Consider the following 72089-nt stretch of genomic DNA (forward strand, 5'->3'; position numbering starts at 1 on the left):
TTTCTTGGTGCGTGGGACCGGAAGTAGGTATGCTGTGGAGGAGCGTAGTGGTCTGTTGGGAGTGTATAGGCTTAGTGATTGTTTTAGGAACTGTGGTCCCGTATTATTGATTGCCTTGTATGTGATACACAGTGCTTTGAATTTGGTCCGGCTTCTGATGGGCAACCAGTGAAGTTGGCAGATGGTGGGTGAGATGGATTGGAACTTGGGGATACCTGCTAAGATTCTGGCTGCCGAGTTTTGGACCAACTGTAGCTTATTGACGAATTTCTGTTGTGCATTCAGTAGGAGTGCGTTACAGTAGTCTATTTTTGAGAGTATTAATGTGAACATCAGGGTTTTGCCAGCGGCTTGTGGGAGGAAAGGCAATAGTTTCTATATATTTTTTAAGGTGTACAAAGAGGAAGAGACGACCGCATTGGCGTGGTGAATAAACGAGAGTTTATCATCAAACAGGATCCCCAGGTTTCTGACTTTCGTGACGGGTTCTGGTGGGGGACCTAGCTCGTTAGGCCACCAGGTGGGTGACCAGCCTGGGGTGAGGGATCCGAAGGTCATTACCTCCGTCTTGTTAGAGTTTAGTTTTAAGCAGTTGCTCATCATCCAGGAGCTGATGGCTAGCATTCCCTCCTGGAATCTCGCCGCAACTGTTTCACCATCATTGTGAACTGCTAACACCAATTGGGTGTCATCAGCATATGAAGTTAGCCTCATCCCATGTGTTTTAATAATCCTGGCCAAGTCCGACACATAGATGTTAAATAAGGTCGGACTTAGTGAGGATCCTTGGGGCACACCACATGGGAGCGTGAACACTGGGGAGTAGAAGTTGCCTATTTTTACTGAGTGAGTACGATCAGCGAGAAATGAGGCCAGAATGGCCCTTGCAATGTGGTTGATGCCAAGGGAAGAGACACGGTCGATACGAGTGGCATAATCGACAGTGTCAAAGACAGCGGACAAGTCCAATAGTATGAGGACTGCCGCGCCGCCTTGATCCAAGATCATCCTGATCTCGTCTGTTGCCTTGATGAGAGCCGTTTCGGTTCCGTGGCCCTTCCTGAACCCAAATTGAGTGTCCTCCAGTAGGTGGTTGTGATCGATAAACTCCGATAATTGCCAATTCATTATTTCTTCGAAAATTTTCGATGGAAAAGGAAGGCAGGCAATAGGTCTGTAGTTTTCAGAGGCTGAGGGGTAGGGGGTAGTTTTTTTAAGCAGAGGTTTTATAATAGCTTTTTTCAAAACTGAGGGATAGCTGCCTGTGTGAAACAATGAGTTACAGTTGTTGGTGAGAGAAGAGGTTATGGATTGAGGGATGAGTTTTAGGATGGAGTTTGAGACTGTTCCCATGAGGCACAGGTTCAAGACTGATTTGCATGTGGTCAGGTCTAAACTGGGGGTGGCAAGGTGAGCAAAAGAATGATGGATTTAACCCAGATCTTTTGAATGGGGGTGTATGTTTTGATTTGTTCAGCATTCCGTCTATCAATTGTGTGTCTTTTGCTTTCTCGCCCTAAGTGCACCAGGTATGGCAGACCTGGGTCCCGGGCTCACTGTGCCACTGGATTCAAGCTATTCTGGGTGATGAGGGGTGAAATCTCAAAACCAGTCCTAGGATGCTTGTTTCCACTCCAGGGAGGACCTGGCTTGGCAGTTGGGGCTGGACAGTTCCCATGAGGCACAGGGTCAAGACAGATTTGCATATGGCCAGGTCTAAACTGGGGCAGTATGGTGAGCAAAAGAATGATGGATTTAGCCCAGATCTCTTGACTGGGATTAAATGTTTTGACTTGTTCAGCATTCCGTGCACACCTTAAGTGCACCGGGTATGTCCTGACATGGGTCACAGGCTCACTGTGCCACTGGATTCAAGCTATCCTGGCTGATGAGGGGTGAAACCCCGAAACCGGTCCTGGATGCTTGTTTCCGGTCCAGAGAATACCTGGCTTGGCAGTTTGGGCTGGACTGTTCCCATGAGTCACATGGTCAACACTGATTTGCATATGACCAGGTCTAAACTGGGGCGGTATGGTGAGCAAAAGAATGATGCATTTAACAAAGATCTCTTGACTGGGGGTGAATAATTTGATTTGTTCAGCATTCCGTCCATCAATTGTTTGTCTTTAGCTTTCAATATCTATGCAGGCATGCCCCAGACATAGTTTTACTACAGGAGACACACCTCAAGGGCAACACTTGCAAAGCACTAAATAGATACTGTTATAAACTCCTTTCACATGCAGGGTTCACGTCAGGGTCTAGAGGAGTAGGTATGTTAGGCTGGACTGCCCTCCCCTTTGAGCCTAGGCAGGTTTGGCATGACCAGATCGGTAAATATGTGGCCTTAACGGGTAGATGGGAGGGTAGGGTCCTAAACATATGTTCTGTGTACTTGCCACCTAGGCTACAGGCAGTCATTCTGCCTCTGCTAAGTGCACTATTACTTGACCTCCCGACGGGTACATTGATTATGGGGTTGGTGGGGGACTTGAACGCTACAATGGAGCGTGAGAGGGATCGGATGTAAAACTCAAATAAAGGACCTGGTGTGGAGCCTCAGGAAGCCTTCACGTAGGTTCTCGGACTGGTGGATCTAAGGAGAGAAAACACCCCAGGGGCCAGGCAGCATACATTCTATTTAGCACCACATGGGGGTTGCTCCCGTTTGGACTGCCTGATGACGAACTATACTGATGCTCAGAAGTTTAGGGGAGCGACCCATGAAGCTAGAGGGATATTGGACGACTCCACTGGTTTCGCATTGGACTACAGCTAATCACTTCGAATCTGACCTTCAATGGTCTATTCTGGAGAAAGTACGAAGCATACCTGGCAAGGATAGTACTGTCTTGAGGAAAAAGAGGGAAGTTTTTGGGATATTTCTTCTTAACTCTGTAAATATGGGTCTTAATGAGCATTGCACATGGGAGAACGCGATAATATGAACTTCGCCCCTGTACATGTTCCCGGGATGGTTTTGCATCTTCCTTCCATCTTAGGACTGTTTTCCTTTTGCAACCACCATCCTTGAGAATTGAGAACTCGTGATGTTTTCTCACTGTAGAATAGCAGGACGATGTACTTTCGTCACCACGAAAGGGTGCGCCTTACCTGTATTTGAACCATGATCGCGCTCCTTGAGAGTTGTTCGTTTGAGGCTAATCTGTTGCTGTCTGGATCATCGTTGCGAGTGTCCTTCATCTTTATTTCTCGTATCTACATTGTGTTTTTTTATTGTTTTATGAATTCTGTTTGTTGATTTCTGTAGATTGTTATTATTTTTATCTACCAGTGGAAAATGTTTATTGACTGCAGTTTTGGTCAGTATATTGTGTACGGGGATTGGTCTTATATTGATGTCCCCTTACTACCTGACAGGCGTGTTCTTTTTAGCCCGGGCAATCCGGTCCATCTGTTCGTTTTTGCCCAACCTTTTGGCGCCTCCCATCCCATCTTTTGATTGGATTACTAGTGTGCCTAGAGGACATTTAAATCCGTGCGTGGTGGACGTCGGTCATTTCCGGTCGAGAAATTGGCCCACCACGAGGCGTTTGTGAGGATCGTGCTGACCTCTTTTGCAGGTATGTTTGAGGTCCTAATTCGAACTGTTGGCGCTTAAGAGCCTTAGTTATTGCTTGCGTTTCCGGTTGGCCCCGATGGTTCCGTTTCTGCTGAGCCGACCGGTGTAAAGCTTGCTTATTTAAAATACCTCTGCCGGTGCGGAGCACAGTTTAGCTTTAAAGCGTTTCCGTAGTGTAGTTTGGGGTTCCTCGTTTTTGCATGTCAAATAGGCTAAGCCACCCTGCCGCTATTGAGGGAGTTTAGTTTAAAACCGACTCTTGTGTTTTGTTTTTACCAGGAACGGACAGCTTCTTGAAACCACGAGTTTGTCTCTCTTGGAAGTATGCGTAAACTCGTATGCAGCTGTTTTTAAGTAAACAGGTAATGCGTGCTTTATTATTCTCTCCGCCAACTGGGACATTTCTTGTTCTAAATTCTAGTTTTACTCTCTCCCAGATGTGGGGGTTGGCCTCTGTTTTTTTGAGTGCCTTGTAACTAACGAGTGCGATCTAATGACAGAATGCGGGATTTCGAACTTACGTCGGAGAATTGCCGCGATTAAGGATTGCGTTTCCTTCCTTCTTTTCTCCCCCTTTTTCGAACATTGAACTTAGATTTCCAAAACTTCAGGTTTCTTCTCTATCGGGGAACGTTCAATAATATCGATGCCCCCGAGCGCGGATTATATCTGCCCACTCAGGAGAGGGTGTGTGAATTCGCCGTTTGGTGAGTATTTGTGAGAGAAGACTCTAATTGCACCCCTTTACCTCATGCAGATTCTAAATAACTTCTTAATAACTGACCTGTGGCCTCACTATTTGGATTTCATGCAGTGTGGCTCCTGTATCCTGGGTGCCGTTGAATGTGACCTATAAACCCCATATCGTGAATTTTGGTGAAAAGAAACCGAATGTTTCGTGTAGAAGCTTCACTTATGTGTTGTCTCCGCTAAAATTAAGTAAGTAATTGCTTTAAAAACCTCTTGCAGTTACTTCTGGGTAAAAAATTCTGCTCAGCTATTAAGGGACTTCAATTTTTCTAACTATGATCTACAGAATTCTAAAAATAAGGGAAACTGTGTGGCGTAGAACCCCAAGATAAGTGAGGGGGTCCTGCTGGCCGTCTGTGTCTCATTGATGTACGATTAATGAATGTGAACTTTAATGTATTTGTTGTACTGTGCTATTGTTCGTTCTACCTAGGGATTCCTGTTCTTTTTCATTTTGCTATTTATGTGCATTATCAGTTAAAGACTATCTTGCAGTTGTTTGAGCTCACTGTGGTACACGCCAGAGGAAAGGTGTTTAGTATTCTATGAAAATCTTTCGTAATTAATTGTACCACCTTGGATATAGATATTTACTTATGTTTTTGTAATATAACATGTTTGTTTACCTTTTACAAGAACTTTGGATATCCTTACTAATATAATAAAGAGAGAGCCCAAACCTTTGAGGCGGGTAATCTCAGGAACCACAGCACCAATCACAACACCCAATACAGCGTTGGAAAGGGCAGTTGCAGCAGAAGGACATAGGCTATGAAGACGCCCACCATATACATTTAAAAGGAAAACGAACCGTGCCAGCAAAGTAGTCCTTTGTTGGCGTGTCTGCGTTGTGCTGTGGGTGTGACAAACCCTGGGGGCGTGTGGTACGTTCCACCCTTCATGCCATGTCTCATATCGTGTGCTAATCTCACCCTGCTCCCTTTAAAAACCCATGCACCCCATATTCATAACCCACCCTTACTCCTTAAAATACCCAACACCCGTAAACACTAACCCATCTTAACCCTATAAATATACCCTGTACCCCAAAACCCAAACCTAGCCCTGAACCCTAAAAATACCACTGTACCCCAAAACCCAAACCTACCCCTGAACCCTAAAATACCCCTGTACCCCAAAACCCAAACCTAGCCCTGAACCCTTAAAATACCCCTGTACCCCAAAACCCAAACCTACCCCTGAATCCTAAAAATACCCCTGTACCCCAAAACCCAAACCTAGCCCTGAACCCTAAAAATAACCCTGTACCCCAAAACCCAAACCTACCCCTGAACCCTAAAATACCCCTGTACCCCAAAACCCAAACCTAGCCCTGAACCCTAAAAATACCCATGTACCCCAAAACCCAAACCTAGCCCTGAACCCTTAAAATACCCCTGTACCCCCAAACCCAAACCTACCCCTGAACCCTAAAAATACAGCTATACCCCAAAACCCAAACCTACCCCTGAACCCTAAAAATACCCCTGTACCCCAAAACCCAAACCTAGCCCTGAACCCTAAAAATACCCCTGAACCCTAAAAATACCCCTGTACCCCAAAACCCAAACCTAGCCCTGAACCCTTAAAATACCCCTGTACCCCCAAACCCAAACCTACCCCTGAATTCTATATACCGCTATACCCCAAAACCCAAACCTAGCTCAGAACCCTAAAAATACCCCTGTACCCCAAAACCCATACCTATCCCTAAACCCTAAAACTACCCCTGTACCCCATAACCCAAAACTATATCTGAACCCTTAAAATACCCAAACACCCCAAAACATATACCTCAGTACCCCAAAACAAATACCACTATACCCATACTTACTTATCCAAACATTTTTAAAAAACATGCATTTACCATTCATGCATTTACAACGAATTTCTTTGTAAATGTATGCGTGGTAAAAGCATATAATATGTAATGCTATGCGTTATAATGGCATTGCAGAGTCATGGTACTTTCGTAATGAAAGTATGCGGAGTGATGGTATGCGGAAAGTAAGTTGCGGAATAATGGGTGTTTACCCTCCCCCGGTAAGTAATTGGTGGCACGGCGGCCCACATCTCCAGCAACATACTCATATTTTTTCACCACAGATTTGAAAAATGCACAAGTCTCTCTCATTGATGGCCAGCACCGACATACACGTTTAGACACACCTCCCGGCACAAGTTCTAGAATTGTGAACTTTAGAGCTGGGGAGCTACGTTCAAACCTCGGCATCAGCTCAACATCCTGTGATTCCAGGCAAATCACTTTGTCTCCCCGTGCCTACCACAAATTAATGTGTTCTTCTGTAATGTAAATTGTGTTCATGCCATGTTGTCGAGTTCATGCTATATAATATTGCAAGGAAAAATAAAGTAGGGAAACTCGAGTTCACACACTACTGAACGCGCACTCTTAAGTGCATCAGCAGTGCACTGTGAATCGGAGCGTTTCACAGGCCTATCACGGGTAACAAATTCTATCAAAACAAAATCCTACAAAACAATATACTACTGACCGGCAGCAATTCATACCCGGACAACGTCGGGACGGGCTGCTAGTCTATATCTATATCTATACTACTATTATAAAGAGAGAACTGTGTCCTTTGAGCCAGGTAAACTCGAAAAGTACACCACCAATCACAACACCCAATACAGCGTTGGAAAGGGGTGGTCCAGGAGATGGACATAGGCTATATATATGGACACCATATACATTAAAAAGGGGGGGCGCCCTCAGTGGTAAAGTAGTCCCTTGTGGGCGTTAGGCATTAACATATGAAAAGATGTGGGCGTTAACATTGTCAGAGGGGCAAGATGTGGGCGTTAACATTGTTCACGATGCGAGGAGATGTGGGCGTTAGATGTGGGCGTTAACATTTAGAGGTGCAAGATGTGGGCGTTAACATTGTCAGAGGGGCAAGATGTGGGCGTTAAGATGGTGCTAAACCAAACAGTATTACAGCGTAATTGCAGTGCATCGTTAAAAGCCGCAATATTCACTCGCACACACATTCTTCCAACACCATTCACGCTCCATTCAGATTTGCAAAAAGACTAGAACGTGTCCAGCAGGACACTACATGTGGGATCTGTTTCCGCACAAACATGAATCCACTTTGGATATAACTGCGTGTCCTGCCGATATCTGCATCATCACCAAATGAATGGTACATTTGTTGTGTTTTGAGGGTGCAGCAGTAGGCCCTCTTTCGGCTGTCGGTGGGACTGCAGCTTGTGTACGTTATTTCCCATCCACTTCCACAGAGGCGCAAGATCCTGGACCGGGAGCTTGGCCTCAGCAGCCGCACATGCGCCTGAGCTCAGATCAAAGGAGTGGGATCCCTTCGACCCTGGAGCAGGAACAGAGGCCACATCCGAGTCCAATGTTTATGTTTAGAGGTAAGGGGAGGGGGAGGGCTACGAGATCACGCCTTCTCCATTGAGCATGCGTGGGTCTCATAGCCTTTTAATCGTCATACCCACAATCCTTTGGGCTATGTCTGCATACCTAGGATGCATTTACTAGATTTTCACCATTTATTTTCTGTAGACTTTCATTTTCATAAAAGCGCATGTGTTTTATAATAAGTGTATCTGCTTCCTAAACTTGTTTTGTTAGTCGTTCTATTTTTCCAGGGTATATATTTTTCACTTAAGATAAGGAAAGTCTCATTACAGTGAAAATAAGATTGCTGACGTGCATAGGGCTTAACCCCTTCCATGCTGATGACGAGCTGGGCTCGTCATGAGGTAGCCTCCTGCTACGCTTATGACAAGCCCAGCTCGTCACGTAACATGCGCTTTCGCATATCTCAGGGTACGAGCGGAATTCCGCCCGCACGCATGCGGTTAATCACTTGCACCTCGGGTGGCAGTCGGGCGCCTGCGAACCGTTGGGAATTCTTGGAGTACTGTTTGTACCTCTTCGCAAGCAATCCATTTTCACAGTACAATGTAAAATTCAACAATAGCGTCAAACAGTTTCTTGAATGTTGGTGTGTGTATTTGTGCAGCTAGAGTGGGGGATCATAAAGAATTGCATGACTATTTTTGCTTTTGTTTATTGTAAATTAATATGTCTCTTTCATTTTCATCAATATTAGCTCTTTAGTATTTAGCTCTGGGTTTCTCTATTTTGCTCTGGATGAAAGTTTGATGATACATGCCAGTCCCTATAATGAGCGCCAGTGGACCCCACCAGCAACCAGTGCCTCAAATTAAACGCCCCAGTGAGCCCTGGCCTAACCAGGCCATGCATCTTCAACCATGTAATTACTGAAAATCACTCACATAGAGAGAAAGTACTAAGGGGCAGATTTACAAGACCACTGCGCCACTTTTGCGTCATTTTTAACATGGGGAAAACAACGCAAAAGTGGCGCACGGGTCTTGTAAATCTGCCCCTAAAATCCTAGGAGTAATACGCTTAGGGGCAGTGTTGTAATGCCATCATATATCTGTAATGTGTTTACCTTATTTTTCAGTGCTATTACCTTATGTTTCACCATGAGTCACGTGCTTCCACGAGACTCATGGGGCCAGATTCACAGAACTAACTTAAGACAAAATCCTAAACATACTACTTTTGGCATTCACAGAAGTTAGGATTTTGTCTTAAATTAGTTCTGGTAATCGGGCTCGTAGTCATTGCTATTGTTCCTTATGTTCCTTCCGACATTCTCAAGCGTTGCCACCGGGTTGCCGAGAATCCTAGCAACGCCGGACGGTGGTTGGATCCTCGGTGGCTGGATGTCTCCGGTCGTGGGTGCTTTGGACAACAAATAAATCGACAGAAAGAAAACCAGAACTTCTCCTGTTTTCCTTCACAATAGGCAGATTTGCTAATCTTTCACACAAACCAAGGCAGCAAGCAAAGAAGAGGGAGAGAGCAGAAATGTTCCACATTTACAAATATTTGGAGCATTTCTGCTCTCTCCTTGTGCTGGTGTACTGTGTGTAGTGTCCTCTCTCTATCTTCTACATTTGTGAAGGTTCTGTGGAACCTAGAATGCTGTGGTTATGGATGTTCTTCAAGAGACGGTTAATCCTGAGGTAGCTGATGGATGGGGTGTCAATGAACAAACCTCTGAACAACTTCTCTCATCTTTGTATGTTTATTGAGAACTTTTCATTGGCGACGAGGGTCCAAGGAAGAGAAGAAAAGGACACCTCACCATCAACCTAAGTAACATGAAGAGTGTGTGGAAATGAAAGGATTTAATATTAAAGATGAAGAGGAGAGAGAAATAAAATAGGAAAGAAATCTATACTACTATTATAAAGGAAGAACTTTGAACCTTTGAGGCGGGTAAACTCGGGAACCACAGCGCCAATTCACACACCCGATACATCATTGAAATTGTCAGGGTGTGCAGATGGACATAGGCTATATAAATTTAAAAAATATACGTTATTTAAAAAATGTACGAGAAAAAAAAAGTAGTCCCATGGAAGTAGCGCCGGCCGCGACATGCGTGCTGACATCAGGAGCGCAGGGAGGAGCGATGTCCAGGAGCGCGAGGAGGAGCGGCAGACATGAGCGCGGGGAGGAGCGGCGGACAGGCGGGGAGGAGCGGTGAGGAGCGGCGGACAGGCTGGGAGGAGCGGAAAGGAGCGGCAGACAGGCGGGGAGGAGAGGGGAGGAGTGGCGAGGAGCGGCGGACCGGTGAACTCAGGAGCGCGGGGAGGTGGGGCGGATGAGGTAAGGCTCTGGGGGACCCACGGACAATGTCGGGGCGGGCGGGGGCCCTGAGCCAAGGTCGGGACGGGCTGCTACTCCGGGGGACCCACGGACAATGTCGGGGCGGGCGGGGGCCCTTAAGCCTGATTGCTCCCGGACAAGGTCGGGACGGGCTGCTAGCGGGTTATACTTGGACGTATCACTCAGAATTTAGATTTGTCAGATTTTTTAAGGCTACAATTGATGGATTTGTGTGTTTTGAAGAAGGAATTATGGGGTCATTAGGATGTCCGTCCGCCATCCGATTATATTTGGGACCGCCAGCTTATGAGGCGTCCATCCCACATGGCAAATTAGGATGTGACCGCCATTTCCTGGTGCTATGCTTTGCAGCACCCGCTGCAAGCCAAAACAGACATCTCACACATATCCCTGCACTACGTGGCATGCACCATGCGGGGCCTACCACAAGTTGTAGGGATATGTAGGGGGCACCTATGGTGCCTATGTCTGTGGCCCAGGGTTGACCGCCATAGAACTCCCGGTCGAGAGGTATATAGTAATCCCTATGGCGGTTCCTGACAGGCACAGCCGCAAATCTGGGACTCAAGGAAGGGCCAACAGGCGGTCGGATATAGACCACTTGTCGGGACTTTGGCGGTCTGTGTTTCTGACCACCACCCGTCAAAATGCGATTATTATATGGCAGACGGAAATCCCTGGTAAGATGGCTGAAAGACCGCCACCAACAGCCTGGTGGTGGCTGTCCTTCATCCGTCATAATGAGGTCTTGATTTCCGGATTTATGGAATGCTACCTAAAAAAGAAAGAAAAATAGTTCTCTGATTCTTGAATCTTGAAAGTTCCAGGGGTATGAATCTACTGTAGCGATTGGCTGCCCACTCAGGGGATTGCGTCAGGTTTCTTGGAAGCCATGACTCACGACTTGATGCATTGTGCTTGCAATTTTGAAAAAAGTCCCAACTTCTGTGGAAAGGCAGTGGCTGGTTATCAGGGACGGTGTGATGTGCCCAAACCACTATACTTCCTTGATGAGTATTGCCCATTTTAGGGTTGCCATCAAAGCTGCAAGGTGTGGTTTAGGTTTTACCATTTTAATCAGTGTAAATAAAGGAAACATACAATGATATTAACAAATTTATCATCATTTTATGTTTCTGTGCTGTTTTGTGGGCGGGCGGTCGGGCGGGGCTGCTCTGCTCTCAGGGCAGGGGAGGATTGGTTTGCCTACTCCGACGAGAAGATTTACAAGCCCCTTGCAACACTTTTGTGATGCAGAGGTGGCGTAAAAAATGCGGTCACTTACAATGTTACGCATCTAGGGAGATGTGCCACTTTGTAAAGCTCTGCGTCACAGTATACATGCGTCATGTATAATGCATGCAGGGTGGGCGTTCCCACACAGGAAAGCCTTGTAAAAGGGATGCAGTGAAATCTACAAGATTTGACTTCATCACTTCTAGGATGCCACTGCGTCGAAACCTTACGCCTGCTTGATGTAGGCTTAAGGAGTGATGCAGTGTAGTGATAATAGGCCTCAAAAGCATTGATGGAGTTGTGCTGTGCTTGCAACACGACTCCAGCAATGCATGATTTTTGGGCCAACAGATGCGTCAGAATTTCTGACGCATCTGTCAATCCTTGCGCCACAGTGCGCCGTATTATAAATACGGAGAATTCATGGTGGTGCAAGGGTATCATAGGCTGGCACAGGGAAACTGACGCATCTCTACAGATGCTTCAGTTTCTTGTAAATCTGCCCCCAAGTGCGCAGTGACTGTTTGGCCGGCCCTCTGGTGCCGGCCAAAACAGTCATGTGCACTTCACGTGTTCTCAATGCAGGCTGCATTATGGCCTGCATGGAGAACATACCCAGGTTCCCATTCCCCGGCTGAGCGCAGATCCATGGCGCTCAGATCAATTACAACGCTGCATTGCAGCGTTGTGATTGGTCATGGGAGCCTGGGTACTTCTTAGTTCCTGTTCGGTACCAGCGGTGTTGGGACGCAGAGGAGAGACACAGGGGCGACACCCATGACCACCACGCCACCCCAGATTGGTGCCGGCGGCCATTGATAGTATTTAGAACTATTTTTGAAGTATGTTTTTGCACAATTTGAGATTTGCAACTTAGGGTTGGGTTGGACCGATACTGGTCATGTCTTCAGGTTTTGGACAGGTCTCAAAATCTGGCAAAACTGACTACAGGTCCAGTAGGAATAGGAGGCTCTCACAAAGTACAAGGGCGCAGGACCTCCGCTAGGCACCATGCTTTATATGCACCGTGAGTGTAGTACCAGAGGCTGACACTAGGAGCCAGTGGAGTCCCGCACAGAGTACTCTGGTCACTATCAGCCACATGCATCAAGCGATTTTGGAGTCGCAAACGGTGCGAATCGCAAAATTCGGCCGTTTGCGATTCCAAAATCACTTTTTGGGATGCATTAAACAATTGTGTAGAAATCGTAATTTTTTGCGATTTCTAAAAATGCGATTGCATTTAAGGAAGCGATTCCTTAAATGCAATGCATGAATGTTTTAAAAAATGCGAATTCGCAAATAGGGGGAGCAAATTAACACGAGGTTGAACCTCGTGTTAATTTGCGAAATCTTTCAAAAATGCACAAAAATGCATTTTTGAAAGTGTCATGTTACACACACACATGTCCTTTGGACGTGTGTGTGAAACTTGCACTTACAACAACATTTCAAGGGTGCAGGGGAGCACCCTTGAAATGCATTAACAAATTGCGATTCGCAAAATGAAAATCGCAAAATGTTAATGCCTTCCCATTGATTCCTATGGGCCTTTTGGCCCATAGGAATCAATGGGAAGGTTTTCCTTAATTGCGATTTGCAAAATGTGAAACGCAATTAAGGAAAATTAAGAAATCGCAAAACTATTTGCAAATTATTCATGCATTGCCGTTTGCGATTTCTAAATTGCGATTCCCTAATTTTTGCAATTTAGGAATCGCAAACGGGTGCAATGATGCATGTGGCCGTATGAACCAGAAATATCGGTTTTTAATGATTTAAAATTGCCGGTGACTGTGTTTGTTTTCTGTGTAAGTGCTCGTCGTCTAGCGTCAAGAAGCCTTGCATCTCCTGGTGATTCAACAAGGCTCTTGTCAGTCCTTCCTCATAGTACCTTGAACTGCGTTCGAGAAAAATCACGTGTTAAACAATTTAACCACCCAAAGTCTCAGCCTCAGTTTGAATGGAAATATCACTTTCATCACACATAATATTAGACAGCATCGTCACGCCATCCACAATTTTATGACAAGACCGGAGGCTCCTATTATGCTTTCTAACCTTGCATTTATTGCAATAGCAGCCAGAAAGAGAAAAAACTACAGTTCCCAGAGGGCCAGACAACAACTGGGCTATGGGAACGTGAAAAAACGAGAGTAGGATAACCAATCAGCACCAAGTAAATAGATAAGAGGCCATACTGACTGCGCAGCTTCCTCTTCTTGCTGCTCGCAGTCAGATAAGTGCTATTATCTTTTGCTCCCAGTATATATACGAATTGAATTATGTTCATTGTTCTTTGGTATTTTATGTATATCGGCTTTCGCTTTGCTTAGCGTTTCTTTCGCTCCTGCGGCGTGCTCGCATTTCGCGCTTCACGCGCTTCCTTTCCTCCGTTTCGGTGTTCAGTGGGCGAATACATTCCCCCCCCCCTTTTTCTTTACTTTGCCGGTGGTTTCGCCCGGCTTGGTCCCCTCGCGCTGCTCGCGCGCTCTCACCTCCCGCTCCTCAGCGCTTCTGGAAGCCTCTCCTCTGCTCGGCTTCGTGTTTCCTGTTCTGGCGCAGGCGGTCCTTTTTCTCCTTCAGACCCGCCCTGCTCACGCTCACAACACTGCTTGGCTCCTTAACCCTTTCCTGCCACTTTTTTGTTGTTTTGCTTTGGTATAATGGAACGTGACAGTTCCTCTGAAGAAATTCCCTCCAAGGAGGATGGTGGTTCTTTCAAGCAGGACCTAAGCTCTTTTATCACTAATTCTGTAGAACATGCTGTGGAGTTGAATATGAAACGCATGTCAAAGACAATGGAGAACTCAATGCTCAGCCTTATGTCCAAGGTCTTGGCCCAGTCTGCGGGGGATAGCAGAAAACGTAAGGTGGACCACTCTGCTCCTGTGCTATCTCACAAAATATCGTCACTTTTGATGGGCGAGTCCTACTCGCATATGACTGAGGACTTAGTGCCTCCCAGGCCTCCTATCAAGGAGGGGTTTGTTGGTACCGAGGGCAAAAAGAAACAAAAGTCTAAGCACGCAGAGTCACCAGTCAAAAACTGGTTATTTCCACCGTCTTGGACACTGACGATGATATGGCTGATGCAGACGATTTATTTGATGTTTTTGATGTGGCTGACCCCCCTTCCCCCCTCCCAAACTTTCAAAATCCAACACTTTTACATTTGAACCTGTTTTCGACTCAGAGGGCCTCCCCATGTTTGACCCTTCTTCCATTCGTCACCCTAATTCCACGGAATGGTTTCCCTCTCATCATGTGGGCGAATACATTTCGGCCCGTTTACGCCTTCCGTTGGAGACTGCGGTGCGGTCTAGACTTAAGTCCGAGTGCCCTAAACCCTCTTTACCTGAAAAGATCACGCAAGTTCCTTCTATTGACCAGCCTCTTCTGACTTTTTTCTCAAAATTCGGCAAACACCCCCGCAAAGGGGTTGACAAGGCATGGTCCTCTTGTCAGGACAAGGTTCTGGATGTGGTGGGTCCTCTGTCCCGTATTCTGGATATGGCGGAATCTGACCGTCTTGAAGGTGCTGATCTCTCTGCGGAGGACATTTCTATGTGGGCTCAACGAGCTTTTTGTCTATTGGGCAACGCCAATTCAGCAATTACCCATGAACGACGTAAAGGTCTTTTGATTAAGCTGGATCCAAAACTGGCCAACCTTGCTCCTATGGATCCTGGTCCCAAAGCCAATGGCCTTCTCTTTGGTGATAACTTGGTCCGCGACCTCAGCAGATTTGTCTCTACTTTCGCCTCCTTGGATAAGGCGCAACAATCTATCAAAAAAGTTTTTGCTCCTCGTGTTTTTGGACGGGCCAGCCGAGGCAGGGGTCGCTCTTCCGGCCGTCCCTACAATCAAGGCTCCAGAGGCTCCTTCAATAACTCCCAGGACTACAAGCCCAAATTCTACCCACAGCGGGGCCGTGGCTTCAGAGGCAAAGGACAAAAATCCTACCGCAACTCCAACCCCAACCAACAAGGTAAGCCCTTCTTCTTCCCCTCCTGTGGGGGGCCGTCTAAGATTATTTCTTCCAAAATGGCACACCATAAGTTCAGATCCCTGGGTTCTCAACACCATTCAGGGCTATCTCATAGAGTTCTCTTCCCCTCCTCTCCAGACCTCCTTTCCCCCCCTCTAGTCTTTTCCTCCCATATGGCCAACCTAATCTCAAACGAGATTCTTTCTCTGCTCTAAAAACAGGCCATTCAGATTTTTCCCTTCGACTCCTCCGGCTTTCTAAGCTCCATTTTTCTGGTTCAAAAGAAAAACAAGAAACTGCGTCCTGTCATCAACCTCAAGTGGTTCAACCAGTTCGTAATTTACCGCCACTTCAAAATGGAGACTATTCTCCATTTAAGAGACACTCTTCGTCCGAAGGATTGGATGGTTCGTTTGGACCTTCAGGACGCTTATCTCTCTGTTCCTATTCATCAGTCCCAATGGAAGTTTCTTCAGTTTCAGTGGTCCGGAGTGACCTATTGTTTTACCTCTCTCCCCTTTGGTCTTTCTTCTGCTCCATGGTGCTTCACAAAACTCTTGAAGCCAGTGGTCGCCTTACTCCGCTCCCTCGGAATCAGACTTATCATCTATCTAGACGATATTCTGATCATGAATTCCGACAGACTTTCTCTTCTGTCCGATCTTCAAACGACTCGGTCTCTTCTCCTGGACTTGGGTTTTCTAGTCAACACGGAGAAGTCCTCCTTGACTCCGTCCCAGAACATGGAATTTCTTGGGTTCCTTGTGGACTCGGTGGCCGCTTCCCTCCTCCTGCCTCTTTCCAAAGTATCCAGAATCAAAGCGGAAATTGCCTCCGTCCTTCAGTTGTCCCTTCTGTCCCTCAGGTCTCTTGCCAGGATCGTTGGCCTTCTGTCCTCCTCCATCCAGGCCATCTTCCCAGGCCCTCTTCATTATCGCGCTCTCCAGCGCTTAAAAATCAGACATCTTCGTCAGGGCCTCGCCTACGCAGATCTTGTCGCCCTAGACCAAGAGTCCCGCACCGAGCTCCAATGGTGGATAGACCATTTAGATGCGTGGAACGGACGCACTATCTTCGCCACTGCCCCGGATCTGGTATTAGATTCAGATGCAAGCCTGTCGGGTTGGGGCGCCCGATGTGGACCAATCTCGACTGGAGGTACATGGTCCGCAGAGGAGTCCAAGTTGCACATCAACTGTTTAGAGATGCTTGCAGGTTCCTTTGCGATCCAAAGCCTTTCCAAAGATAGAATCAAATGTTCCATCCTTCTCCGCATGGACAATGTTTCTGCGGTTCGCTATATCAACCATCTAGGAGGGACCAGGTCCAAGCCTCTGGCGGATCTAGCGAAAAGTCTGTGGGAATTCTGCCGCTCTCATCATTTCTCCTTAACAGCAGAGTATCTTCCCAGAAATCTCAATTCGGTAGCGGATTGGCACTCCACGATTCCAGCGATTGGAAGCTTTGTCCCTCCGTTTTCCTCTCTCTTTCTCGCAAATGGGGTCCTTTTTCTATAGATCTCTTTGCTTCCCGCCTCAACTGTCAATTACCCCAGTTCTTCAGTTGGCGGCTGGATCCTCTGGCCCTCGCTACAGATGCGTTCCTTCAGGACTGGTCTCTTCACCTCAATTATGCCTTTCCTCCTTTTCTGATGATCAACCGAGTTCTGTCTCAGGTTCGTCGCCAAGCCACTTCTCTGGTTCTGGTTGCCCCCTTTTGGCAGGCGCAAATCTGGTTTCCCTCCTTGTTGGAGATGTCAACAGACTTTCCAATTCTGATTCCTTCCTTAGACGACCTGCTTCTCAATCCCCAGGGCCTTCGCCACAATCTCATTCTGGACAACTCCTTGACTCTGTCGGCCTGGAAAGTTTCCGGCCTCCCCCTCCTCACGTCCTCATTTCGCAAGAAGCTGCTCTCTTCATCAACCAGGCCTGGGCCCCTGGGACTTCCAAAGCATACAAATTTGCCTGGTCTCTTTGGGCAAGCTGGTGTTTGGAAAGGGATATCGATCCCATTTCAGCCCCTCTAAATTTTATCATCGATTTCCTGGCCTCTGAGGCCAGATCTGGTAAGGCCTACCGTACCATCAACCTTTATCGCTCTGCGATTTCCCTCAACCATGCTCAGATCGATGGCAAACCTGTTGGGGCTCATCCCCTGATCTGTCGCCTCCTCAAGGGCGTTCGATGTGCTAAACCTCCGTTGGCTAAGTATAACCATTTATGGGATGTTTCCATTGTTCTTAAACTGTTCATGAATTGGCCTGTTAATTCTAACCTTTCTCTCAAAATGTTATCCGCTAAGTTAACTATGTTGCTTTGTTTAATTTCTATCAAAAGTGTTTCAGATGTTAGAGCTTTGGATGTTTCTTCTAGACAATTTTCTCCCACAGGTGTTCTGTTCCAGATTCGCAGGAGAACAAAAACTAATCTAGATTCAGTTTTCTATCCTTACTTTCCTGATCAACCCCAGCTTTGTGTGGGACAATGTTTAAAAGTGTATGAACAAAAGACCGCTAATCTCAGAGTGTCCTCTTGTTCCCAACTGTTTATTTCCTTCCGTAAACCCCACCTTCCCGTCTCTTCCCCTACCCTCGCCAGGTGGGTTCGTTGGGTTATGTCTCTTGCCGGTATTGACGTCTCCGTTTTCGGAGCGCATTCGGCGCGGGGAGCCATGGCCTCTAAGGCCTTTTGGTCCAGTTCCCGCTTGGAGGACATTCTGAGATCAGCTGATTGGTCCAATGACAGTGTTTTCCGCATGTTCTGTTGTAAACCTATTCATTCTGTTGCTTCTGATGTTATTGATATGCTTTGAACAAGCATAATAGGAGCCTCCGGTCTTGTCATAAAATGTAGATTTTCCTAGTGATTGTGACGGAAAGTCTTAATTTTATTAAAGACACGGAGGCGAGTATTATCCCACCTCTACACTGCTAACTTGTGTTCTCCCTCCCTACAGCGAATCCGGCCTTGCCACCTGCTTCATCTTAAGAGATCTTCCCTCCATCGGCTTCGTGCTTCACCCTTGTGGACTTCCTCGACTCTCCCGGCTCCTCCAGATACCCAAGTTGGACTTTGGCTTTGGTTTCCTGTGATTCAAGAGATATGTTCCTGGACTATGGCTGTTTCTATTGTTCTTTCTATTTTTCCCTTGTTCAATGACTTTATCTGACCAGCTCGTGCTGCGCAGTCAGTATGGCCTCTTATCTAATTTCACGTTCCCATGGCACAGTTGTTGTCTGGCCCTCTGGGAACTGTAGTTTTTTGCTCTTTCTTACCGTGCCTGTCATAATAACTAAGAAAATTTACATTAATTTCCAGCTTAGTCTAACATTGACCATAAAAAGGATCTTCAAAAAATCCTCCAAAAATTATAATCTGTTGATTATCATCGCCACACAAAGTGCAATGAAGCACAACATCCTCCCATAATAATTAATCGTACTAATGCAAACAAGTCACAGCTTTTCCTGTCCCTCGTATTATAAATAACATGAAAATAACGGCGACTAAACAAATACAATGACATGATTGAATGTAATGCTATAGTACCAAAAAATGTGTACACATGAACATATTTTGCTTTTAAAAGCTTAAAAAGGCTGTTTTTACTCGTTTCAATGAAACAGAAGTGATTGTGACTCTGCAGTGGCTTTTGGGTATGCAAATTACCTCAAAAAACAGCTGGTTGTTGTCAGGCAGCCTGCCCTCTAGTATCAGTAGATGGTACTGCGCCAGGTAATTGGCGAACACGTTTACCCCCTCTCCCACCACGTATTCGTTATCTCTCTCTCTCTCTTGGTAATTGGCGAACACGTGGGGAGCGTGACCATTACATTTTTTAGGTTTCACCTGCACAGCGCTTCGCTGTGCTTGTTAGGTTTTGCCTGCATGTGCAAAAGAAATTGCTACGGGGGCACTAATATGTAAATATTTATTTATAAGACAGGGAACATTCAATTGCTCTAGTTCCAGTCATTAGTACTTCTGTAATTTTAACCTAAGTCAATTTGAGGCACACATACAACATGGGACCGATCTAAAGACAAATAAATTGCTCGTAGACATACAAAAATACATGTAATATATACAAACTCTGCTGAAACACTATACATTACCAATATCCCACAATGTTATCTCTTTTGTCTACCTCTAGGTGGATCACCCATTGATTCAAGGTGATCCACTTAGAGGTAGTCAAAAGTATAAAGTGAGGCAAAAGTATCTTTTCTCTAACTCACTTGTGTCACAAATAAATCACTCTTTTTAATTTTTAGCAAAGACTCCTCCACAAATGTGGACGCAGACGCGTTTCAGCCTATGTATTCTTCTTGGCCTCCTCAGGACAAGGGCAATGGAACAACTCTAAATCAATTCATACAAGATATATATGCGTAAATATACAAGTCTCGCCTCTTAATTGTACACAGCACGCTGAAGACGCACTAATAACCACAACACAGTGCACCAGAAAATTGAATGTGTGGATTTTGAAAAAATATTATTAATGAGCTTTTAAATGGGCCCGCTAGCTTATGAGTGGTGGTAGTGTTTTAAAAAAAAAAAAATATTTATAAGGATGGTACCATTCAAAAAACAACAAAGCAACCTTAACCACCGGCTAAACAAAGAAGGAACCAGATTATGCTGTGCTTGTGAAATCTATTGTTTTTAATATAAATCTTAAAAGAGATTTAAATACATCCGGCCCCCCTCACTTTCCTGGATTTTCCTTGGTTCCTGTACTTGGCACTTACTTTTTCTCCATTTCTATTGGCTGTAGCATATTTTCCTGCATTTATCAATGCTTGTTCCTCGTCAGCTTCTCTTATCAGTTTATTGTAGTCGAAATACTGTTAACATCTGCTTTGGTGTAACTATTTTTTCATAGTTTTGCCTTTTCTTTGGCTTGCGTGATGCTTTAAATTAAATTAGTGGATTTATATAGCCCAATTTATCACTCACAGAGATTAAGGGATTTGCTCAGAATCACAGGATGTTGAGCTGCCAAGACTCGAACCAGGAAACAAAGGTCTCGAGTCAGCAGCTCTGGTAGCTGCGCCACATCCTCTCCACTCCAGTGATACGTGTCAGAGAGCTTTTTCCTTCTTTCCTGATGGTGATTGATTAAAAACAGCTTGTTAGTCAGCACATAGGCGAAACCAATGCATTACCAATTCTTGGTTTCTTTTCTCATTTTCAGAATTGCTCTGCCCACGGGCTCATTGGCCCTAGTTATCTTGCCCCCTTGATAGACTTCATTCTCCAGCACAGATGCCCCCTTACCCTACAAGCCCCCTCCCCCTCCACTCCCTGTACTTGCACTTGATTGGTCGTTGACAGCACTTTTGTCAGTTCCAGTCCGGTTTCCAGGAGAGGAGCGGGGTCATGTGACACAAACACTGCCGAGCCTGCTGAATGGGGAGTGAGGGACAGAGAGACTGGAAGCTGCTGCAGGGCACAAACCCACTGAGCTTCTCCTCCCAAGAAACCTTTACCAACTCCAGGACTTCATTCTGTGATCTCGAACTTTCTTCTTCATGGAAGTGTGTGTTCTTCTAGTTGCATTGTTTACCAAAACAAAGCCAGCTCAGAAAGCTCTGAGTAGTGAGTTGGGCATAAGAACCATTAAGTTTCACTTTCACCTCTTCACCCCCTCAGATGCTCTTACACATACATCCAGTTAATATAAGAGATAAAAAGGTTTGACGCTTGATTGAAGTGAGACAAATGAGCGTTACAATAACTCGTTTCTGTATCCGAAAAGTGCACGCTCTATAAAGTGCAAATATTAGAGCTCAGTTGGAAAGCATCAGCCTGCCCCTTTTGAATGTTAACAAGCTTGTTACCAGTGCTTTAAATGAAAATATAGAAGTGCTGCTACTCACTAGCTAGACTACCTGCTTGCTTTGAAAAAGTGCAGGTACTCTCCCATTAAAGGTATTGCAGCAGTGCTGAGAAGTACAGATACTCTCTCATTAAAGGTATTGTAACAGTGCTGAGAAGTGCAGGTACTCCCCCATTAAAGGTATTGTAGCAGTGCTGAGAAGTGCAGGTACTCTTGGATTAAACGTATTGCCACAGTGCTGAGAAGTGCAGATACTCTTTCATTAAAGGTATTGTAGCAGTGCTGAGAAGTGCAGGTACACTCACATTAAAGGTATTGTAGCAGTGCTGAGTAGTGCAGGTACTCTCGCATTAAAGGTATTGTAGCAGTGCTGAGAAGTGCAGGTACTCTCCAATTAAAGGTATCGCAGCAGTGCTAAGAAGTGCAGATACTCTCCCATTAAAGGTTTTGTAGCAGTGCTGAGAAGTGCAGTATCGGATGTATTCTGTATGCACCCATTTCTTTTCCTTATCGGTCTCAGCCAACCCACCTCCCTCACAAGTTTTTGAAGATCCGTCATCGTCGGCCGAGTTTTGTAATATAGTCATGGGGCTCGTAATTTTGTCTCCACAAACTAACAATGACTCCTCCACATTGGCAATCTGCTTCTCAATAGCCCCCATGGCTCCTGAGATAAACTTTAATAACGATGTCTGTGTATGTGTCTGTGGCCTATCTATCCTATGTGAAGTTTTGGGCCTTCCTGATTCACCTACAAGTTTCATCTTCCCCATACTTGGTCTTGTCAATGATTCACTGTGCAAAATATGCACAATATGCAGAATTGTAAAATCTACAAAATGTAATATAATTGCAATCTACAAAACATTCAACTGCTTAAAAATATATTAAAGTGCAATAAAAGCGAAATTTAAATAGTATAACAATTATTAAGCCCATTTAAGCTGCCCGCCGGCTCAACCAGACCACGTTCCTGTAATAATTAGCAAATTGGCAAATATCCAGAAACCTAGGCGCAGTTTTAGGAGCACATACGATACTCCTGCTCTTGTTTGCTCTCCCGAAGCATTAATTGTCTCAGGTGTACTGCCCAGAAAACTGCTCAAACAATAGCCTTCTTGAACTTAGCGTCGCTTGGGCTTGGAATTTGGATACCAGTCCAGCCCAATCCTGCTGAGTCCCTTCAATCGGACTAAAATGGTTGCCTCTGAATAGACATAGTGCGACTTATGAAGGGGAGAGTAGCTTTTATGCAGTGCAGGTTAAATTAATTTCTTTACGGCAGCCTCCTGGAAGTGCTAAGTCCCCTCTTCCAGCTTTCCTCACAAGCGCTGATAAAGGTTTATGTTCAAGAAATATACCCTGAAACAGGGAACCAAGAGGGTTGGCCTAGCCCAGCCTCCTCTGGACTCTTACGGACGCAAACTGGCCCGCCCTTGGCTTGAGATTCGCCTGCGTGCGTCCCGCGCCGCGGGTGTTCATTGGAGCTTTTATGCACGTGTAGTGGCCTCTATCTTCTGGGAAAGATGTCTGCTGGGGGTTGCAGTCCCTAAACCGGCAAAACAAGGTAGCAGGCAGGCAGCAGCAGCAGCTGTTAGGGCGTCCCATGCCAAGGGTGTTCGTTGGCCCTTTTGTGCGCGTTCAGTGGCCTCACCTTCCTGGGAAAGATGTTTGCTGCTTTGTTCACAGCAGCAGCTGTGAACAAAGGCGTGTTCAGCTGTTGAACACGCCTTTGTTCACAGCTGCTGCTGTGAACAAAGGCGTGAGGGAGCTCAAGGGGATTTCAATCCCCTCGGGCTCCATGAAGCCTTTGTTTTATTTGTTAAAACATTCTGCCCTCTAGTGGCAGAATGTTCTAATAGCTATAGAGTCCTTCGTAGCTAGGCTACACCGGCTATTAAAGTTCCCCTCCCTTGTTAAAAATCCTCACCTTCCTCTCGGGCCTTTAATAGCCGGTATAGCCCTCAACGGCAGGCCGAAAGACTATATTACACAGTTCCATGCCTCAAATTGATAGTGATGTGCACCCACCCCACCCAGCATGTAGACCACATATATAGCCTTTAACTACCATGTAAAAAAATGTAGCATCAGTTTCCTTACCTTAAACACTGGAGTTGTTGTGTTGTGGGGATGAAAGAGCAGCAAAGTAGGTTGGGTTCTGTATGGGGCCCTCTCATTCTTTGCCCAAGAATTATATAGAGCGCGTCACACTGCTTTGACCAGATGCTGAAAAGAAAAATATAACATAATTAGTAGTAGTAATGGCAAACAAAAACATAAATTATAAATGTTGTGTGTGTCTCGAGCTAGGCTCGAGCACTTGGCTATCTTGTCTCGTGTCTCCTCGAGACCATCATACTGTGAGCAATGTTCCCTCTAATTATTTTCCTCTGTGTGCGGCAGAGTAAGGTCTGTGTGCGCTGCAGCCAAGGCTATGTGCGCCAAGAACCTGACCGCGTATGTAGACCAGGGCTTTGAGTGTGATGAAAATACTCAGTGATCTTTCAAAGGGGCGTAACCGATGCAATTAAGGGTGTGGCTTAAAAGCAATTACGCAAAAAATATGTGCATCGCATAGTGTGCCACCCAACTGATATTTTGCTGCTTCTGTCATTGCATCCAGATATGTAATACAAGTAACATTACACCTACAAGAAGCCAAGACTATTGGCTTTGTCAATGGTTGTTAAGAAAGAAAAAACATTTTGGAACCATAGTTAGACCTATACAGTGTCATCATATATTGGACTCCCAATTTATATACTATCAACTCACGTCTTTCTGAACAATACCATTGGACCTGTCAGTTTGATGGACCAAAACACTCCAAATTATGTGGTGCTCTGGAAATCATTTCAGGGTTAGAAGGGTGAACTGGATTGGACCCTTCCATAAAATAGGTAATGGAGACAGTATTATTGCCATTTTTCAGCATCCAAATATTGTAAAGGCCTGCCTTTTTACCATTCAGGGCATCCATCAACACCTTAATGATTTTGATGAGAAGATTACAGCTGCCCCACTAGGCTTCCCTTATAAATCTCCAGTACCAATCCTTTTTTGGAAACATGGCCACCAACAATTCTTCAACAAAGAAATCAAAGGACAGAGCTTATCTTTACCTTGTTCAAAACAATTTGCTCTTCTCTCAAGCCTCGGTAAACAAGACTGGCAGCAGGTGGACACTGGGATCCTTGAGAAATCTAGTTGGATGAGGGATAAAGATACAAGGGGTACACAGCAGTGAAAGAAGTCTTGATAAGATTCTAAACATAAGATCTTGGAATATAGCAGGGATCAAAAATAAGATTGTTTACCAGTAATGGCAAATTTATATTTACTCCGTGCAGCTGCTGTTTCTACAAGAAATATGGCACGCACAGAATTTTAATATTGATGGATGTGTCACAATAAATTCCCCAGAAAAACCCTCACTCCATGGGAGGGCCAAGGACAACTTGACAAAATTGATATCCACTACTGCCCCAGTAACTGTAAAGAAAACCTATACAAAATCCCCATTCTTTCAACCTGCTCTTTTGCAGATGGATATGAAGCAAACATTTGTATTGATAAACTTTTATGATAATGTTTTTAATAGTACAAGGTACAGAGTCATGGAAGACCTTGTTGCTGTGCTTGAGAATTCTGTAAAGGATATGAGCCAAATTGTATTTTTGTTTGGATGGGGGATTTTAATATTAATAAATATCAATATTCAGGTTTCGACATTTGTGGTTATGCTGATGACTTCGTAACCAATCAGGATAAATTCCCTCATGATAGACACGGGGAAACATTAAATTAATTGTTGTGGAAAAATAACCTTGAACTATTGGAACAGGAAGGTAGAAAAAGAAATTTGCCCCAATTTACCTATCAAGGAAATTGAAACTCATCTTGCATAGATCACATAATAATGTCAACGAATGGCATGAAGTTGTTTAACACATTTTCTTTGGAACCTGCGGGGCATATTTTCAAGGAACGGCGTTATAATTATTGCCGCATTAGCGGCAGAAAACTGCAGCTAAAGCGGCGATAATGGGCTTGATAGTATGCCCTTGTGAATTCCCATAGAAGCCCGTGTTCTGGTGTGAACATGGTCTTCTATGGGAATTCTCTACGGCATATTATCAAGCTCATTATCGCCGCTTTGGCAGCAGTTTTCTGCCGCTAAAGCGGCGATAATTATAACGCTGTTCCTTGATAATATGCCCCTAGCAGTTTTAGCTGCCAATACGTATTTACATTTGGTTTGAAAATAAAAATACAGGAAAGTGAAACTATACCACAACAAATATTGCTGTAGCAAGAAGCAGTGGAATTAGTCTTAAAAGGACAGGTATCGATGAGGTTTCAGTGGTGGAAAAAGTGATGAAGGATAATTAAGATAACTTTCTTGATTGCACTGATATTGACACCATCCTGGAAATGATTGTGACAGCTGGCTCGAGCATCAAAATCAAGGCAGTGAACAAGAATAGTTCCTAGACCTCCTACAGTTTTGGCAAAGTATGATGTGAAATCAGAGCGCAGGTGCGGCTTTGCTTCGACAGAGTAAGTCTGATCTGCAGTAAAACATTCTTCTCTCAGTCTGACTATGCATAGCCATCTTGAAACGGTAATAGTGCTCATTTAGTGCAGTGCAGAAAACTGTGGAAGTAACGCTAGATTGTCTTTGCTGTGAGTTTACCAACTGGTTCTCTTAATTTTTCAATAAGTAAAAATGTGTTTGTTGCTGGGAGCCAAAGCACGAAACAAAACTATGGCTACGCTCTGTTTACCTGTTTGAACTTTAACTTTCACACTGTAGTCATCTGTCTGTTTCGGGAGCAGAGAGCAGGGAATCGTGTGTGTCAGGAAAAGGCAGCCTGAATGTGATTGGTTACTGATTTCGATTATGCAGATTTTTAAAGCAGTGAGTCACCCAGGATCTACTGAGAATGCTTTATTGCGAAGAATGCATCTGCCTGTGCATCTTTAGATTGTTATTTTGTAGTGTTATACAGCCATATGTTTTTGTTGAAGTTGATGATGCCGAACCTTTTCTAACTGTACGTAGGAAGGGATTTTACTTTATCTATCCATGTGAGCTGCAATTGTTTGTTTAATCCCTTCACTGTCGGGCTATTTCCCTCACTGTACTGGGGGGAGGGTTGGCACTCGTGAAGCTCGTGATGACCTCAGCTTGTCACACAGCACAGTGGTGCTGAGCACGTCACGACCACGCCTGTTTCTTAGAACGCTCAGCACAGCGAGGGAATTAGCCCCATGTGTGAGCGCCGCAGTGGTCATGAAAAGCTCAGCTCGTCATGAGCACCGAAAGAGTTAAAAACTATTCTTTTAGGGATCATTTTTACAGTGCCTAACTGAGGAAATGCATTACAAAAGTGTCTGGTTAACGAGCAAGTGTACAGTGTTGCATTTATGCAGCTGCTGATTCCTATAGATGACCGTTCATCTCTCCTTTACAGGACAGCTGGAGGAAGGAAATACGAAGGGTCACAAGCAGCCCCAGCAATTGAGCGCAATTAAGAAAAGAAAAGCAAAGTCAAACACACTCTGCATTACTTTTCTTACAGTTCACAGCTGCGGGGTTGATTGTGACCCTTTGAGTTAGTATTCACGTTAATTGCACGAATACTAATTCAAAAGACCACATTCAGCCCCACAGCTGTACACTGTAAGAATCGTCATCTCACACAACGAGGAAATGACAGTGTTTTGCACTGCTCGCATTTTAAAAGTGGCGGCGCGAACGGTATTGCGGGAGTGCGCGCTAAATACAGCACACTGCGCGCTTAGGGTGACCTCTGTGCGCGCGCGCTCACACGCGCAGCTTATTGGGAACAGTGACTGTGAGTATGCCTTATTTATGTTTGAATGTTTCTCTATGTTCTGAATGTGCCCTTTAGAGCTTACAATAAATTAGTTGAAAGATGCTGGTCCCTGCGGCTGTCTCTGCACTTCCCTGCTGTATGGGGGTTAAGCTCCAATAAAGCTTTAATTATTCATTACTTGTCTGATGGTTAATGAGACTCAACAATGGCGATGATGGCTGTGGCTTCACCCCTGAAAGAATCCACGCAACAAGGAGATTTACATCCAAAGAAAATTGAAAATGATCGTGCTTTCAGAATGATAGCATTTTAAAAGGGAAGAGGACAATTTTTCTGAAGTAAGTCACGACACCTGCTTTATTATCAATTATTTACAAAAAGGATTGTTTGTAATGTTTATTATCTCAATGAACTCAATTAATTTTTGAAGAAAATAATACCGTTATCCATGAGTTTATATTTTGATGTTGCTAAAAACTTTACAGAGATGTTATTGGCCGCATTTTCAAGTAGCATCTAAGTTTATTATCGGCCGCATCATCGAGTGGCAGCTAAGCTATTTGTTGACCGCATTTTCTAGTGGAAATAGCATTTAACAAAGTATTTGGAGTTAACATCAAAGTAATTTTGGAATCACCTCCGCCCATGCTGTGTGCCTTACAAAATTTTTATGAGCATTTTCTAACGTCAATAAAGCTGTTCATCGGCCGCATTATTCAAGCGGCAACAGCATTCAGTGGAACGTGCTGATGCGCTTGAATAGCATTTAACAAACATTTAGATTTAACACTAAGAGTACCTTTGGAATTACCTCCGCTCATGCTGTGTGTTTAAAGAAATTTTTATGAGCAATTTCAATGTCAACAAAGCTGTTCGTCAGCCGCATTTTTCGAGTGGCAACAGCATTCAGTGGAATGTTCTGACGTACTTGACTCCACCGGCATCTTCTAACCACGTCACAAGGATACCGTCACAAGCACTGCACGTCGCAGCACGTCAATTATGAGGCCACGCTCAGTAACTTTACGTGCCTGCATTTTAGATTGGGATAAAAAAAATCATTCTCCACTAACGTTTACAGGCAAAACTAACGGGCAATCTAAACTTCAAACAAGACACCTCTTTCATATACACGCACTGTTAGTTATGCTTTATTTCCTCTTTGGATATTCGTCAGTGACACGCACACTGAATGTCTGTGTGTTTAAGGAAAGAGATTGTTCTTATGACTCAACACACATTGAGTGTTCATTAAGGTACATTCCATACTCCTTAATATTTTATTGCAACGTGTGGGAACATTTTGCTTATTGACTTTTAGTCATAACAGTGTATTACTTCATTTACAGTTTACTCTTCTTTGTTTTGCCTTTCATGTATCTAACTGTTAAGTGTTTTTACCCAAGCTATTAATGATTTGAATGCATATTTTGCACCAACAGTAAGGCTGTCCATAGATTTAATTTTTACCACAGGAGGCGAGACCAGGTGAAAAAGTAGAAGATTATTTTTGCGTCTCTCAGAAGATTAGCCTTATCTTGTAAATTTGGTGTTATTGAAGAAGAATTGATTCGTGACCAACTGGTCATGCATTGTAATTACCAACAATACAAGATAAACTTTGGATTAATGGTGATGCTAGTCTATGAGAGATTTCAGCCATCATCAGCACAGTGGAATTAACATCTAGTTGTGCAAATACTGTTATAAACATAGCTAAATCTGACAATGGTGATCAAATTGTTAACGTGGTAAGAGTATCTAGTCATAACAAACCAGAAAAGGCGAAAATGAAATCTAAAGTACAACATTTTAAAGGAATCAGCAAGAATAAAGATTGCATAAATACATTTTCTGAAATAAAGGGAGCATGTTGCCATTGTGGTAGCACTTCACATCTAGCTAACAACAAGAAATGTCCAGCCTCAGGTCAAAAGTGTGCATATTGTAAGATATCTGGTCATTTTGCTTGTGCTTGTCGTAATTCTAAATCTATCAAATGCATAGTGGAGGAATGTGAACAAGAAGACGATGATAACGAGGATTATGACGGCAATGACAACAAGGTTTGTTGTATCAATGATGATGAATCTTGTGCACAGGGTAAAATAAGGAAAAAACATGTATGTGAGATAGGTGCGGAAGGTGTAATGGTAGCATTAATGGCAGACTTAGGTTCCCCCTACACTATCATAAACAAAAACAAATGGGAAGAATTGTTTAAAGCCAGTATTGGTCCATTCCTGGAAACCCCTGACATACATCCTGTGAGTTATACAGGTGAACCTATAGATCTGTTAGGTTTCCGCAAACTCACTTTTGAGTTTAAATGTAGAGTTGCCATGTGTAAATTGTATGTTTCTAAAGCAGGACCATGTGTTTTGGGTTGGTGGGACCAAGGTGAGCTTGGTATACGCTTAGATCCCAATAGCCAAGACCAGGTATTATGTGCTGATTCCTTAAACAGGAGCAGCAGGATGAATGCACATTGAAGTTCCCTAAAGTTTTTTCAGGTAGTCTCAGAGAACTTAAAGGATTCTCCCACAAGATAATTCTCAAAGAAAATGCCAAACCCTGCATTCACAAAGTTAAAAATATTTCCTTGGGGGTCAAGAATGACGTTGAGTGTGAATTACAAAAACTTGTGGATAAAAGCGTAATTGAAAGAATAGAATCCTCTGATTGGGTCGCCCCCTTGGTAGTCGCTCGTAAGGCCAACGGCAAGACCCATTTGTGTGTGGACCTAAGAGAACTCAATAAGAACATTTTCATTGAAATGTTTCCCCTCTCTAAAATATCTGAATTATTCTCCGTTACTAAAGATATGGTATAGTTCTCCTCAATTGACCTAACTTCGGCTTACCATCAAGTTTCGCTTCATGCAGAAAGTAGGTTCTATATAGATGGGGATGATTCCTTTAGGAGAAGAGGGGCTTGAATCAAAAGTACATTTATCACAAAACACATTGCCACTGACACCATGGATTACACAATTTTTTCTTACAGAAGTCCCTTTTATTGACTCTGTATATATTAAGATATATTTTTCTTTTCTTTTTCTATTCTTTTATCACATTCCAATTTTCCTTTTCACCTTACATATAATACATTACCAATATTTACAACATTTTTAGCATACTGTACATTTATATACATAAGATTGTTGTCTCTTTTTGTACATTTAAAGGAACACAACTATTTTCTATACACAGTGTCCTACTTAACTTAGGAGTGTCAAGATCTAACGTTCTCTTGATCTTATCCACATTCATAAATGGTGGTCCTAACTCATGTGGTCAAAAGCAGTGTGTCTTATGATTTAACTCTTGGTATTTATAGCGGAAGATGTGTCTTTTTTCCACCACCTGCTAGTAGCAATATCTAACTTTGATTTATACTTTATGACCATATTATATCGCCGACGCGTTTCGACCTTGCCGTTGTGGGACCTGCACTCTTGTTTGTATCAAGGTCTTCTTCAGGGCTGTGTTTACATTGCTGTAGGACAAGCTTCTCAATCTATAAAAATAATAAATTGGCTTTTTTTAGTATAGGGCATTTGAGTCAAGGAGTACTGAAGTACATAACTATGTGTCATCGCCATTTGTTTTTCCATTATATACATACCCGCCTTGTTGGTGGTGGTGGGTACTCTTTCTATTGTCACCTGTATGGCAAAAGTGTTCATTTAGTATTTGAAAGCTTCTTTGAATGAGTTTAGCATTTTAAGTACATCCCATGTTGTCCTTGGGTACATACCCTCAGTTCCTCTTTACTACTTGCATCGAGGGGATCAGAAGGTAGCCACCGTCGTTCCTAGAGGACCCGTGGGCTGGTTGTCTCTTTTGGATTTCTGTGGGGCAAATCAGTGTGGAAATGCTAGTTAATATATTTCTATATTGTGTGGCTCGGTTTCTATCTTATTACTGCCTCTTTCGCATATCCTGTCTTTTACTATATTGTACTCTCTTCGAAAAACGTTTCTAGTGTCTGTGCCTAAATATTCGCTTTTTAACAGTTTCGGAGTAGCTTGCTTGTTGTGCACGTCATTTCGTACCTTGTTTCTTCTTTTCGCTGCTTAGTCTTGGATCACTTCGACATCTCTTCGCCTTGTCGTTTTTAGCGTCCTCATCACCGGTAGACATCCGGGTTCAGCGTCCTAATTCCGCGTATGACGTATACCTTTTTCTTTTTTCTTTTTGCCACGTGGGCGTCACGTGGTTTCCTGGATGTGTGGGAGTTGTAGTTCCAAGCTCTTCTTATGTAACTTTACTGTTTAGTTTGCATTCCAAAATTTTTTCCAGTTTTTGTTCTGAACGGATTTTCTTGCTGCAGCGGTTTCCTGCGTGTGTTGATGTTTTAGTGAAATGCATCCGTAAATTTTACTTGGTCATTTTTCTCGAACTAAATTTCCATCAGTATGTTATGCGATGCGTGTTATTTATGTATTTGCCTAGAGGGGATTAATCCTTAGCTGTATTGTATCCACATCCACATCGGATTAGCTGTATTATATCCACATCGTATATTTCCTGCAATTGCTGCTAGTTGAATGGACATTGTGATGCTGATTATGGTAGCTGAACCCTATTGCATCATTCGTGTAACGGCTCATCTTTAGAACTTCTGTTTAGGTGCAGTTTGTCAGTTCAGACATTTCGTTTAGACCATTTTCCATTGTGCCCAGGGACAAAATGAATTTAGCTTCAATTTTCGACATGATGTTCTCCACATTGTTCCCCACAATATGTTTCAGGACTGTCCATTTTATATCTTTTCTGAATGTCCCATCTCAATACAGTGAGCGACCATTGGTGCATTTGGTGTTTTACATTTAATCCGCGACCTGTGTTGTGTGATTCTTTTCTTTATTTGTTGACTTTTTTTTCCTATATATGCCGTAGAGAATGGGCATACTATACAGTATATTACGTTTTGTGTATTGCAATTTGTAAATTCTTTGTGGTAAATACATTTTCCCCAGATTGTGTAATCCATGGTGTCAGGGGCAATGTGTTTCATGCAGAAAGTAGACATCTCACAGCCTTTATCACCCCAATTGGTTTATTTCAATTTAAGCGAGTCCCTTTTGGGTTAGCTTCAGCTGCAGCTCTGTTTCAGCGAGTCATGTACCAAATTTTCAAAGGCATAAAAAACGTCTTGTTCTTTCAGGATGACATCCTCCTAATGGGTAAAGATAAAGATGAACATGACCAAACCTTGTCAAAAGTCTTGCTGTTGTTAGAAAATTAGGGTTTAACTGTTGAAATGGCTACGTGAAAATTTGCAAAGAAAAGTGTGACTTACCTGGGTCATGAAATTAGTGCTAGAGGTATTTGTCCCAAGTCAGAATTAGTGGATGCCATACTAAATACTCCCGTTCCACGGAACAAGGAGGAGGTTAGGTCATTCTTAGGACTCGCTGAATATTATTCCAAATTCGTGAGCAACTTTGCAGACAAAATGTACTGCATCAGACAATTATTAAAAAAAGGAAATGTGTTTCATTAGTCTAATGAGTGTCAAGCATCTTGGGAAAGTATAACAAGAGATATATGCACTGCACCAGCTCTAAAAGGTTTTGAACCAAAACTTAAAAGCTTTATCACCTCAGACACAAGTGGCAAAGGGCTGGGTGCAGTTTTGTCCCGATTACAAAGTGATGGCTCTGAGTGTGTAGTAGAGTTTGCGTCCAGAGCCCTTACAATTACTGAAGGAAAATATTTGGTAATCGAACGAGAAGCTCTTGGTTGTCTGTGGGGGCTCAAACATTTTAGACAATTCATTTGGGGAACATGTGTCACACTATACACTGACCATAAACCCCTCACTAAAGTCCTCACATCTCATGATCTTAATAATGTATCTCCCAGAATATCTTGTTTCTCTACACAACTCTTAGATTTTGTGTATGAAGTAGTGTACGTTCCAGGTATTCGCAACAGAATTGCTAATTTCTTAAGTAGACGTCCTTTATCAAGGAAGGATGAAACTGAGAATGATTGGGACCAATGGTTTGTGGCTAGTATTTTCTGCAACATACTAGAAAGTATACCACAAGATGAATGGTTAAAGAAGATGTCCCACGACCACGTGTTGCAAGAAGTAAGTACATTTACAAAAAGAGGTTGGGGGGAGAAATCTAGTCTTGACAAAACCCTCATTGCATTTTGGGAACGTACCTTGACTCTTTCCCTCACTGTCCGGCTCACGAGGGACCTGTTCGCCTGCCTGCTCTGCCCTGGCATCACCGAGGCGGTCCTGCTCATGCTCCTGGTGCTGCGAGTGGAGCGGCTACCGGGGGACTACATTACCCGGCATCCACAAGTGGCGCGCTTTGCTGACATCATCCTAAGCGCCCGGAGGCGCTTAAATCACTGGGGTGCCTCCCGCTACGCGGAACGTACCTTGACTCTTGCCCTCACTATCTGGCTCACGAGGGACCTGTTCACCTGCCTGCTCTGCCCTGCTTGGGATCACCAAGGCGGTCCTGCTCACGCTCCTGGTGCCGCGAGTGGAGCGGCTGCCGGGGGACTACATTACCCGGCATCCATAAGTGCCACGCTTTGCTGACATCATCCTAAGTGCCCGGAGGTGCTTAAATCACTGGTGCGCCCCCGCTGCACGGGATGAGCGCGGGCGGGCCCGTCTCGCCCGTCAGCGGCAGATAGAGGCTGGGCTGGGCCACCCCCCGAACATTATCTATAGGACTTGAAGTAAGCACATTCCTGTTATTGCTTTGGACTCTCAAGGCGACTATTGCTAAGATAAACTTAAGACAGACTTAAGACAGACTTAAGACAAAATCTTAAATTCTGTGAATACCAAAAGTAGTGAGTTCATTCTGTGAATGCCAAAAGTAGTAAGTGCAATCTGTGAATACGAAAATAGTAGTAAGTTTAGGATTGAGTCTTAAGTTCACTCTGTGAATCGGGCCCTAAGTGAGGTTTGTTCTAGGGGTTTGCAGGGGGGAGATCCAATTATCGCCAGGTCCATAGTCCAATATCCACTCAAGCTATAGCCTTAGGCAAATTTGCCGACCATAACATAATCTCATAGAATATAGCCGGGCTAGCAGGGAAATTCCGAGACCCTACGTGGATTGAGTTTATTAGGCTCTTCTCCGTGATTTGTCTACAAAAGACCTGGCTGGTGGATTGTGCTTCCTTCTTTTTAGAGGGCTATAAGTCCTTCTTTGTCCTGGCCAAACACTCATCTAGTGGCAGAGCCAAGGGAGGCCTGGTAATATACTTCGCTTTAGCCCTCAAATGCACAATAACTCCTATATCCAGCTCATATTGTCATTTTCAGGCAGTCACCTTGAAACAGGGGAATGTAAAGCTGCTTCTGATTAATTTCTATAATGCAGTGAATATCTCTGGACCCTGTCAGATTACTCAACTGAGCTGCTTTGTTAACAAACACTGCAAAGATGCTTCACATTGTATGCTGCTTGTAGGGGACTTTAATACCCATCCATGTGCCAACCCATCAACGACCGCTATAGGGGATTTGGGCTGTGACAGAATGGGTGGGTTACACTTTGAACACTCTCAACATGGTAAGGCCCTTAATCAATTACAAAATGAATAAAATCTGGTTAGTGCTATTTCCCTGTTGGATGTCGGCAGCAAGCTGGTTGTACCAACATTTAAGGGGCACACAGGGGGGACTTTCATTGACCACATTTTTATCACGGAGGACCGTCAGTCACGTTTATTAGGCTTTGAAATTTTAGACTGTATTCATAGTGACCATAACCCTGTTTGTATCCAGTTATCTGGGAACAAATTGGCCCTGCAGGATAGGTCGCCGATAGATGGGGTACTAAAACCAACGGAGGGAAGGCGCCGCCTTAGGTGGTCAAAGGTGAATGCGGATTCCCTTTACGCTAGCATACACAAAACATGTGCCCCAGAAATCGAATCATGTCTTTGCACTGTATCAGCCCCTTCTGATATTCTTGGGTCATTTGATTTAATTACAAGCAAAGTGGGGATGCTGCTGACTACTTCGTCAACAGAGGTTCAGTCTAGGGATCCAAGATGGTTCGATCACTCATGCTCTTTTGCCGCCACAGAGTTAAAGGCAGCCCTGAAGAACACACCGAGAGACCGACTACTGATTCGCTCATCACGTTTAACATATAAGAAAGCCTTAGCAAAGCGCAAGGGCGAATTGAAAGAAAAAATTTGGAAGGATCTCCTGGACCCCAGTACCCTATCAAACTGTGAGAAATTCTGGGGCATTGTTAATAGACCATTGTTTGATACTGGGAGGGACCCTGAATTAGGAACTAACATCACAGAGAATGAATGGGTTCAGCATTTTAGTTTTATATTTAGGGCTAACACATTACAGACAGACCTGCACTAGGAAGGACTGTATAGTTCATTACCACACTTCACTTTAGGTGAAATTGAGAGAGGAATAGCAGGATTAACGAGTAAGAAAGCTCCAGGCCCTGATGCCATTCCCCCAGACCTTTTTAAATGAAACATGGCACTATGGGCGCCGGTCTTCACAGCGGTACTAAATGCAGCAGCTTCTTCTGGTTGTCCCAAGTGATGGGGTACCTCCACGATTGTCCCAGTGTTCTAGAAGGGAGATCGCAACAGTACCACCTGTTACAGGCCGATCTCCCTTATTGATTCGATAGTTAAGGTCGTGGGAGGAGTGGCCCTTAATAGATTGTCATCATGGGCTGAGGAGAAAGGGCAATTCAATATGGGTTTCACCCGGGACACTCCACATTAGCACAATGTTTAAATTTATATATAATATTGGGAAAGTACACCATGACGCAACAAGGGACCATCTACATGGCGTTCATGGATCTCTCCTCCGCGTTCGATTGCGTAAACCGGGGGAAATTGTGGGATCTAATGGGCAACATGGGGGTGGAGCCTGCGTTGGTAACGTTTCTAAGGGACCTCCATAGGGACAACAGAGCAAACTTCAGATACTCAGAAGATCTTAGGGTATCGAGAGATTTTCCTGTTGAGAGAGGTGTGCGGCAGGGCTGCATTTTGGCGCCTTTTCTTTTTAATTTATATATTAATGAGTTGGATACGTTTCTAGTAAAAACTGGCGCAGATTTTCCCTATGTTGGGCGTAGGGGTTTGCCCGTCTTGCTATACGCAGACGATGCTGTCCTTTTGGCAAGAACCCAGAAGGGCCTGCAGATCCTATTGAATTCCTTTCAGGGTTTTATGGCTGATCGAGATCTCGCCATTAATAACACCAAATCATTTATTATGCAGTTAGGAGTGCGCCCGAAGAAACAGTACCCTTTCATGGTCAATGATGTGAAGGTACCGCTATCAACGACCTTCTCTTACCTGGGTGTCTTGTTTGACGACCAGTTAAACTGGTTGGTACTGTGGAAAAGAGGAGAATTAATACGGGCAAATGCAGCCATATTTAATTTTGCGTCTAAAATGGGCAAATGCCCGGAAGCCGCACTATTAAAGATGTACCAGGCAAAGAGTGTGGCACTGGGCAGCTATGGGAGTGAACTATGGTGTTATGCCCCAGTTAAAAGTATTGAGGTGGCCAAGAACACTTTCCTGAAGCAATTATTGGGACTTCCAAAGGGAACAGCTAACTTACTAATCCATGAGGAACCTGAAACACCTTTTATCGGTGACACCATAGCATCACGTCCCTTATTGTTTTGGCTTAAGTGCTGGCTGAACAAAGATCTGGCACTCAACCACCAGTTGCTAAGGGAAGTGCTTTCTCAAGATCATGTGCTTAATGTCCCCTGGTTTAAATATTTAAAAAGATGCTTTACTGAGTTGGGGCTCCCGGACCTGTTCTTTAATCCAAGTACGATTGTAAGGGTTGATGTAGAGCTTGTTAAAAGAAGTTTTTCCTTAAGGAAAAACTTGGAACGTGAAGAGGCGACCTGAGAAAACCTAGTATACGTAAATTTACTATACTCAATACTACCCCCTTAATGGAGCCATATTTATCGTAGCCTATAACAAGCCACGAGCGGTTCCTTCTAACAAGGTCCCGACTGGATTATTATCATCTATTATTAGCCGTTCCCAGGGGGTCACACACAGGTCAAGTTTTACCCTCCTGCGGCTGCGACAATTTGTCTCCGCAGGATGTGGTACACTTTTTATTCATCTGCCCCTTCTATGACGTTCCCCGCAGGTTCTTTTTAAAGCCCATACTAAAAAGATTACATTTTAAACAGTTTCGCCCGGCTCTATGCTACTTACAAATGGCAAAACCTGAAAGCACTTTATATCTGGTCGGATTCCTTAAATCAGCTCTAAAAATTAGAAATAGGCGAGAAGAGTGATGATCCTTTGTAGCTGTATTTTAACATTGTATTTTACACTTTTGTATATGAAATGAATTGTATAAAACCTATGGGGATTATGTTTAAGACATCTATTCTTAACAAAGTTTTATGCTTATATTGTAATATTGCTTTTATGGTTTTTGACATGGAAAACCGAATAAAGTATTTGAAATTTTAACATTTTTGGAAGTTAGGAATGAGCTTTCCTCTGAAAATGACGTATTACTGTGTGGTACTGAAAATTCTGGACTCGTGTCATAAACATCGTCGTATCATGACAATTTTGGTATCAGCAGACCGGAAATGGCGAGTATACCATGCACAATCATTTTCGTCATATTCGGGTGACGAAAGCACCCTGAAATCAGAGTTTCCGTCCTGAACCCTCGGGTTCCATTTTGTGAACGGCAGCCATTTTGTGATTGCCCTCACATAGGCCAGTGACTAAGGCCAAAAACGAGTCTGAAGGACACATACACCTTTGCTGACTCCTCTGTGACCTGGGCAAGCTGACTCCACTGCCTGAAGCCAAACCTGTTCGGCCAGTTCCTTTCCCAGTGGCTGAATGAGATTAGTATCAAGGCACAACATGTCATAAACCTTTCATCGCACACAAACCATGCCTAATCTTACACACACCTGTCCCTGTTTCTTTTTTTATGACTTGCTTTACAAGGAGGAGGTGCCCGTTTTTATTAGGGGTCCGTCGATATCTGATGAAAATACTGGACCTTGCCGGGTAATTGATTATTGGCTGGACAAACTGAAATGTGGGCTTGTCATCATGACTCTGCTTTTTCTTTGTAGTGAAAATATGTGAATGGTCAACTGTAAAATAAGGAATGTTTGCCTAAAGCATAATATGTTGTATAAAAGGAGAAGGCTGGCTTTGTAAGATTGAGCAGTCTCCTGAGAATATAGACTGTGTTGTACTTCTAGGATACCTGTTACTGGCTGCAGCCAATAAATTCGATCTTTGACTTCACCTAGAAGACTCTGTGTTTCTGTAGTCTGAAACAGGAAGGACTCGAGGTCATAGGGTGTGTCCCTGGCACAGCTGGGTTCTTAAAAACCCGGTACTTCAGTTGGCGCCCGACGTGGGGCGATTTCAGCGGTACCGGTCCAAGCCAGAGGTTCGTGAGGAGCTTCGTGTGAAAATTCTGGAGGAAGGCCGCCACTTCATCGACCCCTGTATGTCGACGTGGTCCGAAAGTCTTTGCTGCGAGGTTCCCCGCTTCCCGACGGCTACGAAGGACTGCTGCCCTGACTATCGCCCTGTTTTGGACCCTTGATGATTGGTAGAGCGAAACGATAGACGAGTCTTCTGGTGACGTCATCGATACCTCAGTTAAGTATGAGTGGAGCGTCTCCCAGTCCTTAGTTTGGTTCTTAGTTTTTGGGTATTCCAAGGGGATCTTTGATTCCTTGGGATCGCTTTGTTTGGAACTTGCAAGTGCCAAAACCGAGGGACTCGTGTATTCACGAGACTATCGTATTCGATAATCCTTCGAAGTTTGAAGCTAGACTAGTGAGCGAAGATGCCTGGTCTTAGCAGACTTGGAAATTTGTTTTGTCTTGGTTGTAGTAGGGATTCCCGATTTGAGGACTCGTGTCCGGTTCCTCCAGTTGGAACTCCAACATATGAGCTTCATGTGAAGCACGGCGTAGACCCCATCACATATAATGAAGTATGGATCCGATACACCAGAAAAGATGGTGTTTTAAAATGGCCCCAATATGGTAGTTTTGACATCGAAATTTTAGATAATTTGGAGGTTACACTTTTTAAGAAGAAAGCCTGGCCGGCGATGTTTGACTCTTTCCGCCTATGGCGAAAGGAAGCCAAACAGAAAGAAATTAAATTAGCAAAGAAAAATAAAAGAAAAAGGGTATTTCGATAATGCAAGCTGCTATGCAGTTCAAAGATAATGAAGAAGAACAGGCAAGTGAGCAGTTGCACAGGCAACGTAAAATGGTGATTGATAAATGTTATCCAGTTTTGCCGCCTCTTCAGCAAGATGCAGCAAAAGAACTTGAAAAAGATCCTTTAATGTCGCACTTGTTGAGTTCGCCACCCCCTTATGCGCAGAGTGCTACAGCACCTCCGCAACATTTAGTTGTGCAACCTCCGGTTATTGTGCCTCAGGTTCTTCCACAGCCACCAGCTTCTCTTCAGCTGGTTCCTACTCCTCTGGTGTAGCCTTCTCAAGGGCCACCGACTTTGCTACCTGCTCCGCCTTTTACTTCTGCAACTTTTCCACCTATTCTTGTTACCTCCCCTACCACTGCTCCTACATTGACCTTTTCTCAGTCTGCTTTATCTTCCGCCTTGTCGACTTCTCCTTCTATTCGACAGAGAATGACAAACACTGTTACTAGTTTTCTTCCTCTTCTCTTTGGATCACCTAGTAAGACCCCTGAATCGGAGCGTAAACAGTTGCGTAGTCAACTGCCTGATTCGCGAGAGAAAGAAATATTGGACCGCCTGGTGCATAAATGGGTCATTCATCCTTTAAGATATGATGCGGAATCTGTTTTGGATGTCTTCCATCAATGGGAAGCGCTGAAACAGAGATATGTTTTCGATAAGGTATGCACTTTCCTTCATGAGGAATGGGAAGATGATGATGTGGAACAGGCTCCTTCTGAGTTGATCAATATACAGTCTGAGTTTGCGAAGGGAACTATTGTGGGTTCCGATGTTGAGAAAGCAGTCACGATGTTGTTGTCGTTTAGGAGTGAGTCTCCTTCTCGGTCATTGTTTGAGCCTGATCCATCCGTTAGGAGAAAGGCGAGACAGTATCCCATGAGAGAGGTTCCTCCGGTATGGAAGGAAGAAGTGGCTGCTGGCCCGGGTAATGTTGCCCCAGCTGTGCCAGCACACTTTCAGCGTGTTTGGGTACATGTTCCATGGAAGCGAGCAGAAGTTTTGGCTCTTAAGCAGATGTTACCTGACCCCCGTAAAAATCCTGCTGGGTATTACAAAGAATTATCACAGACTGCAAGCTCATGCATTATGAATTTAGCCGATATAGGGCCTGATTCACAGAACTAACTTAAGACAAAACCCTAAACTTACTACTTTTGGTATTCACAGAAGTTAGGATTTTGTCTTAAGTTTGTCTTAAGACAAACTTAAGACAGACTTAAGTTAGGATTTCGTCTTAAGTCTGTCTTAAGTTTGTCTTAAGACAAACTTAAGACAAAATCCTAACTTCTGTGAATATCAAAAGTAGTAAGTTTAGGATTTTTTCTTAAGTTAGTTCTGTGAATCGGCCCCCTTGACATGTTGTTTAGGAATGTTGTTCCACAGCCTTTATGGGGAAAGATTTGCCACGCCGATCATGATCAGGATTTAGGTGATACATGGGTTAATATTGCTGCTGCAGATGACCGACAAGTTGGTGGTGCTAAACCCGAGCCTTTAGTTGCAGAACTCCCTGGTAAAATAATTACTTATATGAAGACTTTAATGCCTGCGATGCGTGTAAATTGGGATAAATTGTCTGCGTGTAAACAGAAGAAAGATGAAACAGTGTCTGATTTCTTCACCAGGTTTGAAGAAACGTTTGTTGACCATAGTGGTCAAGATATGAGTACAGAAGGTGGTCAACGGTTGTTCGTTGACAAGTTTGTGCACAATTTGCTTCCCGAGTTGTGTAAGAAATTGAAAGATTCAGAGAGTTCTTGGGCAGTTTCCTCTTCAGCGCAAATACTGGCTACTGCGCAGTGTTACGAAAATAGAGATAAGGACGAGAAGGATATAGCAGACAAGAAAACTAAAGAGTTGAAAATGAAGATTCTTTTACAGCATGCGTATCCGCCTCGCAATAATCAGCATGACTATCAGCAGCCTCAGCAGTTTCAGAGAAGTTCGCAAAGGTTTGAGTCTTCTCAACCACGTTTTCCTGTAGGTCCTAATCAGTGTGCATATTGCAAAGAAGAGGGTCATTTTAAAAATAGCTGTCCTGCTTTGTTACAACATATGAATGGTGTTTCAGGTGCAAGAGGTCGAGGTGTTCAACAAGCTCCTAGAGGTAGAGGACGTGGAAATTTCCCCCAGAACGCGCGTCCTTTCCCGCCTCAAAATTCGATGAATAGTTTTGATCAGCAGAATAATGCGTCTGGTAGGACGACTCAGTACTATGCTGACGACTACTATGCAGAAGATGAGAATATGGATGGTAATGATTGCTAGGACAGCCATAGACAAAGAGAGGGAGTTGTTTCAGTTCCAGTAGATCAGAGTGGGCCTTATGTTGAGGTGATTACATCAGGTGTGTCAGAGCCTTTTCTGTTGGATACTGGTGCTACAAAGAGTTCTATTATGCACTCAAAACTCCCTGGCGCACCTTTGTCTGGCGAAATGAATGTTTCAGTAGGTTTTTCTGGCACCCCGGTTAGGAACCCGATTTATAGTCCTATGTCCCTTTCTGTTGGACCTTGTGAATTAGAAGCACCCCTTATTCTGACGACAGGTTGTGGTGAAAACTTGCTAGGATTGGATCTATTGAAAAGATTGTATGCGACATTGTATTGTTCTCCATCGGGAGTACAACTTACACTGGGCAAGAAAGTGATCTCTCCGATGTATTTGTCAAAGGATAAACTTCCGGCCGAATTGTCTTCTCTTCCGGATATTCTTTGGGCTACTGGTCCTAATGATGTGGGTCTTTTGGAAATACCGCCATATGTTGTGACATTGAAAGCCAATGTAAGAATGCCGCGCATTCCCCAATACAAGATCTCTAACGAAGGTGAAAAGGCGTTGTTAGCGATCATTTATAATCTGATTGGAAAAGATGTAATTGAAGAGACAAGAGGCAACGTTTGCAATAGTCCTGTTCTGCCTGTTTTGAAGTGTACTGACCCTTCTCAGCCACCTGTGTACAGGTTTGTGATTGATCTTAGAGAGGTAAATAAAATAGTTGTGCCACAGTTTCCAGTTGTCCCTGATATCACTGCCCTATTGACTATGATTCCAGCTTCAGCCACTTGGTTCTCAGTGATTGACTTGAAGAATGCTTTCTTCAGCATCCCGATTGCCAAGGAAAGCAGGGATATTTTTGGCTTCAGTTTAAGAGGCCAAAGCTTCCGGTTCAAAAGTGCTCCTCATGGCTACTGTGAAAGTCCATCAATATATAGACAGGCTTTAAAAACACAGCTTGATACGATTGTTTTACCTGATGGCGCTACCCTTATTCAGTACGTTGACGATTTGCTTATAGCTGCAGATACTGAGGAGATTTGTAAGGAAGCCACGTTGTCGTTGTTACGTCATTTGTCTGATTTACATCACAAAGTGTCTCTTTCAAAACTGCAATATTGTCGACAAGAAGTGACCTACTAAGGTCATCTCTTATCGAAGGAGGGAAGGAAACTGACCCCAGAAAGAATTCAGGCAATTGCAAAGTTGAGTGTGCCAAAGACACAGAGAGAAGTACGTGCTTTCTTGGGCATTACATCATATTGCAGACAATGGATACCGAATTTTTCTTTACTGGCCAAGCCTTTGGTAGCATTAACTTGTAAAGATACACCGAATCCCATTCCATGGTCTGAAGAGTGTCAGAAAAGTTTTTCCGAATTGCGTGATGCATTGTGTTTGGCTCCTGTGTTGGGTACCCCCGACTACAATAAGCCCTTTACGTTGTATGTCCACGAGAGAGAGGGATGTGCGTTGTCAGTGTTGACACAGTCTTTTGGGGACAAGCAACGTCCCTGTGCGTATTTTTCGTCGACTTTGGATCCGGTAGCTAGAACGTTGCCGAGTTGTTTGAGAGCCACGGCGGCAGCAGCTGTTTCCATTCGACAGTCTGCTGTTCTGGTGATGAATAATACGCTGATCGCTATGGTTCCGCATGCAGTAGATACTTTGTTAAACAGAACCAAGACACAGCACTTAACTAGTGCTCGGTTGTCGGGTTACGAGTTAACCTTGTTAGCGAGCCATGTGCACATTAAAAGATGCAACACGTTAAATTCAGCCACGTTGTTGCCGATTCCAATTGAGACAGAGAATGTTGAAGAACAACATGACTGTTTCTTTAGAACTGAGGAAGAAACGAAAGGGAGAGTAGATCTGAAAGACACTACTCTTACTGAATGTGATGGTACTTTATGGGGGGATGGTTCATGCTTCAAGCTTCCTAATGGTGACACGACTGCTGCATATGCTGTTACGACTTTGCATAGGATTGTTGAAGCTGCACGTATTCCACACAATTCAGCGCAAGCAGCAGAATTGATTGCATTGACGAGAGCCTGTGTGTTGGCAGAAGGAAAGCGAGTGAATGTGTACACTGACAGTCAGTATGCTTTTGGTGTGGCTCATAGTTTTGGACGTCTGTGGCGTGAACGTGGGTTCCTGACTTCGCATGGAGCTAAGATACAGCATGGTCAGTTGGTGAATGAGCTTCTTGAATCGCTGACTTTGCCGTCACAAGTTGCGATTGTGAAATGCAGTGCACACAAAAAGGTCACTGATGATGTTGGTCGTGGTAATGCGTTTGCAGATGAAGTCGCGAAAGAAACAGCAGGGAATGTGATGAGTCGAATGTATGTTGCAGGTCCAGCGAGATGGGTTCCAGATGTAGGTATGTGTGAAGATACAATTGAGAGCGTGAAGTCTATTCAAGCTGAAGCCACAGAGAAAGAATTGAGCGTATGGAGAGAGCGTACGGGTAGATTGGACTCGAATGTTTGTTGGACTGAATTGTCAGAGCATCAGCGATGGTTGCTACCCGATGCGTATGTGCTTGCAGTGGTTACAATAGCGCATGGGATGGCTCACATCAGTGTGAAAGGGATTTGCAAGTTGTTGGCTCCAGTATGGAAAAATGCTGGAATTCCTAAGTGTGCAGAGAATGTGGTCAAGAACTGCATGGTGTGTCTGAAATACAATCCTGGTAGGGGAACCCTAACTCCAGCTGGTCATTTTGCTCCTCCTCCGTATCCGTTCGAGGTTTTGCAGCTAGATTTCATCCACATGGAAAGGTGCAACAATTTGAAATACGTACTCGTTGTTGTTTGTGCCTTTTCAAGATGGGTAGAAGCATATCCCCTGAAAGACAACACTGCCTTATCCACAGCTAAAGCCATTGTCAAAGAATTTTTCCGAAGATTTGGAATGCCGAGAATGGTCTGGAGTGATAATGGGAGTGAATTTGTGGGTCGAGTGATGAAGAAAGTATGTGAAGGGCTAGGCATTCAACAGAAATTCCACGCTGCAAACCACCCCCAATCAGCTGGACTAGTAGAGTGCTATAATGGCACATTAAAACTTAAATTGGCCAAGATTCAAGCAAGCGCTGGTCTTATATGGCCTGATGCTCTGCCTTTAGCACTCCTATCAACAAGAATGACTGTGCACTCACGAGTGGGACTTAGTCCCTATGAAATCGTGTTCGGCCGCCCGGCCAACATATGGGGAGTGCCAAGGCCAACAAAATTCAGCGAAATAGAACACCCTGTACTGCTTGATTATTTGTATGAATTGAAGGCTAAATTGCGTGTTTTGCACCAACAGGTCCATGACACTATGCCTCAGGTCTCTGAAGCTCCAGGACATCCGTTCGATCCTGGATCCTGGGTGCTGGTTAAGAATTTTCAGCGAACAAAGAATGACCAGCCCCGGTGGACCGGCCCCCATCTAGTCCTTCTCTCAACGAGATCAGCTGTTCGAGTGGAAGGAAAGAAAAACTGGATCCACGGCAGTCATTGCAAGAGGGTCCCTTTGCCTCTGCCGTATGACCGTTGGGTCCAGGAGGGTATTGCTGACTCAGAGACTGAGACTGTGCCTCGTTTTCTGCCTTTTAGCGATGAACGTGTAAAAGGAACAAATTCTGAACGTGAAAGTGACAATCTTTTGCAAGGAGCTGTGCCACCGTCAATTCGATTGAACACTACAGAGCCTGAAATTTTGTTCCAGGACCAGACATTGCCTGGAAAAAGCCGCTATAATTTGCGACCGAGAGTCATGGACAAATAAAGCTTTTATGATTTTTTTCTGTTTACAGGGTAACTCTCCACCGAAGATCTACTCATTTTTGTTTTTTCGAACCGCCATCCGGGTTCAGCTGTAGGGTCGCGGTTGCCGAAAGTCTTTGGGGTGCAAGCCTGAGACACTAGGTCGAAGGTTCTGGTTGGCCTAAGGGAGTTGCCCTGGGTTGACAGAGGCATTCCTTAGCATAGAACACCCTACCATCGCGAGCAGCATATTTATTTTAGGATGGATTTCTTCGAGTTGGAGAGACCTGCACGGATAATGATTTTTAGAAAGAAAATGTGTATAATGATGACAAAGAAACGATTTTTGATATTATGTATTTTCATGTTGCTTAGTGTAATGATGTTTTAGTAGGATATATAGTATTCTCTTTTCAAGTGACATTTGCACCCACTACACCACCTACACCTCCTTCTACTGTTTCCTCACATTCTTTTCACCCTCTGCCTGAACACGAGTCTGCTAGAAGATTGGAATTTGTCAATAATTCATTCGTTCAGCTTTTGCACCAACACCAGTTAGTAGTGAACACAACTAATTGTTGGGTGTGTGGTCTTATGCCACATACGACAGATAAGGGTATCCCATATTTTGTATTACCATTTAGCTACAATGGTTCTTTGTGGGCGTTTCAGACGATTTTCATATATGCCATCGAACCATATCCCCCACGTTCCACGAGAAGTAACTCGAGCAACAAGGCATTGGTAGTGGGAATCACAAATATGAGCAGAGACATTGACTCGTATAAAACGATTCCCAGAGATGAGTTACAGGCTTACGGTAGATGGCACGTAACAGAATATGGAGTTACTCTGAGTGAGAACCAGCGAGCAAAGAGATCCTCCCCGATTTGGATTGTACCCCATCAGGGTCACCTATGTCTGCAAGGTAATGGCAAGAATTCCAGAGCTCAGTTAGGGAAAAGCATCTGCACTGAAACATATGTTTTTGCGTCTCGTACTTCCCCTTCATTCCTAGCAGCTAAGGGTACCTATTTCATCTGCCATGATAGAGCCTATACATGGTTGCCCCCTGATTTCTCGGGCACATGTTTTATTTCGTTCCTGTTACCTCCCACCTACACGGTCGCGGCAGATTACCATAAGACAAGGATAGTTAGAGGTGTCATGAGTAAAGAAGACACTGCAGGACACGAAGTTGGAGATTTTGTAAAGGGTTTTCTGCCGTTTTGGGAGCCTATGGTGAACAGCAGGAACATAAGGCAATTGACAAGGGTGGTTGAATCCACCGTAGTTGAAATTGCCGGTGCCCTTAGTAACTTGACTGCTGAGCTCCAGTCGGATCGTCTTATGACTCTTCAGAACAGGGTCGCATTAGACGTCATACTTGCAGACCGAGGTGGGGTATGTAAAGTGATCCAATCAAGTTGTTGTGTCTTCATCCCAGATAACGCTCCGACAGTCTACCAGGCCATTTCCAAACTGCATAAGATCTCTGAATCTATTCACGGGGATAAAGGAGATTTGTCATTGATGGGGTGGTTCTGGGAACTGATATCCGCCTGGGGATGGAAGATTCTGGTAGTCATTGGGATAATCTTAGCCATTCTTTTCCTGTTATGTCTGTGTGTACAGTGTGCTCCTGCAATATGTGGCCTCTGTGCTACATCGTGTGTAAGGAAACCTGTGTCAAGAGACGAGCTAAGTAATAGGATGATGCTACAGCAACATCTCAATGACTTTATGAATATAGACCTGGACTCAGATTAGCGTGAGTATAGATTATTGCCTATGTAAGGGCAAAAGGAGGGTCTGTGGTACTGAAAATTCTGGACCCGTGTCATAAACATCGTCGTATCATGACGATTTTGGTATCAGCAGACCGGAAATGGCGAGTATACCATGCACAATCATTTTGGTCATATTCGGGTGACGAAAGCACCCTGAAATCAGAGTTTCCGTCCTGAACCCTTGGGTTCCATTTTGTGAACGGCAGCCATTTTGTGATTGCCCTCACATAGGCCAGTGACTAAGGCCACATACACTTTTGCTGACTCCTCTGTGACCTGGGCAAGCTGACTCCACTGCCTGAAGCCAAGCCTGTTCGGCCAGTTCCTTTCCCAGTGGCCGAATGAGATTAGTATCAAGGCACAACATGTCATAAACCTTTCATCGCACACAAACCATGCCTAATCTTACACACACCTGTCCCTATTTCTTTCTTTATGACTTGCTTTACGAGGAGGAGGTGCCCGTTTTTATTAGGGGTCCGTCGATATCTGATGAAAATACTGGACCTTGCCGGGTAATTGATTATTGGCTGGACAAACTGAAATGTGGGCTTGTCATCATGACTCTGCTTTTTCTTTGTAGTGAAAATATGTGAATGGTCAACTGTAAAATAAGGAATGTTTGCCTAAAGCATAATATTTTGTATAAAAGGAGAAGGCTGGCTTTGTAAGATTGAGCAGTCTCCTGAGAATATACACCGTGTTGTACTTCTAGGATACCTGTTACTGGCTGCAGTCAATAAATTTGATCTTTGACTTCACCTAGAAGACTCTGTGTTTCTGTAGTCTGAAACAGGAAGGACTCGAGGTCATAGGGTGTGTCCCTGGCACCGCTGGGTTCTTAAAAACCCGATACTTCAACTGCGAGGTTCCAAACTAGTTTATCCTAAAGTTTTTCACAAAAAAATTATCAATCTTTGTCACGAGGGCCATTTAGGGACTGTCAAGACAAAACGCAGAATTAAACAATCTTACTGGTGGCCAGGCGTTAATAGAGATGTTGAGAGAGTGGTGCGAGAGTGCCTTGAATGTACCAATTCTGATAAGAGTTTGACCAAGTGCAAAACAACACTTCACCCTATTGTGATCCCTAATATGCTATGGGAAAGGGTCGGCATTGATATATTTGGCCCATTTTACAAAAATACATTTTAGTTATAATAGATCATTTTTTAAGTGGCCTGAGTATAAATTAGTAGAAAAGGCTGATACTAAAAATGTATTATATTTCTTAGGTGAAGTTTTTGGAAGGGAAGGTCTTCCGAAAGATTTAATTTCAGACAATGGTGGACAGTTCACTGGAAATGTTTTTAAAAAATGTATAAGAGACACTGGCATCACTCATAGAACAAGATCAGTTTGATGCAGCGCTACTCCAAAAATAATTTCTGAAACCATATCACTTATCCCTGAAACACCAGAACATACGATCACTCACCAGTGGGGCCCATATCACTGTGAGTTCCGTTCTCACAATTTCTATCTCACTCTTGGTATCAGTGAATCTCAATGGAGAGCTGCTGTATTATAGCGAAATGTCTAAATTAACTAAACGTTTATATTATATGTACACCTGCAGTTTTAAAAGTTTACATTGGTTTTATCATCTGAAAATATACATTAAGACATATTGCCATAAGGGTCGATGAGTCTGCTAGTAAGAAAATTAGGCGTAGGAAAACTCGAGACCAGCTTTAATATCCCATTTATCTAATTTTATTAGAGCAATTTAACATGTCTAAAAGTTTATTTTCTTTATTTATTCATTTAATCTTTTAATGGCATTTAAACTAAAGTTTTAGTTCAAAAACAGTTAATTTAATTTAGAAAATTTCAGAAATAACGTTAACATTTTAGGTTCAGAACACAAGTATTAGCAAAAGACAGATAGTTCCCAAAGTTCATTCTCCTAACTCCCTAACTAAACTCCCTCACTAAAGTGCCATTCCTGCAAAGAAAAGTCATAAGTCGAGAAAAAGGTCTTACATGACAGGAACATCAGCAATCCGACAGCATCTCTGGAGGAAATTAGGAAGACATTTTTTACTCCGTAAAATCAGCACTTTCTATACCCTTTTCACTAACTCATTGTTCAGTTCAGGGGTGGATGAGCATAACCTCATCTCCACATTATACAATTTCTTCCTGTCAGGGTTTTTTTTAATGCCCCCATTGTCTCTCCAAGTCCGGCCTAGTCGAGTTTCCTTAACTCGCAACTTCAAGTAAAATTCTCGCATTCAGAACTATTGCTCTCATCATTTGGCAGCCATCTAGACTTCCAGGCCACAGCGGCCTTGAACTGCCTTCCGCACAGGCCCAAGCAGCTCGCATTCATTCTCATCTCTTCGGCTGCGCATGCGTTCTGCCTTTGGCTGTCACAGTAAACTGGGGACTCCATTTTGTCACAGGCCTCTCGAGTCAGAATGGGAACTATCATATAAACAAACACAAATAAACATTATATTTTGAAAAATAGCCTTTCTGTTTACCTCCCCCTTACTAAGCTTTTCCCTATTAGTAGTTACCTAGCAGATAAGCGACACTTATGCGTCATATATTCACTTTAGGTCCCGTTTCTGGCCACAAATACATAAACAAAAGCATATTTATGCTTCATTCCAGTATATCAATGCAGCATATTAGTACAGGGCACGACAAAATTACATAGTTAGCTAATTATAATTGCAACATAAGCAGAGATTAGTTCCCAACGTATGTATATGTCCAAATGTTTATTCTAGGTTGGTTATTCTCATGCACAACTCTATTAGTTCAGATTACATGTTATCGAAGTATGACTTCACAAGGGGTATACAAAATTTTGTTTCTCCACCTTGCTCCATCAACTTTATCATCCAGAAGGGAATGGAAGCTTTGAGCGCTTCAACAGAGTGATAAAAGATTGGAAAGACGAATTGAGGAAAATGATTTGCGCCTATAGAATCACCAAGTGTCATTCTTCTGGTTATTCCCCATTTGAACTTACGAGAGGACATTCACCAGGCTCTAAAGATAACCTGAGGTGGCTGAGTTGTACCAAAGCTGTTCCATATGCTGTCAAGAATGTGAAACATACTCTTGAAGTCAATCAAAAGCACTTAATAGAGACACATACTAATAAAAAGAAAAGTGTGAATTTGCAAGTCGGGATATTGTCAAAGTTAAACAAGCATTTACAATGCAATAGGTCTCGCATTTGCAAGAGGTGGAGCTATTGGCATTGTAGATGATAATACCTTTTTTTATGTGTTTTGAAAACATGCAAGTGGTACGTAAACACTGCTTGCAGGTTTTCCAAACACATTAATAAAATGCATTGTCATTTACAATGCCAATACCTTAAACCATTGCAAAATACATTTTAAATTTCAGATTTCAGATTTGGGTGACTAGCCAACAACCAGTAGCCGTGTTCCTAGTAGAAACCTGGCTCCCCACTGTCTGCACCTGATGTGTTGGATGCAGTACCTGATGGTTATGATATATTTAGAATTGATAGGCTCATACAAAGGAGTGGGGGGCTAGAAGTTATTTTTAAAAGGGGTGTCCAAGTCAAACTTACAGAAACCACGATTCTCGGCAGTGAAGCAGCCTTTTTTCCCTAGCATTTAATAGTTCACACTCTGTTGCAGGCTTTCTTATTTATCGGCCTCCGAGTCCTGCTAGGGTTTTTGTCAATACCCGGTGGACTTCCTACCGCAATATGCTATTTGCTACTCGACTCTTATGGTCTTGGGCGATCTTGACCGAAATTTTGAAGACAAACATTGCCTTGTAGCATCAGCGTTAATGAAAAAACTAGAGGCTTTGGAACTGATTCAGTTAGTTCATTCTCCTACGCATATTGGTGGACATACCTATGACACTATTTTCACCAAGAGTACTGGGAAAAAAGTCTTGCCTCCTGAACATGTTGCCTGGTCGGACTAATTTATTCTTTCCTTTCAGATTTTGGAATCCTGGAATAGACAATACTCTCTAAACCAAGTCCCTTTGTATAATAAAACTCGAAAAGGGTCACTAGTTACTCCTGGGGCCTTCACTGCCAACCTGGCTATTAGCACTCATGTGCTTGATACCTGTCCACAGATGGCCAACAAACAAATAGCCTCCTGGATCACGGGGACTTTGGACACTCTAGCTCCTTTGAAGCCATGCAATAGCACCCGCTGCAACCCTTCAGCGGAATGGTTTATGGAGGAATTGCTGACCTTAAACCAGCAGTAGCATAATACACAAAGGGCCCGATTCACAGAATGAACGTAAGACTCAATCCTAAACTTACTACTATTTTGGTATTCACAGAATGCACTTACTACTTTTGGCATTCACAGAATGAACTTACTACTTTTGGTATTCACAGAAGTTAGGATTTTGTCTTAAGTCTGTCTTAAGTCTGTTTTAAGACAAACTTAAGACAAAATCCTAACTTCTGTGAATACCAAAAGTAGTAAGTTCATTCTGTGAATGCCAAAAGTAGTAAATGCATTCTGTGAATACCAAAATAGTAGTAAGTTTAGGATTGAGTCTTAAGTTCATTCTGTGAATCGGGCCCACAGACATTTCTTTCAGGAAGGAACGGGTGCAGGACCAGGGACACCTACTAACAGCCTGTGGTACTGCGCCTGATGTTCTGGTCAGTGAGTGGGATTGGTGTGCACGCAGACTGCAGCTGTGGTTCTGCAGCACCAAGCGTTTTCTGCTATATATCAAGCTCTTTATTAAAAGGCGGTCAGTCGTCATGCGTGTGCCTGCTACTGCACTATGAGCACTTATTAAACACACGTAATTATAGGGTCACTCTGCTGCTGTGTGTGTGCCCAGTCCGTGCCACAGTTTACACCGGTGCTGCTGTGTGTGGCCGGTGAGGGTGCCTTTCGTTCAATTATGCAGCGTGTGTTTGATTACAGTGATATAGTTTGCAGATTGCTTTGCGTCTACACCCCTGCTGATGGTGTCTGCTCTCACACAACGCATCAGCTTGACTTAGAAACAACTGGCAGGCAGCACTGCGAGAACGTGCCGGAGTCTGAGCCGCTCCCAGCAGTGCCACCTGTGTCCTGGCCTCGCCCTCAACACATACAGACGGCGCTCACACACATGACACCCCCGAGACATGCCTCGAGAACACAGGTCACAGCGGCCGCATGTGCCGGTGACACCATCTCCCAAGCATGTTTAAATTTAAAACCAAAGCAATCCATGAGCAGACTTTACACACAAGTGTAAACACGCGTAACTTCCAGCCCATTTTACACACACACAGAAGGCGGGCAAGCAGACATGCCGGTCAGAAATCCTAGACTACCGGGGAATTCATGGAAATTACAGCATAAAAGAGCATACATCAAACGGCTATTCCTTTTATCCTGGTCCCCAATCTGCAGAGCTCAGGGCCTCACACGATGCAGCGAAATCTCTGACTTGTGTTTTTTTTCAACCTCAACTCAAACAGTTTCACCGCTGGGGAAGTTCATAGAACTAATTCGAGCTGCACTGTCCGTGAAAATAGAGCCCCATAAAGAAAACAGTCGGCCCGGAAGTATGGGTGCTGCGGACATACCTCCCATTTAAAAACCAATGTACTTTGTTCTTAAACTGTATATCTAGAATGCTGTAGTGTTGTTGGCCGGGCCCGTGTCAGCTTACGTGGCCCCGCGGAGCTAATGATCACAGGAGCAAATGTTCTGGTTCACACGTGGCTCCGACTGCGGTGTCGTAGCCACGCTTCTTTATTTATACTCTCCAGCGTCTGACATCACGCGTCAGCGCTGGGACCCTCCGGCGGCGCGGGTGCACTAGAGCGCTACCTCGCGCCCCGGAACACTACGGGCCCGATTCACAGAATGAATTTAAGACTCAATCCTAAACTTACTACTATTTTGGTATTCACAGAATGCAGTTACTACTTTTGGCATTCACAGAATGAACTTACTACTTTTGGTATTCACAGAAGTTAGGATTTTGTCTTAAGTCTGTTTTAAGTCTGTCTTAAGTCTGTCTTAAGACAAACTTAAGACAAAATCCTAACTTCTGTGAATACCAAAAGTAGTAAGTTCATTCTGTGAATACCAAAAGTAGTAAGTGCATTCTGTGAATACCAAAATAGTAGTAAATTTAGGATTGAGTCTTAAGTTCATTCTGTGAATCGGGCCCATAATTCCTTCTAACCTTTATCAAAACAGTGAAACATCAAAGTTACAGTATATTACAAAACAAAATGATGGATCTGTTACCAGTCTGCCAGTGTTCGTTCAGGAAGTCACTACACCAGGTAGTCAGCTAGCTGGGAGGAGGGTGCTGGGTTTTTCCGTTACCCATATCTGGACGGTCCTCCTCTGGGCCTTACCACCTCTGGGGTCCCCTGGATTGGGGTGCAGTTTCCCCTGGCCGGTGATGGTGAGTTCGGCACACTGTCCCCTGGGGTGGCAGGCAAATGCGGAATGTCTTGTTCCATCCGGTTTTCCTCTTCTGAGAGATACTGATCAGTTTTGGACTCCTCTCCTCTCTGGGGACTTGGGCTGAATTGCTGGAAACCACGCTCCGGACAAGGTGGTATGCTGGGGTATGCTTTCTTGAAGAACGAGATATCCCTGATAACTGTTTCAGCTCCTCTTCGGGCAGTCACCATGGTGCCGGTCCGGCGAGTGACAGTCCACGGTTGGTGTTCAAATGGGAGTCAGAACTTGCTTCCTGGATAACGATCTTTGACGTACACATGGTCGCTTGGTTTTATGGTGGACTCTCGGGCTCCTCGCCGTTTGCTGGCTTGATCGTTTGAACGAGTCCGGTTTGCCAGGGCCTTCTCTTTACTTGCTTGTTCAGGAAGCCACGTTGGGTGGTGTGGGAGTGTGTCCTTTACAATCCGGCCCATGGTTGATGCACCTGGCGCAGCCTCCGTTGTGATGTGTGGGGTCATCCGGTACGCTCCCAGGAAACTGTAAATGGCTTTTTCTAGTGGCGACCCGTCTGCTAGGGCTATGCGGATGGTCTTATTGAGTGTGCGCATGAACCTCTCCACCTTCCCGTTGGCTTGGGGCCAGCGTGGAGTTATTTTGCGGTGGTGGATTCCCCAGCTCTTGAGGTACTCTGCGAACTCCTGACCGTGAAAAGGGGGACCCTTGTCCGTCTTGACCACTTCGAAGATGCCATGAGTGTAGGGTGACCAGATTCTCAAAACAAAAAACGGGGACAGGTCATAGACATAGAAGTAGGACTACAGTTTGCAGTAACTATCGACGTAAAAGTAGGACTATGTGACAGCTGTCAGACATAGAAATCTGAGAGACAGTGGTTATGGAGACTTGAGGGGCACTGTTAAAGGGTACTAGTGAGGGAATCCGTGGCGGAGGTGGCCTCTCCCTCCATCTGTCTCTCTCTGAATGTCTCCCTCTCCAACTGCCTCCCTCCGACTGCCTCCGTCCGACTGCCTCCCCCCAACCACCTCAGTCTCCCTTCCTCTGTCTTACTCTTTCTGTCTCCCTCCCTGTCTGTCTCCCTCTGTCTCACTCCCTATCTCTGTCTCCCTCCCTGTCTGTCTCCCTCTGTCTCTGTCTTCCTCCCTCTCTGTCTCACTCCCTCCCTGTCTCACTCCCTCCATCCGACTGTCTCCCTCCCTCTGTCTCCGTCTCCCTCCCTCTGTCTCCCTCTCCCCCGACCAACATTCTGTGGGTTCCATAAGGGTCTGTGACAAAGAAGAAAAAATGTTGCTTTCATTCTTAAATCGTTTTAATATTTTCCTGTATTGGTGGTGCCCAGGTGCACAATGCCCCGCTCCACTCCCTCCCCAGCACTCCTCCATGCCCATGGCTCACAAGGGCATTTTCCTTTTAACTGAATTGTTTAGGTTTTGTTTTCGTAGAGGTTACAAGCCACAGTGTGCAGAATGATGTAAATGTCAAAGCTTCTATAGGGCTTCTTGGCAGCTTTTCTTTCCAATGCACCGTGATCCCGGGGCTGCTGCAAACCCATGGCCAACACACTGGATCCAACAACCCACCGTATTCACCCATTGAAGGGCCCTTTGCCAAAAGGACTATCCACAAATGCACAGGGTGCAGCAAAGCTGGGTAGTGTCAGAGTTAAATGGATCTGACCTCTACATTCTTGCTGTGTGTACATTACTGCTCATAGAATTTATGGATTTTCTGACAGACCAAACCAATTTGCGTGATGTTAAGCGTGATGTTAAACATTTTACGTTTCTAAACCCACTTTTTCCTTTAATCATGCATAAACCAGACCACAAGTTCTTCTGGGAAATGTTTTGTTATTTTGGTTTACCTTTGACGGCTGCCGAGCACCACGAATTTTTTTAAAGAAAATCTTTAATGGTGTATAATTGTGATATTGTAGTGGTTTGGGGATGCACAACGCTGAGAATAACACTGGGTTATATTTTTTTCTCACATAGAAGACCCTCTGAATCCCCCCCCCCCTCCCCCACCCCCCTCCGTCATCTGTGTGTGCCTGGGCGGAGACAGCTTCCAGGGTACACACACACACAGCCGCACCCGAGCACTTAAGAGGTCTTTAAAATACCATTTTAGTGCTAATGAGGCTTTGTTGTTATTCACCCCTTATCAAAGCCCCTGCAGCGCCACTCTGCCTGTTGCTGGAAGGCCCACGGCGGGGGTATGCTAAAACCGGGACATTTGAATGTTTTACCCGGACGCTGTTGCAAAACCCGGACATTTCTCTACTTTAGAGAAAAGTGTCGGGACACCGGGACAATTTTCAAAAAACGGGGACTGTCCGGGGAAAACCCGGACGTCTGGTCACCCTACATGAGTGGCGATAGTTTTTTCAAATTTGGCAATGACCTCTGTGGCCGTTTGACTTCCTACGATCTCTACCTCTGGATACTTGGTGAAATCGTCAATTATCATCAAGGCATATCGTCCATCAGGGAGGTGTCCAAAGTCGGCACTCACACATTCCCATGGTCTCTGAGGGTTGTCTTCGGTCACGACCGGGTGGGGGCGGTCTGGCTGTCCCGCTGCCTGACACCAGTTGCAGGCTCTGACGGTTTTCTCCACTATTGTGTCCATCCCGGGGAACCACACCTTGGCTCTCAGTCTGCTCTTGGTTTTCACCATGCCTTGGTGTCCTCGGTGTGCTAGTTCCACTGCCTGGTGGGTTAGGCTGGCTGGCATGACTAGTCGGGGCCTCGTAGTAGGCAACCTTGGCTGTCGAGGGACAGTTCTTCCTTGATTCGCAGGATGGATTCTAGTGTCGCTTTGGCTTGTGGTGTCCTTTTGCTCAAGGAGTCTTGGATGGGACGCCAGTTCCCGGACCGGTCTGCGTCTGCGGCGAGTTGGAGACATTCATCGCCCTGGGATGCTTCGATGATGGTGGCTAGGCTCATGGGGAGTGGTCGGGATCTTTCCGTCACCAAACGGACATACTCTTCTGTGTTCTCTGGCCTCTTCTCTCTCCTTTGTGGTGGCTTCTCGGGGGTGCCTTGACAGGTAGTCTGACGGGTTTGTTGACCCTGGTCTGTATTCCACTCGGTAGTCGTATCCTTGTAGTTGGAGTATCCACTTCTCGATTCTTGGGGGTGGTTTTGACACTGAGCCCTGGAACAGGGGTATAAGGGGTGTGTGATCCGTAGATACCGTGAAGGGGTGGCCGTATACGTAGACATGAAAATGCCGGCAGGCCCAATGGATGGCGATGACCTCTCTCTCTATCTGTGAATACCTCTGCTCCGTATCGGTCAAAGAGTGGCTGGCATAGGCGAGGGCGCCAATTCTCCGTTGTTCTGAAGTTGGGCCAGCACTGCCCCGAGACCGTAGGGGCTGGCGTCCACGGCCACATTGGTGGGCTTGGAGGGATCGAAGTATGGGAGAGTGGTATCCGCTGACAGGGCTGCCTTCGTGTCTCGGAATGCTTGCTCTTGTTCCGGGCCCCACTGCCACGTGGTGGCTGATTTAGTCAGTTCCCTAAGTGGCTTGGTGAGGTTGGGGAGGTCGGGGATGAAGTGCCCACAGACGTTCACCATGCCCAGGAAGCTCCTCGCTTCCGAGATGTTCGTTGGGGCAGGGGCTTCTTGGACGTCCTTTACTTTATCTGGGTCCGGCGCCACTCCTTGATTCGAGAATGTGTACCCGAAGAAACTGATTTTGTTCAGCAGGAACTGACACTTTTCTCGGTGCAGGGTTAGGCCGGATTCTTTGATTCTTTGGAGAACTCCCCTCAGCCTCTGAAGGTGTTCTTCGATCGATGACGCGTAAATTAGCAGATCATCACTCACGTTTAGAACCCCTGGGAGTCCACTGAGAACTTCGCGGATCGTGTTCTGAGATACCTATGCGGCACTCGATATCCCAAAGTTGAGGCACCGATATCGTCTGAGTCCCACATGTGTGGAAAAAGTGGTTATGTATCTCGAATCAGGGTGGAGCGGTAGTTGGTGATACCCCGAGCCAAGGTCTACCTTGGAGAACCACTTTGCGCCGTTGAGTTCCCCTAGGATATCGTCTACGGTGGGGGTTAGGTGTCGCTCTCTCTTTACCGCTGCATTCGGGAGGCGCATATCCACACATGTGCGGACCTGTCCAGGTTGTTTTGGTTTTGGGCCACTACGATTGGGGATACCCAAGGGGTGGGTCCATTGACCTTCTCTATGATCCCTTGTTTCTCTAGCGTCTCCAATTCCTCTTTGACTTTCTTCCTCAAATGGAACGCGATGCGCCTATCCCTCAGCGCAACCGGTTGGACCGACGGGTCGATGTGGAGGGATACTTCCTTCCCTTTTAGGCATCCAATGCCTTTGAATACATCCTCAAATTCCTCCATGATGGTGTCTAATTCCTCCTCCAATACCGCCATGGCGAAGGATATGAGTTTCAGATCTTCGGCTGACTGTCTGCTTAGCAGCATGCCGCTGCCTTCCTTCGTGACGTATATCGTTGTGGGTACCTTGGCCTCTTGGTGCTGCAGTTCTGTTTTAAAGCATCCTATCAGTGGGATGGGCGTCTTCTGGCCATATGCAAATACTCGGATCTTTGCTTCACGTAGGGGAGGCCTTGCGCGCAGTTGGTGGTACACATTCGCAGCATTTAGTTCAATAGATGCCCCCGTGTCAATAGTGGCTCTCACCTCTTGCTGGTGAATCTTGATGCGGCACTTCGGAAGGCGGCGTTTCTTTCTTTGTGGCTGGTCGATAGCGTACACATAGTGGATTGGGTCATCTTCTGCGTCATCGTCCATGTCTTCACTGTCCCGTTCTTCTCTTACGGCGTGGGCGGCCTCCTTCTTGGCTCTCGTGGATCTGCAAACTACTGCAAAATGGTTCATCCACCCACATGCGCTACATTTCTTTCCTCTCACTGGACAGTCTTGCATGCGGTGGGGCTGGCCTCCGCAATATCCACACTCCTTCTCTGGCTGCTTTCTTCCTCCGCCCTGTCTCACCTTGGATCTTACCACGTTTACTCTCTCTGCTGAGTTGACTTGTTCCGTCTTGACGGGTCGCTGTAGGGCTGTTTCCATGTGGGAGGCTCTTGCCTGAGACAGTTCCTTGGAGCGGCCAAGTTTGAGTATGTCGGCGAGGGGCTTGTCATCTTCTTGGAGAATAGCGACCCGGAGCTTAGACGAGAAACAGCCTTGGATAATCTGCCCTCGGATCTCCTCTTGCTCGTCTACACGAGCTGGCTAGTTCTCTCAACCTGCCATGGAAGGCGTCCAATGACTCGTCAGCTTCTTGCTTTGCTTGGCGGAAAATGAACCGCTGGTAGTCCTTGCTTGCCATCGGTTCAAAGTAGGCATTCAACGCCGTGATGAGTGTTTGATATGTCTTCGGCGTCGCTTCTGTCAAGGTCTTATAGATGCGGTGTATGTCCTTACCACTGTCCCCTTGGCCCAGGTCGCTGGCTCGACACCTGGCTCTGGGGCCTAGGCAGTAAGGCGTGTGTCTGGCCTATGGGTTGACTCGTGGCGTGGGGTGGCGGCGACCTGCGCAGCTCCTACTCGCACTTGGGACATGGGTAGTGCCGCTATGGCTTGTTGGGCGTCGCCTCAGCTCACCTCCACATCCCCTTACACACAGGGCCTCCGTGGGCTGCCTCGGGTCTGAATACCGGTGTCCTCTCGCATGGAGGAGAGTCAGAGCAGCAGGGGACATCGTGCAAATTGCATGGTGGGCATTAAAAACCCTCATCGCCAGTTTAGCGTTGTTGGCCGGGCCCGCGTTAGCTTACGCGGCCCCGAAGCGCTAATGATCACAGGAGCTGATGTTCTGGTTCACACGTGGCTCCGACTGCCGTGTCCTAGCCACGCCTCTTTATTTATACTCTCCAGCATCTGACGTCACGCGTCAGCTCTGGGACCCTTCGGCGGCGCGGGTGCACTAGAGCGCTACCTCGCGCCCCGGAACACTACAAATGCGACACTGTTTTTAAGGTTTTATGCTCCACTAGTTCGTAGTAACAAGCAGGAATTTAACTTATTTTTTTTTGATAATTCTTTTACATTGTTAGTATATTGTAATGATTTTAAATAATCGAACAATAAAAGACTTTTTCACGTTATTTCTTTTATCCTGGTCAAAGCATATTGATGACATCAGATGAGCGCTCCACTTTCTGGAGAAAAATACTCCCAAGTGTGAAAAAAATGCAATCACTCCAGAGGTTAATTAGTGGAGAGAAAGATATGCTCCCTCGGTGGGGATGAATCCTAACTGAAGCATTATGTAAATGTAAGCAATTGGCGTTGCAGATGCTAATTGTTTTTTTCCCATTTCAAAGTATGCCAGCAGTATCAAAGAAATTTCTTTCAGGAAGGAAAGGGTGCAGGACCAGGGACACCTAGGGACAGCCAGTGTTACTGCACCCTTTTCTTCATGAAAATAATGTATTTGTTTATGCTAATACTGGCATATTTTGAAATGAAATAAAAATTTGCATTTGAGGTGTCAATAGCTGGTATTTTGACTAATACGAGTGGTTTTGCACTGCAAATGCTGTGAGCAGCCTCCTGTGTGGCTTCAGCAGTGAATATGTCATTGCGGCAGGAAGCTAATAACAAACCTTCAATTTCAAGAACCAGAAGTTATTTTTTTGAGGTGACTGACAGAACACACTATAGGGACTAGAACCAGCTCCTCTCATTGGAGTTTAAGAAATGCTAAAATGCCACGCTAGTTTAATACAATAAAGAAATCAAGCTATTGTAATCAGAGTCGATTTACATATTTACAATGCATTTTAATGAACTGATGCAGCGGAGATGTAGATAAAGGAAAAGTTGGCAGTGCATAATAAATCCACATGTTTTAGATGATGAAATAAAGCGAAAAACAGAGAGGCATGTGGCGGACTCAGAAAATAAGTTTGTAAATGAAATCGCCGCTGCCCCAATTTCTAATACACTGTGAGCTTATTTAAAAGAAATCAAAATGAGCAGCGGGTGGGACATCCCCTGTGGAGATTGTGTCATATATAGACACACTTGCTTAATAAGATGGCGCTGCCACTTTGCCCGTTATCTTCCAATGAAGTTGGCATTCAATGCTAAAAAAAACAAAAAACATATTGAACTTCTTTATCTCAAGATCAGTTGTCTCCCGTCAGCTACAGCATTCCATTATTTTTCCTTTCAGCTGAGTCTATTTGCTAGTGTTGCTAGTTTGTCAAAGCCTCACGGCGCTCACTGGCATGCCCTTTTTTTCTCTTTAAAAAGCATTTCAATGTGCTTTATTAATTTAATCTATTAAGCAAATGCTAATATAAATTAGCCATTAAGTAATTTTGTGACCTTTGTGTGAGTCTCACAAAATTTGCGAACATTGCACATCGGTTGCCAACAGGACTTTCACGTGGATTTGGGGTCTAGTTCACAAAAGCTGGCGGTTAGACATCAGATGAATATGTAAATGTGAGTGATTGGCATTGCAGATGCTAATTTGTTTTTTCCCATTTCAAAGTATGCCAGCAGTACGCAAAGAAATTTCTTGCACCAAGGAAAGGGTGCAGGACCAGGGACACCCAGGGACAGCCGGTGTTACTGCACCCTTTTCTGGCATTCTTTGAAATGAAATAAAAATTTGCATTTGGAATGTCAATAGCTGGCCTTTTTAGGTCTCGGCTAGCCGCGCGAAGCGCGTCTCCGCCGAGACTCTTTTGTCGGCATGTGTGCTTCCCAGGAGACAATCCTGGCCGCGCGCATCGCCTTTGAGGCGATTTGAAACTGGCACGCGCCGACTGGCACGCGCCGCGCTCGGCCAGGCTATCTCCTGGGAAGCGCAAACATACCCAGGCACACCTCCCCCTGCACGCATGCGGCCACACATACACGAGCGCACATACACGCACGCAGACAGAGACACTCCCCCCTCCCCCCGCCGGCGCACACAGAGACACACACACAGGAGCGCACATACACGCACACATACAGAGACACATGTACATACATCCACACCGTGATGCCTTTGAAATGTGACGCGCATGGCCCTTGCGGTGCAGTTTACCCTATTTCCAGATGTGGCTCGCACCCATCCATGCCCGGTCGCTCGGCGCCCTCTCCCGGTCCCTCCTCCGGGTCTTGCTCTGCTTCCCGCGGGTCTCCGGCTGCAGCGCGCCCGGGTCTCCCCTTTGCGGGTCCCCGTCGTCCGTAGCTCTCCAGAGCGACCCCTGGCGGAGAGTGTGTGTCCGTGGCTGCTACCTCCGGCTTCGCTGGGCAGCCCCGCACTCCTCGTTGCTGCATGATCTGGGAGTCCTTGGGGCCGCCCCGACCCCCTGTTGGTCCTGAGTTCTCTGCCGCGCTCCGGGCTCCTCTCTGCGGCTGCAGCCCTCTGCTCTCTGCCCCTGACCTCGGCCTCCCTCGGCTCGCACACTCCCCGATCCCTCTCTCAGACCCCGGAGGTCTCCGCTCCTCCTCCTTCTCCCGGCCCGCACTTCCCTCCTCCACAACTCATCCCCCTCCCCTGATTTGGACGTCCTTTTCCAGGACACCCCTCCCCTGCACCTCCTCCTCCTTCTCTCGGTCTCACCACCCCACCGGCGTAGCTAGGGGGGGGGGGGCAAGGGGGGCTGTCCGCCCCAGGCGGCACTATATTGAGGGCGGCGGCATCACTGCAGTGGTGGCCCGTGGCGGCGGTGTTTATTATTTAATTGGGACAGTAGTGTCAGTGGGTCCCAGGGCCGTCAATCTTGAAGCGCGCGTAAGCGCTACCAATGACGGCCCTGGGAATCGTGTTTTGCCAGCCCCCACACCGCGCTGGAAATGCAGCACGGATGCGCGTCCGTTGGGAGTGGAATCGAGTCTGGGGAGAATTAAATCGAGATGAGTTCACATCCGCCAATACCAGACTAGCTGCTTGACACCTGACCTGACTGGCTGTTGCCCTGCTCTTTCAGAGACTTTCGCGGGTTGGTGAGTGAGTCTTACTTTTCCGTCAGCTCTCTGGTATGAACGTGGTGGGGGCTGCCTGAACTTTACGATACTCGGACTAGAGCAAGATTATCAACACGCCTTGTCCACGAGGGCTGAATCCACACCAGGTTTTAAGGACAGCCGCATGAGATAAGTTTGTATTAATGTAAATACAATGGGCCTTATTTATGAAGGCCTTGCGCCGCCTGTGCGTCACTTTTCCCCATGTTAAAAGTGACGCACCGGCGGCGCAAGGCCTTCATAAATAAGGCCCAATACTTTTACTTTGCCGTGGGGTTATTCTGTGGACTTTTTGTGATGTCACTTTCGTAAATTATGGAGGGATGTATGTACATCATCCCCTATGCTCCTATGAGGTATAAACTAACACTCTGAGATATATATATATATACACACACACTTCTGCGCGACCCGCACTATTGCTATAATTACACCACACTTGGCGCGGAGACAGAATTTACAAGAACATTTGTGTATTGCTGTCAATACATTCAGGTGCATTACTAGTCACTGGGGCTTCTAAAAGTTAATTTCCTGTGGAAATCGATGCTTTACTATTGAATTATCTGCAAGTGAAAACTTTTCAAAATAATCAAAACTTCGGAGCATTTCTTCCCGCCGTCCATAAAATTCCAGCGCAGGTTGTGTAAGTCCAGGACTAAACCTAGGCGCCTTTGTCCGATATATATTTACAGTACAGCTCAAACGTGGTTAATTTCCAGGTTGTGTCTCCACGTCATGTCTGGTGTGATTCCATCCTGTGGGAAACAACCCTGGGATGTAAAATGGGAAGTGGGACTTCTAGATCACCCCAAACAATTTTAATACAAAATGACCTCTTTGTAAGTAAAAGGGAAAAAGAAATACAGCTATATTTCGTGCAGGTTTGTAGAACTCGGCGGTGTTAGCAAATCAACAACTTCGATTTCTTTGGAAGGAGCTGCCAACCCTGAACTGCAGAGATGGTGCTGGTGGTAGGGCGAGGGTCACGCACTCACTTACACAGCATCCGTAGTACAGAGGCGTCTCGTTGGCTATGGTATTGGTTTAGCAGCGGTCATGATCGCCTGCCTGTGCCCTGTAAGTAACAGAAGTTCACACTGGTCAGCAGCGTCACTCGGCAGAGCAGGATTGGATAGCTCTCCGTGATAGGCTTGCTGTTGTGTGATCTGTGCGTTAGGCACCCTAAACCACGTGGCCAGAACGTCACTTGTGACTACATTGTCAGTCGAGCCAGGCACTCTTTAATTTAGTTCACTACTGCCTCCTGAGATACAAGCGGGGTCGAGGCAGCACTCCTAATGTTTTTATAGTCTGCACTGGTGTGAGTGCTGAAGGGGAATGGTTACCAGCTCTCGCCACGCCACAGTATCCTGCGACGTCACAGACACGACCCCGTGGCCTTTTGCTTCCCTGCAGTGGCACACACTTGGCAAAGAGCTGTTGGCACGCAGTATTCATAACTGGACCTGACCCTCCACTGCCCGCACCCGAGACTGTGTGTTTGTTATGGGGTGAGTGAGAAAGAATCATGCAGCTGCAGCGTGGGCAATATTAATGAATGGTTCCCTCTGCAGTCGTGCAAGTGTACCTCATGCACAAAGAACATGTACAGTATGCACAGTATCAGTGCCCGCCTCATTAGTGCAAAATAATGCCGAGACCATTGCATTGTAAATGCTTGTTTTACTAATACGAGTGGTATTGCACTGCAAATGCTGTGAGCAGCCTCCTGTGTGGCTTCAGCAGTGAATATGTCACTGCGGCAGGAAGCAAAGAATAGACCTTCAATTTGCCCAGGGTAGGGCAAAGTAAAAGGAAACACGCAACGACGGCTGTCAGATTAAAAGCAAAAAACAAGTTATCAAGTGCTGGCAAGTGCTGGCTAATTGTAGCACTCCACACGTCTCATGCAAAGGTGTACACTACATGCTGTCAGTAAAGCTCAAGAAAGGTAGAATTTAAAACAGTCATGTTTGCTCCAGTGATTTAATAATACTCAAATATTAACTAGGGAGCCAATTCACAGAACTAACTTAAGACAAAATCCTAAACTTACTACTTTTGGTATTCACAGAAGTTAGGATTTTGTCTTAAGTTTGTCTTAAGACAGACTTAAGACAGACTTAAGTTAGGATTTTGTCTTAAGTCTGTCTTAAGTCTGTCTTAAGACAAACTTAAGACAAAATCCTAACTTCTGTGAATACCAAAAGAAGTAAGTTTAGGATTTTGTCTTAAGTTAGTTCTGTGAATCGGGCCCCAGATCTTTAGATAAGAAAAAATAAATGTTGGACAGTGTAGTGCCAGAGCTAAGATGCTTTATTTGAACAGTGTTTCTAAATGTATGTATTGGCAGTCTTTGCGGATGTGAATGTTAATGTCAGCTCTCGGAGCCACAGACGGCAAAATGAGGCTGCATGTTGGTCTCCTGGGTATTCCGTACAAGGGCTGCTGGCGTGCCCCGGAGATGCGTTGTGATCCGATGGGAGGTTCGGGGAATAAAACTACTTTGCAAACAATTTACAGAGCTGTTCCAAAGTTGCAGTTCAACATCCTTCCGTGTTGCCCCTTTAGTGTTCGAAATTAATGGTAGGCCTTCCAATGGTCCTATTATTTAAGCCTTAAAATCATTAAGAGGAAACCTCCCTGATTATTACCATGCTTATAATAACACAAAGAAAACAAGCATTTACAATGCAACTGTTCCGCCTTACAAAAAGTTAGACACGCTTTCAATTTTAGTAGAGGAGACCCCTTGCCTCCCACTGCAGCTGAAGTATTTCAGCGCTGTGAATTAACCCCCTCCTGGGAGAGTTAGGTTTATTTTTTCAGAGAACTTTTAAGGCATCTGCAAAGTGGACTCTGGCCCAGGGTCCCAGCCTGTCAAAGGGGGTGGGAGTGAAGGGGAGGTGTGGTGTGAAAGAGTCAGCTCTGTTCTACAGATTTTTGCGCTCATCACTTATATTAATTTTTAACGACAATCTTGTAAATAGTTTATTTGTTAATTTATTTTTAATGTATATTAGACAATTTGCAGACAAAATGTGTTATACTAGGAAGCCATAGCTGGATGGATTAGTGAAAGTATGAATGGATGAGTGAAGGGGGGAATGGAATGATGAGGGAAAGGATGGATAGATGAGTGAATGAGTGGAAGGATGGATGAGAGAAAGCGTAAATAAATAGATGTATGTGTGAAACGGTGGATGTATGCGTAAGGATGGATGGATGAGTGAAAGGATTGATAGATGAGTGAAAGGGTGGATGGATGAGTGAAAGGATGGATAGATGAGTGAAAGGGTGATGGATAATGAGTGAAGGGTGAATGGATAATTAGTGAAAAGATGGATGGATGCATGAGTGGAATGTTGGATAAGAGTAAATAATTATTTTATTGGTGGAAGAGTAGATGGATGTGTAAAAAAAGGTGGATGTATTATTGAAATGGTGGATGGATCAATGAAAGGGAGGCTGATGCATCAGTCAGTGGATGGATGAGAGAAATTATGGATGCATTGATGTATTGATAAGTGAAAGGATGAATGAATAGATAGATGGATGAGTGAAAGCGTCGATGTAAGGATGTATGAGTGTGTGAGGAGCGTAGAAAAGACTGTGTGGATGAGTTGTTAATGGATGAATTAATGAGTGGATGAGCAAATGGATGAGTGGGTGGATGGGTGAAGGGCGGATAGAAGGATGGGTGTTTAATTGAAAGGGGAATGGAGAGTTAAATGGAGGATGGATAGATGGATGAGTTATTTGCAGAATGTATGGGCAAATTTGTGCATGGATGAGTGAAAAGAAGAACCTAAAGATGTATTAGTAAAAGAATGCATACTTGAATGAAAGGGAGGATGTATAGCTGGAAGGCTGGATGCGTGGATGGATGTGTGCAATGTTGAATGGGTGAATGGATGAGTGACTGGGTGGATGAATGAGTAAGGATGGCTGGATGAGTGAAAGTGTAAAGTGCTGGATATAGTATTGAATGGATGGATGTGTGGAAGAGTGGATGGATCAGTGGAAGAGTGGATGGATGAGTGAAAGGATAGTTTTGGTGAAAGTGTACATAGTTGGATGGATGAGTGAATGGATTGATGGGTGGAAGAGAGGATGTATTAGTGAAAGGATGTATTTTTGTGAACAGATGGATGGATGATGGATGGATGACTTAAAGAATGTATATATGAGTGAAAGGGATGGTGGAGAGCAGGAAGATAGGATGGATGGATGAGTGAAATATTGAATGGGTGGACGGATGAGTGACTGGGTGGATGTATTACTAAGTGAAAGGATGGCTGAATGGGTGAAAATGTAAACATAAGATTAGCACAATAAACAAAATGCCTTACCTCTAACAGCAAAACAGCAGCATATCGGGACCAGTTTGTGCACAGCAGTGCACACAGCTGCACGGAGACGCCACGGGCCATATTGGACCTGAAAAAGAAAGAAATAAACATAAGATTAGCACAATAAACAAAATGCCTTACCTTTAACAGCAAAACAGAAGCATATCGGGACCAGTTCGTGCACACAGCTGCACGGAGACACCACGGGCCATATTGGACCTGAAAAAGAAAGAAATAAACATAAGATTAGCACAATAAACAAAATGCCTTACCTGCACCAGCAAAACAGCAGCATACATACCAGTCGAAATAACTTCGTGCACAGCAGTGCACACAGCTGCACGGAGACGCCACGGGCCATATTGGACCTGAAAAACACAGAAATAAACATACGATTAGCAAAATAAACACATTAGTAAAGAGTCAGCATTAAACACACATTAGCAGTAGCAGTTACTAAAAATAAATAATAAAAAAAAGTCTTACCTCTCATACTCGTAATGAACACAACAAAAACAAAATGCCGTGACAAAAAAAGGGGCGGAGGGCGGGTGACGAAAGCTGTGACGAAAAAAGGGGCGGGACTTAAAAAAAGGCACAGGAACGCCCCCGATTCGCTTCCGGACGGGCAAAGAGTGACGGACAACAATGTCTGCCAATGGCTAGCCTCCATTTATGGAGCTAGCCAATGGTAGACTAAGGCGGGACATTGCCACATACTGTAGATCAACAGATTTCGCCTGCGCGAACGCTGCTGCGCAGCGGACGCCAGGCGAAACCTAAAAAGGCATGCGGTCACGCGCTGCCAAATAAAACAAGTGGCGCGCGCGTCACACCTGTGTGGGCACAATCATAGCTCCTCCCACGGCCTATTGGTGTCGATTACGCGCTTGGTGCACGTAATAGACACCAATAGGCCGTGGGATGACCTATGCGCGTGCTTCGGGCCAATTGCGTGCAGTCTTTTACAATAAGACGCACACAAAGGCTGGGGGAGCTAAAAAAGAAACGCACATGCACGAGCGTGTGCGATTCCTAGGTCAGCTCACAATCCCCGTTTTTTAATTACAATAGCTCATGCGACTTGCGTGAGCACTGCTATGCAGTGCACTGCAGGTCACGAGACCTAAAAAGGGAGAATTGTTTGTAAAGGCAAAAGCAAGTACTCCGCTCACTTCAAGGTTATCAAAATCTTTTGCAATTCTGCCCTTTTAAGTGATGGCGAAGTATGGAATGCTAATTGAATTGCCTCATTCAAGGGATGTGTAAATCAACAACTTAAAGAAGTAGAAAAGAAGTTTGATTGGATGGAAGATACCGATATTGACAGTACTAGTGGATTCCAAGAGAAGGACAGTACCATAGTTAATTCCCAAAACATGAATGTCCCCATTGAACCGTGTGGCAGTAATACATCTTTATGTAGTAGTCAACAAAGTACCAAATTTAACCCTGTTATTGTACAAGGTAGTCAAGTGAATAGTGGTGCTGCCAATTTGTCACATTCCAAACGTGTTTGCAGTAAACCCAAGAAACTTGAAGATTATGTTACACATATTTATTGTTAAAATGTATTATAATTGCAATGTATTTTATTATTCAGTTTTGTTTTATTTTTTATTATTTTTTTGGGGTAGAGAAGGGGACGTATTGCGTGTGTCTCGAGCTAGGCTCGAGCACTTGGCTATCTTGTCTCGTGTCTCCTCAAAACCATCTTACTGTGAGTATGCCTTATGTATGTTTGAATGTTATTCTATGTTCTGAATGCGCCTTACAATGTATTAGTTGAAAGAAGCTGGTCCCTGCGGCTGTCTCCGTACTTCCCTGCTGTATGGGGGTTAAGCTCCAATAGAGCTTTCATTAATTATTACTTGTCTGATCATTAATGAGACTCAACAATAAACACTTATTCTTTGTAATGTTCACAAACCCTATGATTTCAGTCGGTCAAACAACATTGTTGCCACTCTTAAAATTGTTCCAGCAGCTCTGCAGCCTCGAATCATGGCAGACCACGCCAAAGACCTTCACCCAATGGCTGCGAATGTACTTCCACAGGCTGGAAGTGGGCCTAGGTAAGTGGCAGTTTAAGCAACCTCACCTCAGTCCCAGAATGGAAGCTGGTCATAGAATGTTTATTGTTGTAACCATCACAGGAATGAACAGTTGCCAGTGGCACCATGTGTTATTGCAATATCTACAGCCTAAGGCTTTTAATATTGCAGAAACTATTCATTATTTCCTAGCTTCAGAAACAGTACATTTCTCGTAGATAGAAATGTTTCTGAGCTAGGCCCTGCTGGCACGCACCTCTGAGAAGCATACACGCTGCAGCCAATGCTTCTCAGAGGTGCATGCCCACAGGGCCTAGCTTCAGAAACATTTCTGTCTGCAGTGCACTCAGCGTTCCTGCTATATAAACACTCACACTCTTTGAAGTGCTGAGGCACTCTGCACTTCAAAGAGTGTGAGTGTTTATATAGCTGGAACGCGACCCAATTCACCGAAGGTATTAGAGCGCGGCTTCACATGAGCGCGCCAGGAAGAAGGACAGGACACACAAAGTCAAAATCAACAAAATGTTGGATGGACTTTATATGCCAAATCAATCCCACATACTTCTTTGGTAGGCAGCAGCACGGGGACATTTATTAAGAGAAATTTGCCTTAAAGCCAAAGGCCATGACTGCACAAAAGGTTGAGCAATCGATGCCGAGACTCGAACCTGGGGGCATATTATCAAGGGGGTTTATCTCTGCTTTTTTGGCTTTAAAAGCCAAGAAAGCGGAGATAAAATTATCTCCCTATTACCTAGCTGTCGCTAACACCAGTTAGTGACAGCTAGTAGGAGATAGCGACCATCTTGGGCCCCACTTTGCATGTCAGTGATATTTATCACTAATGACATGCAAAGTGGGCGTGCCAAGATGTTAGCGACTGGAAACAGTCGCTAACATCGCTATCTCCTATTACCAACTTTTGGAGATATTCGCGCTAAGCGCGAATATCTCCAAAAGCTAGCACCTGCCCTGAGCAGTTCTTAGCCATGTTATACAATGGGAGGTGGATAACATGACTAAGAGCATTAGCTCGGTAATGCATGAATATCGCTGACTTTTCAGCGATATTCATGCATTGCGGCCGTTTTTTATCGCATTTGCGATAAACCTTGGTAATACCAAGGTTTATCTGTGGTAAAAATCGCCGCAGCTCAGCGGTAAAATTTTGGGGCATATTACCAACCAATAGAGATAATTTTTGTCTCTAACTTGTTTAGAGACAAAAATTATCGCCGCAAATCGGCAATTTTTATCGCAGATAAACCTTGCTATTAGCAAGGTTTATCGCAAATGCGATAAAAAACGGCCGCAATGCATGAATATCGCTGAAAAGTCAGCGATATTCATGCATTACCGAGCAAATGCTCTTAGCCATGTTATCCACCTCCCATTGGTTAACATGGCTAAGAACTGCTCAGGGCAGGTGTTAGCTTTTGGAGATATTCGCGCTTAGCGCGAATATCTCCAAAAGTTGGTAATAGGAGATAGCGATGTTAGCGACTGTTTCCAGTCGCTAACATCTTGGCACGCCCACTTTGCATGTCATTAGTGATAAATATCACTGACATGCAAAGCGGGGCCCAAGATGGTCGCTATCTCCTATTAGCTGTCGCTAACTGGTGTTAGCGACAGCTTGGTAATAGGGAGATCATTTTATCTCCGCTTTCTTGGCTTTTAAAGCCAAAAAAGCGGAGATAAACCCCCTTGATAATATGCCCCTTTGTCTCTAACCAAGCAATAGCGATAATTATCGCTATTGCTTGGTAATATGCCCCTCGGTTCCCCTCAGGATAACCAGGTTCAAGTCTCAGCATCAGTGGCTCAACAGTTTGTGCCGTAATGGCCATAGCAGAGCCTCCGACTTTGGAGAGGGTGTGCGATGGGCAGGCATGGCCGTCATGGAGAGGGAATGTGCGACGTGTGCAGTCATGGCCATAATGGCCAGAGCTGCTCAGGCCATACGGGCCATGTCTCCACACGTTGCAACAACTAATACAATTAGGAGGCCTCGAACTTTACACAGTGAACACAGACGTCTCAGAGGGCTCACTGAATCCTGTCTGTGACTCTGCTGACTGTGCTCAGCCGCCGCGGCCTCAGAGGCATGCTCCCAGACATAAAGCAGCCAATCCAGGTTGCTGCTAAAGCAGTGCTTGGATTGGTCTGCGCAGGACAACTCGCCGCTCATCATGAGACCGGTGGGCTGCGGCTGTGACCCCCTCCGCTCTCTATTGTACTGAGGCGAGACTCTTAAGATTGTGCATGTCGTGCTGGCCAGGGAAAGGCACCCGGCCAACCTAACATGGGTATTGTGCAGTTGGTGTCACTATTGACTACTAACGCTACCCCACCGCCTAAAGCCTGCCGCAGGTAAACTGCGATGTCAGGTTACTGACCCGCGGCTAAAACAGCTGACTGCCGTGGGCTGAGATTTTGTAAGTAATTTAATACTTTTGTCCACAACTGCCTGGGCCCTGGGGCAAAATAACCAGTGAGGCAATGCCCAAACACCCACATGAAAGAACCGCCCCGGCTACGTCTAGGCATAACCTGCCCACCTAGCAAAAGGATGCTTGTTTCCAGTCCAGGGAGGACCTATCCTGGCAGTTCAGGCTGGACTGTTCCTATGAGGAGCAGGGTCAAGACTGATTTGCATATGGCATGGTCCAAACTGAGGTGGCTGGTGAGCAAAAGAAGAAAGAAGGATGGATTAAACCCAGATCTCTGTGACTGGGGGTGAATGTTTTCATTGTTCAGTGTTTTGTCCAACATTTGTTTCTTTTGCAACAGATTTATTTAGGACACAAAAACCACCAAAGAATTATTAAGCACACTGGGCCCGATTCACAGAATGAACTTAAGACTCAATCCTAATCTTACTACTATTTTGGTATTCACAGAATGCACTTACTACTTTTGGCATTCACAGAATGCACTTACTACTTTTGGTATTCACAGAAGTTAGGATTTTGTCTTAAGTCTGTCTTAAGTCTGTCTTAAGTTTGTCTTAAGACAAACTTAAGACAAAATCCTAACTTCTGTGAATACCAAAATTAGTAAGTTCATTCTGTGAATGCCAAAAGTAGTAAGTGCATTATGTGAATACCAAAATAATAGTAAGTTTAGGATTGAGTCTTAAGTTCATTCTGTGAATCGGGCCCTATGACATCTAAAATTCCAAACCATTGGCTTTGCTGCTATTTCTTTTTTAAAGT

The 72089-nt window shown here is 44.8% G+C and overlaps 1 protein-coding gene across 1 annotated transcript; it reads left to right on the plus strand.

The window, feature by feature from the left end:
* The first annotated feature begins 13960 nt into the window (after nt 1-13960).
* On the plus strand, nt 13961-45289 carry LOC144760061 (uncharacterized). The gene is made up of 3 exons (XM_078646516.1): nt 13961-14162; nt 28986-29044; nt 44828-45289. The coding sequence occupies exons 1-3, from the start codon at nt 13961-13963 to the stop codon at nt 45287-45289; spliced, it is 723 nt and encodes a 240-aa protein (XP_078502642.1).
* Nucleotides 45290-72089: the final 26800 nt, after the last annotated feature.

The sequence above is a fragment of the Lissotriton helveticus genome, chromosome 1_1 (genome assembly GCF_964261635.1).
Source record: "Lissotriton helveticus chromosome 1_1, aLisHel1.1, whole genome shotgun sequence".
NCBI lineage: Eukaryota > Metazoa > Chordata > Amphibia > Caudata > Salamandridae > Lissotriton > Lissotriton helveticus.

Coding starts and splice junctions, on each gene's coding strand:
- LOC144760061 (XM_078646516.1), top strand. CDS start 13,961: ATGGAACGTGACAGTTCCTCTGAAGAAATTCCCTCCAAGGAGGATGGT. Junction 14,163..28,985: donor TGCGGGGGATAGCAGAAAAC/GTAAGGTGGACC, acceptor TCAAATGCATAG/TGGAGGAATGTGAACAAGAA. Junction 29,045..44,827: donor ATGACGGCAATGACAACAAG/GTTTGTTGTATC, acceptor TTGCACCAACAG/GTCCATGACACTATGCCTCA.